This window comes from Acomys minous (genome assembly GCF_964271855.1).
Source record: "Acomys minous genome assembly, chromosome: 7".
NCBI lineage: Eukaryota > Metazoa > Chordata > Mammalia > Rodentia > Muridae > Acomys > Acomys minous.
In genome coordinates this window covers 108686749-108747696 of record NC_140488.1, presented here as the reverse complement: position 1 = coordinate 108747696, position 60948 = coordinate 108686749, and the positions used below count along the sequence as shown (strand labels likewise).

General features: G+C 44.1%; 2 protein-coding genes across 2 annotated transcripts; both read right to left on the bottom strand.

Moving 5' to 3' along the window:
- Window positions 1–1239: 1239 nt before the first annotated feature.
- On the bottom strand, window positions 1240–13861 carry LOC311601809 (ferritin heavy chain-like). The gene is made up of 2 exons (XM_084789538.1): window positions 13738–13861; window positions 1240–2075 (listed from the first exon to the last, which is right to left on the bottom strand). Exon 2 carries the CDS (start codon window positions 2028–2030, stop codon window positions 1380–1382), a length of 651 nt encoding a protein of 216 aa, XP_084645664.1. The 5' UTR covers window positions 2031–2075; window positions 13738–13861; the 3' UTR covers window positions 1240–1379.
- Window positions 13862–33692: 19831 nt separating this feature from the next.
- LOC311601266 (uncharacterized protein) lies at window positions 33693–35350 on the bottom strand (the record flags this gene model as incomplete). The annotated part of the gene is made up of 1 exon (XM_084788644.1): window positions 33693–35350. One exon carries the CDS (start codon window positions 35348–35350, stop codon window positions 34088–34090), a length of 1263 nt encoding a protein of 420 aa, XP_084644770.1. The 3' UTR covers window positions 33693–34087.
- Window positions 35351–60948: the final 25598 nt, after the last annotated feature.

The following is a 60948-nucleotide window of genomic DNA, read 5'->3' as shown; positions in this document are numbered from 1 at the left end:
AGTTCCTGCAGAGTTCTTTTAATGACAGGCCAGACCCTTTCCCCAACTTGCTTGTGGCTGTGGTATTACAAAGTAAATAATCCCCTCTCAAAAAGAGTAGAATCTGTACAACAGATGTGCTCTTTGCCCATTTAATTTTGTTTCATCTCGAGTCCCAGCCTACTTGGTGGCATTGTCTATAATTCCTGGCAGAGAGGCAACTGTACGTACCCACCCAGAAGTGGGCTTCCTCAACCTTTTACACATCTCTTAAGTTCACAATCAAGGTCAATGCTAGAAGCCAGGTGATGGTGTCACATACCTTTAATCCCAGAACTGGGGAAGCAGAGGCAAGTAAGTCTCTGTGAGTTCTAGGCCAGCCTGGTTTATAAGAGTGAGTTTCAGGACAGCCAGTGTTACATAGTAAGACCTTGTCTTGAAAAACTAAAACAAAAATAAATGATTATATCTAGACCAGGTGGGAGAGTAGTGTGTCTCAAATTACAGCCTGGCTGAAGAAATGACACCATGCATATACTTTACTTAGGTTTGGACACATCACTAAGTTTTGTCCGTGGGCAGGTAGTAATGAAAAAAAAATGACAGAGGAATGTTGGTTCTAAGGTTTGGCTTTGAGCACCTGACTTGATTATCACCTCAGGGCCGTGGATGGAAGACTGAGTAAGGGTTGATGTTTTTATTATATACAACGGTAGACACTGATGAGAGAAGGCTGGAGAAAATGAATAAGCCTTCCCCTCCACCAGGAGTCAAGTTAGATGAAGTAGGAGTACGGCATAGTTTTTGGTCATATTCTCTCTCCCTGACTAATAGCTGAAATCTAATATCCCTTTTTTTCCCTTTTTATTCTTCTCGCATACAGAATACCCTGACTGCAGCCCTCCCTCCCTCTGCTCCTCCCAGTTCTCCCATGTACACATCTCTCTTCTCCCCCAGATCCACTACTTTATTTCAATCCCTGTCCCATCTCAGTTCTTCTACATTGAATCCAGATGCAGCGTGTGCTTACACTGTTACTATGCACAGACACCAGGGCTTCCGGCCACACCCCATCACACCCAACCATACCTTACCATCTATACTCTCATGGGACCCTTGGATCACCTTTCCCCTCCACCCTTTAGAGGTTTTGAGCTGTAAGAGGATGAGCCGGGGATGTGTGGAGAAAACCCTCGCTCCGCATTTTAGACCTTTACTCCTTTAAAGTAACACTAAGTAAACATCACCAGTCTGAACACATTTGTTTGACTGAAACCAAAATAACTTTATTGGAAACAATGGTCAAGGGGAAAGGGGGTAAACTTGCTGGAAGGGCAATATGGCTGCCCAGGCTGGTAACCTGGAGAAGATGACTTCAGGGTCATGAAGACGGTTCCAGCTCACTTCTCTTTGCTGGTGTCAGCGAGGCTAAGCTTATCGAACAGATACTCAATTCTGCCGTCTTCTGGAAGCTTCATGCGGCGCATGTTGGTCAGGTGGTTGCTCATCTCCTTCAGGACTTCGACTTGCTTCTGCAGAAAATTTTTCTTCAGGAAGCCACATAGATGGGCATCGCTCTTGTTGGAGGCTAACTGGTGCAGGTCTACAAGACTTTCGTTGAGGGTCTGCTCCAGTTGGAAGGCACTCTCCATGGCTTGAAGGCCGCCAATCCAATCGTCACGGTATGGCTTTCTGATAATGCGGAAAGAGATGCGACCGCCACGCTGGTTTTGCAGGGCCAGGAACATCTCAGCATGCGTAGTACACTTGTGCGACCTGTTCAAGAAGAATCGCGAGAAGTTCTCCAGGGCCACATCTTCACGACCACAGTAGAAAGCCATGGACAGGTAGACGTAGGAGGTCTCCAGCTGCAAATGGATATGGTTGTTGACAGCGACCTCACAGTCGCGGTGGTAGTTCTGTCGCACTTGAGACTGTGGAATGACCACGGGTGGTGGCACAAACAGCAACGGGTAGGCTGTCCTGGGTCTGCCGGTACGGAGTGGGCAGCGGTAGCGTTTGTGATGACGAGATCCTCGCAGAAAACCCATGGTAGGCAATAGCTTGAGCCCCTGGCTGAACAAGCAGCAGACGCACTGGAAGTGTATAATGGAGAGTCAGGGCGGTTAAAAGTCAGGCTTTAGAATGTTGAGTTCTGAGTTCTTCTATAGCAACCCCCCGCCACTCTGCAGTGATAATGTAACAGTATTTTGGAACGCTATTAATAAAGTACAAACATTTTTAGCAAATCACCCAATTTCATTAAGGAAGCTATATGAATGTTACATAAACGGGATTGTTTCCTCAATGTGGTACTTTACATGGTTCCAGCAGTTATATTTAATATTATAGCATTTTATCTTAGTGACAGCTATCCTCAGTGACTTCAATGTGCATACAAATGACATCCCTTCAGTGAGTAGGCACAAGTTGGGTCCAGGGCTCATAGCCTGATATACAGTCACTGAATGCCTTTAACTACCTGGGTGACTTTGCTCTCTCTGGCCTCCTTGGACATTTTAACTTTGCAATAGTATTGACAGAATTCAAGGACCTTTTCTGTTTCTCACATTGCATTTCTGTTCCCCCAGAATGACTTACATTTGAGCATCAAGAGTGCTTCTTTCTACCTTATTAATGTAATTTTTCTGTGTGTCGGGAGTGAGAGTGTCCTTCTCCTCTGAGGACACATGATACGGAGCTTTCATGTGGGATGGGCCTCTCCCCGTTATTAATTTTGGGTTCTAACACTTGTGTCCTTTTGGAGCAATTTTACCATTGCTTAAAAGGATGCTATATGTTGACCTTTTCTTTTGATTCATAGATATTTCATTGTGGTTTCAGGAAAATAAAGGGCCTCATACTACTGTAGATCATTGTCCTCACTATACAGGGACAGGAAACTATTACATAGGGATGGGAAATTACACTGGCATGAGGAACTGCATAGGGATGAGAAAGGGTCAATTTGACAAAGATAAGGAAGACAGAGTCTTTCGTTTGGACAATTAGAGATATTTATTAATCTCATAGCAAATCCAGGAATCTTGATTATTGTTTAATTTCACTGGCACTGGTAGGATGATTTAAGTATATTCAGCTTTTACTAAGCTATTTTCATTCTCTAAATTAATCAGTCTAAAAATATACTCTGTTTCTGTCCTTTAAACATCCCCAGTGTTTTCTGCTTTGCTACCTGTACCTTCTCAAGCTTGTGTAGGTAGTCGGTATGGTTTGGGTGACAACTCTACCGCAATTTCTCAAGTGTCCTTGAAAATTTTTATTTGCAAATACAGATAAATATTTCTTGCAGAGTTTTAATATCCAAGTGTCACATGTCTCCTTTGTGCAAGTGGCCTTTAGACTAGTATGTGTTATAATCAAGAAGAAAAGAATGCAAAAAGGAAAACAATAGAAGTGATCAGCATAAGCAGCAATATAAACAAGGAATGTTTAGAAATATATTATTTTAGTTTTGAGAATTTTATATATGAGTACTGTTTTAGGCCATATTTCCCCTTCCTCTCTTCCTTCCAACTCCTCCCATGAGCCCCTAATTTTCCTTCTCAAATTCATGACCTCTTATTCTTCAATGATTATTGCTTCTCTCTCTCTCTCTCTCTCTCTCTCTCTCTCTCTCTCTCTCTCTCTCTCTCTCTCTCTCTCTCTCCCTCCCTCCCTCCCTCCCTCTTTCTCTTATCTTCTCTGCTTCTCCTCATAAATACAACCTGCAACATACATTTAGTACTGCTTATAGGTGTATGTATTTAAGACTGACCACTTGGGGCTGAATAAACAATTAGGGCTGTACCTAGGAAAAACTGATGTCTGTCTGTCTGTCTCTCTCTCTCTCTCTCTCTCTCTCTCTCTCTCTCTCTCTCTCTGTGTGTGTGTGTGTGTGTCTGTCTGTCTGTCTGTCTGTCTGTCTGTCTGTCTCTGTGTGTGTGTCTGTCTCTGTATCTCTGTGTCTCTGTCTCTGTGCCTCTGTCTCTGTGTCTCTGTCTCTGTGTCTCTGTCTCTCTCTTTCATTAATTATCTGTAATTCTTCATCAAGGTGTGTAGCCTTCAGGTCTTGTTTAGGTAATCATATTGTTGAAAAGTCATGGATGCAGTTTTCCTGTCATATATAGAATACACTATATTGTAGTAGACATTCTGGTATAAGACATGTTTTTAGAATCACACTTTTTTCAAATGTAATAGGATGTGGACAAAGATGAACTGTATTTTCTTAACTGGCCACACAGGATCATGCCTCTATTCTTAGCACTCAGAAGACTAAGACACTTGCATTAGTGTAAGTTTAAGGCCAGCCTTGGCTACTTGGTGAGTTCAGGCCACCATATGCTATAATGTGAGACCTTGTCTCAAAACAAAATAAACCACCAAAAAATATATCTGAAAACCTAAAAGTGTTTGGTGACTAATAATACACATTGGAATAATTCTGGTATCATTAGGGTCTCACAAGTCTAAACTCCTATTACTTCTCTGGCTCTTGAAGTATCCAGTGACAGTATTCAGGTGAGAAACACAGAATTATAGTTAGTATAAAAAAGTTCATACTGACTTCACAGAATGGTACATGTTCAAAAGCCAAGAGTGGGCAATGACCAAAGAGATCACTGTGCTGATCTAAATTTTAGTCATGCATTATAGTGTTTTCTTTTAAAATTAATTTTTAGGATAGAATGCACAGTGTGGTTTTCATTATGCCACTTTAATTACACACTTTGTTCTTACTGACACCCTGTCCCTCCTTCTATACTGCTTACTTCCAACAGCGAACTAATTCTAGAATATACAAGGAACAGCAAGTAAATAAATACCAAAAAAAGTAAGCAAATAAGATAATGAAGTCAGTTTATAGTTCTGAAGACAAGAAATACAAATGGCCAATAAATAATTTTAGAAGTACTCAACCTTTTTAGGCATGGGGGAAATACAAATGAAATTTTTTATACTGTTTTGTAAGATATCTCCAAAACAGATACCTTTTCTGGAGGAATTTTGTCCTTCCCAGATGATTGACCAAGCTATTTAGATTGACTCTCTCTGACGAGGACGATGGCATGCTTTTGTTCTTTATCTTACAGCCTGCTGCTATACATTAACCTTACAAACATTACAACTTCTGGAGTCAGGTTTAGTTACGTACTAACGACCTCTTGAGCAGTTTTTGGGTGTCATACCTTCTCACAGTGCATGAGATTTAACTCAGTACCCATTCTTCTGGTCATTAATTAAAGACTTGCTGGTGTAATAATTGATTTTATGGGATATTTATTATGAAGAAAAGGTCCAGATCCAGTGTTCTCCAAGCCTGTTAGTATGCATCCTGTTTGATTGTTTTTTGTCAAATTAACACAAACTAGAGCCATCTGAGAAGAAAGAGCCTTAATTGAAAAAAGTGCCTCCATGGACACTTCATACTCGTCAAAGGTAAAGTCAACCAAAAAGACATCACGATTTTGAACATCTATGCTCCGAATACAAGAGCTCCTACATTTGTAAAGGAGTTATTAACAAAGCTTGCCCCACTCATCGATACCCACACATTAATAGTGGGCGACTTCAACACCCCACTTTCACTCAAGGATAGGTCTTTGATTCAAAAACTAAGCCGGGAAATAACCTCATTAACCAATGTCATGAATCAAATGGATCTAACAGATATCTATAGAACTTTCCACCCAAACACGAAGGAGTATACCTTTTTCTCAGCACCCCATGGAACGTTCTCTAAAATTGATCACATAGTTGGTCACGAAGCAAACCTCAACAGATACAAGAAGATTGAAATAATACCTTGTATCTTATCAGATCACCATGGTCTAAGGCTGGACTTCAAAAACAACAGAAATAACAAAAAGCATACTAACATGTGGAAACTAAACAACTTTCTACTTAATGACACATGGGTCACGGAAGAAGTAAGGGAAGAAATAAAAGACTTCCTGAAACTCAACGAAAATGAAGGAACAACATACCCAAATTTGTGGGACACATTGAAAGCAGTGCTAAGAGGAAAATTCATAGCACTAAGTGCCTTTAAAAAGAAAATGGAATCATCCCATATAAACAACTTAACAACACATCTGGAAGCTCTAGGAAAAAAAGAAGCAGAAACACCCAAGAGGAGTAGACGCCTGGAAATAATTAACTCAGGGCTGAAATCAATAAATTAGAAACAAAGAGAACAATCCAAAGAATCAACAAAACCAAGAGCTGGTTCTTTGAGAAAATTAACAAGACAGACAAACCATTAACCAATCTAACTAAAAGGCAGAGAAACACTATCCAAATAAACAAAATCAGAAATGAAAAGGGAGACAATAACAACAGACACCGAAGAAATACAAAGAATCATAAGAACCTACTTTAAAGGCATTTATGCCACAAAATTTGAAAATCTAAGGGAAATGGACAATTTTCTTGACCAATTCCATTTGCCAAAATTGAACCAAGACCAGATAAACCAATTAAATAGCCCTATTTCGCCTATAGAAATAGAAGCAACCATTGATAGTCTCCCAACCAAAAAAAGCCCAGGGCCAGATGGTTTTAGCGCAGAATTCTACCAGTCCTTCAAAGAGGAGCTAATACCAATACTATTCAAGCTATTCCGAAAGACAGAAATGGACGGAATATTACCAAATTCATTCTATGAGGCCACAGTCACATTGATACCTAAACCTCACAAAGACCCAACAAAAAAAGAGAATTTCAGACCAATGTTCTCTTATGAACATTGATGCAAAACTACTCAACAAAATACTCGCAAAGCGAATACAACAGCATATCAAAGACATCATTCATCATGACCAGGTAGGCTTCATTCCAGGCATGCAGGGATGGTTTAACATACGGAAATCCATCAATGTAATCCACCATATAAACAAACTAAAAGAGAAAAACCACATGATCATCTCTTTAGATGCAGAAAAAGCATTTGACAAAATCCAACACCAATTTATGTTTAAAGTTCTGGAGAGATCGGGAATACAAGGCACTTTTCTAAACATAATAAAGGCTATATACAGCAAACCAATAGCCAACATTAAATTAAATGGAGAGATACTCAAGGAAATCCCTCTAAAATTGGGGACCAGACAAGGCCGCCCACTTTCCCCATATCTTTTCAATATAGTTCTTGAAGTTCTAGCCAGAGCAATAAGACATCAAAAGGAGATCAAGGGGATCCAAATGGGAAAGGAAGAAGTCAAATTATTCCTATTTGCAGATGATATGATAGTGTATATAAGTGACCCCCAAAATTCCACCAGAGAACTCCTACAGCTGATAAACACCTTCAGCAAATTGGCAGGATACAAAGTAAACTCAAAAAAGTCAGTAGCTTTCCTATATACAAATGACAAACAGGCAGAGGAAGAAATTAGGAAAATTACTCCCTTCATGATAGCCACAAGCAATATAAAATATCTAGGAATAACCCTAACCAAACAAGTAAAGGACTTATTTGAAAAAAACTTTAAATCTCTGAAGAAAGAGATTGGAAATGACATCAGAAGATGGCGGGATCTACCTTGTTCATGGATCGAGAGAATCAACATAGTAAAAATGGCCATCTTACCAAAACCAATTTACAGATTCAATGCAATCCCTATCAGAATACCTACAAAATATTTTGAAGATATTGAAAGAACAATTCTCAACTTCATATGGAGAAACAAAAAGCCCAGAATAGCAAAAACAATCCTATACAATAAAAGATCCTCTGGAGGAATCTCCATACCTGATCTCAAGTTGTACTATAGAGCAACAGTAATTAAAACAGCATGGTACTGGCACAGCAATAGGCTAGTGGATCAATGGAATCGAACTGAAGACCCAGAGATGAATCCACACACATTTGCTCACTTGATTTTTGACAAAGAAGCCAAATCCATTCAATGGAAAAACGACAGCATCTTCAACAAATGGTGCTGGTCTAACTGGATGTCTACATGTAGAAAAATGCAATTAGACCCCTATTTGTCACCATGCACAAAACTCAAGTCTAAGTGGATTAAAGACCTCAACCTAAAACCACAGACATTAACCCAGTTAGAGGAAAAAGTGTGGAAGAGTCTGGAACACATAGGCACAGGAGACAACTTCCTGAACAGAACACCAACAGCCCAGGCCTTAACGTCAACAATTAATAAATGGGACCTCATGAGGCTGAGAAGCTTCTGTAAGGCAGGTGACACTGTCAAGAGAACAAAGCGACAGCCTACAGACTAGGAAAAGATCTTCACCAACCCTTCATCTGACAAAGATCTAATATCTAAAATATATAAAGAACTCAAGAAATTAAACACCACCAAACCAAATAACCCAATAGAGAAATGGGGCTCAGAACTAAACAGAGAATTCTCAACAGAGGAATATCAAATGGCTGAGAAACACTTAAAGAAATGCTCGACCTCCTTAGTCATCAGAGAAATGCAAATCAAAACGACACTGAGATTCCATCTTACACCCATCAGAATGGCTAAGATCAATAACTCAACTGACACCACATGCTGGCGAGGATGTGGAGAGAGAGAGGAACACTCCTTCATTGCTGGTGGGAATGCAAACTAGTACAACCACTTTGGAAATCTATCTGGTGCTTTCATAGAAAACTGGGAATAGGGCTTCCTCAAGACCCAGCTACTCCACTCCTTGGAATATACCCAGAAGATGCACTACCACACAACAGGGACATATGCTCAACCATGTTCATAGCTGCCTTATTCATATTAGCCAGAACATGGAAACAACCTACGTGTCCCTCAGTAGAAGAATGGATAAAGAAACTGTGGTACATCTACACTATGGAATACTACTCAGCTATTAAAAACAAAGAATTTCCGAAATTTGTGGACAAATGGATTGAACTAGAAATTGTCATAATGAGTGAGTTCACACAGAAGCAAAAAGAGCTAAATGGTATATACTCACTTATATCGAGACACTAGTCCAAGGTGTATGTCCCCATGAAAAACTGTACCTACCAGGAAAGTGGGTCAGAGGGGAGGACACCCTATTGAGACTTTAGGTGTGAGAAACCTGGGAGAATGAGGAAATAGAAGGATCCAGTGGGTCCTGGAAAACTACAGGCAGGTCTGGGCCCTAGGATCCTCCGCAAACTATGGCAACAGCCAAGGAAAATATAGGCAGTAAACCTCGAACCCCTACCCAGACTAGCCGATGGACAGGACATTCTCCACCGTTAAGTGGAGAAGGAGATCTGACTTTCACACAAACTCTGGTGCCCCATATTTGACCATGTCCTTTGGATGGAGACGCCTGGTGGCACTCAGAGGAAGGATAATAGGTCACCAAGGAGAGACTTGATACCCTATGAACATATACAGGGGGAGGAGGTCCCCCTCAGTCACAGACATAGGGGAGGGGAGTAGGGGGGGGAGGGAGGAATGGGAGGATACAAGGGATGGGCTACCAACTGAGATGTAATATGAATAAATTAATAAAAAAAACAAAGAGAAAAAAAAGAAAGAGAAAAAAGTGCCTCCCTAAAATTGGCCTCTAGGTGAGCCTGTTGGGGCCATTTTCTTGGTTGGTGCTTGATATGCGAGGGCCCAGTTCACTGTAGGCAGTGCCACCCCTGGGCAGGTGGTTCCAGGTTGTATACGAAAGCAAATTGAGCAAGGTAAAAGAAAAGCAAGCCAGTCAGCATCACTCCTCCATGGTCTCTGCTTCAGTTCCTGCCCCCAGGTTTCTACTTTGAGTTTCTGGCCTCATTTCCCTGGATTATGCACTACAGGCTACAAGTTGCTTTTTTGTGATCACAGCAATAGAAAGCAAACTAAGACAGAAGCTGGTACTTGTTATGGGGTAAAAAACCATGAACCAAAGTTCAAATTGAGAATCTGTATTAAGTCCTCCAGAGAGGAGGCCCAAGTGCATATTACATGTAGTTTTTAAAAGACAAAGAGCACAGTTGCAGTTGAAGAAAAGCAAGCAATTTAACAGAAGCTGAAACCATGCAGTCAGCTCGGGCATTTAGACCCTGAATTTCTAGAACAGGGTTGGGTGCTTTTCTGTGGGATTTTTCACGGCAGAGGGTAGAAACTAAAGATGGCTGCAGCTGAGACAAGATGGAAAAACTTTTACCTTGTTACAGTACTGGAATCATGGGGCATTTCTCTGAGACTGGACCATGTAGATTAGGGGAAGAAGTGTGGTAATGTATACATGTTTAGACTGAAATAAAAACATTGAGTGCTCAGATCTTAATAAGCTTTTGTGGTAACGTGGAAGATAATTCTGAGAGCAGTGTAGATTTGATGACAGATTCTTGGTTTGTGAAATTTCAGAAGTTTGAGAGTCCCTTAAAGATTGTGTCTCTCCAATTTACATGAAAGTGTTCTTTATTAGCATGTTGGTTAATGTTCTAGCATGTATTTTGAATTTAATGCCTTGTATGTTTTATATAAAAATAATCACATGTAAAAAATAAGTGGATATTTACATGTAAAAAAAAATAAAATAAAATAAAACATAAAAAAAAAAAAAAGATTGTGTCTCTCAGTACTATTCATGTACTTTTGAGAGGGGGGTTCGAGACAGGGTTTCTCTGTGTAGCCTTGGCTTCCTGGACTAACTTTGTAGACCAGGCTGGCCTTGAACTCACAGCAATCCACTTGCCTCTGCCTCCCGAGTGCTGAGATTAAAGGCGTACACCACCACTGCCTGGCTTCATGTACTACTTTTAATTAAGAACATATGGATCTTGTCAGTAGGGTCTGAAGAATTGACTGTGTTTAACAAGAGATCAGAACCAACAAAAATGAAATTTTCTTTTTTTTGAAGAAATTGGTACTGGAGATAAGAAATAAAATGTGATTAAAAACAGACCAGCATAATTGACGTAAAAATCTTTTTAAAATACTTCCCCAAGGTCAGCATACAGAAGCTGTGATCCAAAAGGGGCCAAAGCTACAAATCATGCTGCAGCCAAAATTGGTAATGTGTAAGAGTCTCCCACTTGGTATTAGTTTTAAAAGCATGGAAGAGTCATGAGAAAAAGGTAAGGCTTGACACCATGAGAGCCCGGGAGAAGTTAGGAGTGAAAGGTATATAATTAGTTGTGGTTGAAACTCTAGGACTGAAAAGAAGCTGGGGTTGGGGACCATGTAACAGGGTCAGAGTCCCTGAAGACAAGCATTAGTGAAGGTGCTGACTTGGAAGGCACCAGCAAATATTGTACATGCCAGGACCACGGGACAACCATCAAGGATAGCAGTAGCGAGAGAGTGGAGCCCACCTGAGCCTTGGAGATAACTATGTGTGATGTGAACAACATATTCAAAGCAGAGCTGCCCAGACCCTTTGAAGCCCAGAGGATTGTAAATGGGTCTGAGACATCAAGCACTGAACTTTTGATGATTTTACTTTGATTTGAATAGGACTGTGCCCTACTCGTTACCTCATGGAATAAAAAATATGTAGCTTATATTTAACTTTACAGGAGCCCACAAGTGAGAGAATTTAGGTTCTTAGAGAGACTTTGGACATTTTAAGGAGATCAAACTTTTTTTAATAGACTTTGACATTTAAAAAGCAATACTATGTTCTATATTGCAGCATTAATATGAAATCTGGGGGATTAAAATAGACTATGTTTTATTAGTGATGTATTTTTATGTCATGTTCACAAAGTTAAAGTGTGCTGAGTTTTGGGGTTTTTTGTTTGTTTGTTTGTTTCTTTGGTTGGTTTGGGGATTTAGTTGAGGTTTGTTTGGTTGGGTGGGTGGGTGGTCAGTTGGTTGGTTTGTTTTTTGTTTGTTTGTTTTTTGTCAAATCGACACAAGCTAGAGTCATCTGAGAAGTGATAAACTTAACTGAAACCTCTTGCCTACAGTAAAATGGGACATTTTCTTGATTGATGAATGACATGGAAGGGCCCAGCTCACTATGAGCGCTGCCACCCTGGGTCCTGCATTGTAAAAGAAAGCAAACCTAGCAAGCCAGGAGAGCAAGGCAGGAAGCAGGACACCTGCATGGTCTCTGCTTCACTTCTTCCCTCCAGGTTTTTGTCTTGAGTTTCTGTCTCACATCCCTGTATGATTGACTATAAATTGAGGTTGAAATTAGCCCTTTCCCCCCAAAGATGCTTCTGATTATAATGTTTCTCACAGCAATATAAAGCAAAATAAAATAGGATCTAATGGGTTACCTAATTCTTAGGCCAAATAAAAATGATCTTAGGTTTCCTATTACTCTGATGAACAAAATCTACTTGCAGAGGATTTCTTCTCATCATACAGATTTTAGTCCATCATATAGAGATTTCAGGCCAGGAACTCAAGGCAGAAACCTGGAGAGAGGAACTGATGAAGAGGCCATAGAAGGAATACTGCTCAGTAGCTAGCTTGTGCAATTTTTTATATGCCCCAGTACCACTTCCCAGGACTGGCCCAGCCCTCATATCAATCATCAATTACAAAATAGTCCGAAAGCTTGCCAAAAAGCAAACCTGATAGGGACATTTTCTCAATTTAGTCTCTCTCTTCCCAAAAACCTTTAGTTTGTGCCACACTGCTTTCAAAGGACTAGCTAGGACAAGTGACCCAAACTTGATACAAAAACACAACAGTATTAAACTGTACACATTAATTTCTTTTTGTTCCCAGAACTCATTAGTATTAATACCACATTATAAAACACTCGAACTTTTAAAAGCCTTACAGCACATGTTGGCTAGGATGTGGAAAAGGGGGAACACTCCTCCATTGCTGGTGTGAGTGCAAACATGTACAACCACTTTGAAAATCTTTCTGGTGCTATCTGAAAAAACTTGGAATAATGATACCTCAAGACACTGCTATTCCACTCCTGGGCATATACCTGAAAGATGCTCCACCGCACAACAAGTACATTTAATCAACTAGGTCGAGAGCATCCTTATTTGTAATAGTCAGAACCTAAAAACAACCTAGATGTCGCTCAACAGAAGAATGCATAAAGAAACTATGGTATTTTTACATTATAAACTACTATTCAGCTATTACAAACAAGGAAATAAAAAAAGAAAACAAGGAAATCCCGATATTTGTAGGCAAATAGAAACGATCATACTGAGTGAGGTAACCCAGACCTAGGAAGGCACACATGGTATGTACTCACTTACAGTCTTATGTTAAAGTCTAGCACTTTCAAACTTGTCTGGTTAAAACACCCAAAGTCTTGCCAGGCATCTTACCACATGACTTTAATCCTAGCACTCAGGAGGCAGAGGCAGGTGAGTCCTAGGCCAGCCTGGTCTACATAGTGAGTCTAGGACAGCCAAGGCTACCCAGAGAAACTGTGTCTCGAAAAACAAAAAACAAAAACAAAAACAAAAAAAAACCAAACAAACAAAAGCAAAAAAACAAAAACAAAAACAAAAAACCACCCAAAGTCCGTCGTAACATTTAAAATCTCGACATGATATTTCAAGTCTCTCTAAAACATCCAAAGTCTCTCTACAATCTCCAAGACTCTAAGTTTCCAGAATCTACTGAAAAAAAAACTCTATGTTTCCTAGCTGTGAGTAGTCCTCTATTTAAAAAAGGAGAGGAAAAAAGTTAAGAAAGAGGCTAGGGCGGCAGCTCGCTCAAGCCTCTGTCTCTCTTCCTTGCGATGCTGTCCGACAGTGATTCCTGGGACACATCGATTTCTTTTACTTCTTCCAGGGAATGGGGCACTCAGGTAGTGGAAGGGTCCCCCCTCTCAGGCCCTCCGTGTCTGAGGTGCAGAGCTCACCTGTTGACCAGCTGCTGCCTTCACGGATGGAACCGGAAAGACGCGCCGTGTTCCACTGGGCGCAGGTTTGCCACGTGCTGCTGGCGCACAATGTGCACCTCACAGGAAACCTGCTAAGCTCCTCCCCCCGCCCCCAGCGGTGCCCTCCCTTCTCCAGACTCACACACAGTGTCCTTCTCTGAGAACCCTGGCTTGTTGGCATGGAAGGTTCTCTCAAAGGCAGCACATGCAAACTTGGAGTCTGGAATTTCCGTGGGGCTCCTGTTGGACTCCGTCTATACACCACCCGCACTGTGCTGGCTGACTTCAGAGGCCACGTCTGCTTTTCCTGTGACCAAAAACTCGGCTACCTCATAAAACCAAAGGCCATAGTAAATGCATCTAGCTGGACAGTCACCACGCACCTGTACCAGAGAAGAGCGCGGAGCTGCCAAAGAAGACAAGGCAAATAAATGCATGCTAGGCTAACTGCGGCGATGAGGACTCTGAAGGAGGGGGCCCCCATCAGTCTAATGCAGAACCTGAAGGGACAAGGGGTAGAAACACTGACCCCGCCTACATGGAGGACTCATGGAAGTAATACTGGAACAACATTGTCCCCCATGAAAGAAAGAAAGAAAGAAACTGAATGCTGTCCTGTGAAAATCAACACGGGCCTATGTGGTGGTACCTGCCTTTAATTCCAGCACTCAGGAGGCACAGGCAGGCAGCTCGCTGTGACTTCCAGGCCATCACAGCCACGACTACATAAATAAACCCTGTCTCACAGAAAAAGCAAGCAAGCAAACAAACAAACAAACAAACAAAAAAAGGAAATTCAACCAAGAACCCTGAAAAAACCTTCCTTATCTCCCATTAGACAAAATTTTCATAGGATTGGTCCTTTGAAAATGACGGTGCTTTAGAGAATCCCACCACAGAGAAAGGAGTGAAAAGCTGAGACAAAGCACAAAGCATCACACATAAGCAGCAAAGGTCCCCAATACAGCAGCTGTAGATCAACCGCTGGACATCAGGAAATACAATCCAGTGTGCAAGCATTTTAGAGGAGACAGTGGGCTGCGCTCTCCCGCTCAGGGGGAGTCCTTGCACTGCAGGAACACAAAAGCTTCCACACTACAGAAAGCAGTCTGAGTCTTGAGAAGTGTTAACCAACTTCACTACTAACAACCAAAAAATAATAAAAACCAAACTGGTGAAAACTAAAACAAATTATGAAGTAAACAATAAGGAACAATGTCTGTAAACTGCTTGTACAAACAACACCGTGGAACAGCCAGAGGTTGGACTAGCATGGCTTCTGGAAAGTAAAGGCATACCATGGCCAGCTCCGAAGGACCAGCAACTTAGTCCCTAGGCACCCTTTGATAAAGACAATTAGCACATATGCACCAATGTGTGCACAAAGGGAAGCTAGTCACCAAATTCCAAACATGTCGAAGGTTCAGTATTCGGCATCTTGGAATCACTCATGATCTTCTGGGCTCCAAAGAGCTTGGCGCATCCATGTTTGCAGCTGGACAATACACAACACACTCAGTTTGTCTGGGGGGTTCAAGCCAGCTCTCCTCTACAGCTGACGCTAGGCTTGGTGGTCATCTCAAAAATGTCAGGGTCTTCACTGCCACTAGAATCCACCTTCACCCTTGGCCTCTCCTGGACTTCTCCAACTATGACCCTGCCACATGGACCCGAGCCTCAATTCTTCTCCCCCAGTCCCTTCAATCCTGGGGCTTCTGTTTCACCTGAAGGTGAATATTCACCAATGGTGTCTCCTGACCTCTCACAGTGCCAAGGCTCACCTCCTCTCATGGCCCCTTTATGCCCCCCAAACCAATACAGGACAGGAATGTTTCATCCATTCCCAAGTGTGGCTGACAGCACCAGGTACAACCTCAGCCTCCTCTGTGTGCTGACTCTAAGGGAATACTCCCACATGGTTCAACCCCAGTGGTGATGGTCTCTTCTTAGTCACCAGTGTGATGGCCGTTCTTGGGGGTCAACTTGACTACATCTGAAATTAACTAACCTCCAAGCTCCAAGTGGCTAGGTATACACGTAAAGGCTATCTATCTCTTAATTAAATCATTTGAGATGAGAAGTCCCAAACTATATCCAGATCTTTGGAGGAGGGAGGATCCACCTTCAATCTGGGACACACCTGAGGGCATTCTATATAAAGGACACGGAGGAAGCATGCGATTTTCTCTTTGCTTGCCAGCACTCATGCTTGCTGGCAAGCTCATTTCCTTATTGATATTATAGCCTATTTATTTGGGATTCCAGCATGGATTGAAGACCAGCCGAGACATTCAAACTTAGTGATTAAAACTACTGGATGCTTAGTATGCAACTGGACCACAGCCTGTGAGCACTCTAATGAATCCCATATATGTATTTAAAATTGGAATTGTGTGTGTGTGTGTGTGTGTGTGTGTGTGTGTGTGTGTGTGTTCTATCTGTTCTGTTCCTCTAGCGAACATTGATCTAATATGGCCAGTAACTTCTCAGCTCCAGGTAACCATATTAACTTTCCCATCTAAGTAAATGTTTTCATTAGTGGTTCTGATCTCTTGTTAAACAAAGACAACTCTTCAGCCACAGATGACCAGAACCATAGTCTTAATTCAAATTATCACCAAGTGGCCCTGTAGTGTAGGAGAGATAAACATGTTTCTCTGTTGATGCCAAGTGTGGGATGGGGAACAGACTAGTGAGAGAGCAGGATGTTTATCCCCTTAGAAGTTGAACTACTTCCTGGAGGAGCTTGGATTTCGCCAGCTGGAAACATCCTAGTAGAGACTCTGAGAGGATATATATACATATACATATGTACACACACACACACACACACACACACACACACACACACACACACACACAAAATATATATATATATATATATATATATATATATATATATATATATATAGAGAGAGAGAGAGAGAGAGAGAGAGAGAGAGGGGGGGGGGGGGGGCTTGGGGAGAGAGGGATCACTTGGGATATTCTTTTGGCTGTTCATCAGTACTTCAAGAGACTCTCCTAGAGAGAACTGCTCCAGGGAAAGCTTCAAGGCTCTGAACTCCAGCTGAGGCTTCAGGTCCCAGTTGCTCCAGGTTCCAGCAGCAACTTTCATGGGATTGCGGGTTTGCTGAGATCCTGCTGATTATGCCAGGAGAGTCGTTCCTCAGAATTAATATCCTTAAGGTTTCATTATTGTGTTCTTCAATCTCCTTTTCCTATAGTTTGGGTTAGTCAGGTTGTAAGGGAGGTAGGCTCATTTAATGAGTTTGTAATAAAATATCATTGTTAAGAATATTGAGCCTACACTGTAGAACTCTTTATTTTCGTCTGAAACTTCATAAGCCAGGCCTCACTCACCTGTACAGCTCTCAGCATTCCTGTCCTCCAGCTCCAAAAGAACAGCCATCAAGCCCTGAGGACTCATTGGTTTCTCTATACCAGAGTTTTAACCTTCGTTAAAACCTTCTCCAAACACTATCAGTCCTGGCACAGCAATACTGCACCCCTCATACCAATTTCCGTCATAGTTATGGCTTCTAATACTATTATAGAACACTGCTATCAATACAACGTGGGGAGGAAAAGGTTTCTTTCACCTTATAGCTTGTGGTCCATCATCCAGTGAAGTGTTGCCAGGAAATCAGGGCAGAAATTTTGGAGACAGAAACTGATGCAGAATCCATGAAAGAGTGTTTTATCCTGGGATGTTCTCCATGGTTTGTTTCTTTGTTTGTTTTTTATACATCGCAAGTCTGCTTTGTCATATATTGGGTACATTTTCTTATTTGAGGTTTTTCTTTCTTAATAACTCTAATTCATCCTAAATTGGCATAAAACTAGCCTACAGAAGGATAAAATTTTATTAAATATTTTTATGAGGGTGGGCCTTTACCTCACCTTGCATATGAACCAAGCACTACATGTACTGTATGTAACAGTACATGCCTAGTTGCAGCACTTAGGAAATATAGACAAGAGCACACAAAGTTAAGTGTCATGCTCAATTTCACAGTGAGTTTCTGGTCAGAAGCCAGACATGAGATTCTCTCTCATCCATAGGTTATTTGGAAGTGAATGATTACAAAGCATAACATCAATATTTGTGTGATGGGTCTAAATTAGTGCTTAAATGGGATTGAAAATAAACTAAATACTAAGTGCCCATCTGAGAAAAATGCCCTCAAATTAATTATCTAACTCCTCATATTAAGAAACTGTAATAAGCATAAAATAATTTCAGATCATGCAGAGAGAAAAATGTTTGTGATTCTAGAAATGTATGATTAGAAGCAAAGCTAAGACATTAAGGACAGTATAAAACAATGATGTAAGAAATTTACTCTGAAATAAAAAATGAAGAAGAAATTTACTCTAAAAACTAACCACAGTGACTGAAGTTTTAGGGCAATAAGGTCCAACAGCTCCAGCCTGGTAGAGTAAGACAGCTATCCTAATATGCCAATTAAAGAGACACACAAACTAAAAAACAGAGAAAGAGCTAAGCAGTGTGTATTGGGCAGAGAAACAGATTAAAAGGTCCAGTGACCCAAGTTCATCTGTATAGCACTAAAAGAGTTTCATATTTTACTATAGGAAGAAATGTATTAGTTAAGAGGCCCCACTCATCATCATCTCAGCTCTTTCTCAACTCTGTCCTGCAAGGTGGTCCATTACACAGTTGTTTGTATGTTCATACTAATTAGGTGCGTGATGGGATTAATCTGGTTCCTACAAGATGATCTGTTCAAGGTCACTTGCAGCTTCTTATTCACAGGCATTATTATCACTTAGAGGAGTAGTCTATCCTGTTTATGAAAATTTGTTGTTCCTGGAACCTGAAGTGAATGCTGGTTTAGGAAAATGACTGTGTCTTTAGCATTAAAGAAGGATGACAGGTTAGGTGTCACTAAAATTCTAGAAAAATATTCTGTGCCTCAGGAGAGCCACTTGAGCAAGTGTCTGAATGAAGGTAAATGAAAATAGTTGCAAAACAAAGGCAGAGATGCCAGGCTTTCATCTTTTTTTAAGATTTATTTATTGCATATGAGTGCTTTATCTGCAGAAGAGGGCATCAGATAACATTATAAATGATTGTGAGCCAACATGTGGTTGCTGGGAATTGAACTCTGGACCTCTGGAAGAGCAGGCCGTGCCCTTAACCACTGAGCCATTTCTCCAGCCCGCTTTCATCTTTCTTATAGATATATTGTATATGCAAGGGAAGAGTCAATGGGTTTTTAAGTGTCTGTTGCACCTCCTGTAACAGGCCAGTGAATCTATTTTATCTACAGTTTGGCCAATAAGTTTACATGAGGTCTAGGCCAGGACTCCCTTCCCACTGCATCATGCCAAAAGACTTTGGATCAAAGGCACAGGGTAACTTGAAAGTCTCTGATAAGCTATAGGTCAAAGTAAGTTGATATCACCCAATATCATTATATGAGTTGAGTGGATAGAGCTAAGTGGTTGGACAATAAAAAGCAACTTAAAATAAGATGTTCTTGGAGGTTGGAGAGATGACTTAATGGATAAGCTCCCTTGTTGCTTTTGCAGAGGATCAGAATTCAGTTCACAGGACCTGCATCAAGTGGCTTACAACCATTTATAATTCAGTTACAGTAGAGAGGATCAGACCCCTTTTTCCTACTGTCTCAGGCACCTGAACACATGTGGTATATGTATAGCAAGCAGGCATACACACATACATGTAAATAAACATTAAATGTAAAACTCTATCATTTTGTAAATTATTTTTCTTTCTCTATTGTCACTGAACAAGAGATACAAATCCTACATTTATACTAGGAGGATTATGCTTGACTACTAATCTTTTCCTTTATAGGTTCTTGTTTGCAGTTTCTTTTTATCATGATTGCTTCAAAAGTGCTCAAACAACTGCTTTTAGCACAGTTTTATTAGACTCTGTCATCTTTTCTATATGATCAATATTTATATTAAAAAAGGATAAAAATATACATTTGCAACTATTCTCTATAAATGAATTTATTCTTTCTCCTCAGATCAAATTCTGTAAGCAATTTGGTATGGTGTTTTAATCTAGCAATAAGAACATAAATAAATAAAAGAACAAAATTACAGGCTCTGAGAAAAACAGTTAATGAACTGAAAATGTAAGGCAATTTTATTATTCTGATAAAATTTGTGGGGCCGGGGTACTATGGAGCCCATCTGGAACAGGAGTTGAATCATGTCCAACTCGAGAAACATCATCTCGGAAAAAGGTAGGAGTGGGCCCATGTAGCCCTGCATGCGCTGGCACTTGTAGTCCTGAGCCCCCCACCTATGCCTACACCAGAGGAGGCCACATAGTTAAAGCTAGGTTAAACTTCCCCTTTCCTTATAATGTCATGTCCAGCAAACATCTGGAATGAAACCTTGTAGGAACCTTCATGATAATAAGGCATTCCCAGCACCTTGGCCCCAGCCAATGATATACACTTGCCTTGAAAGCCTCTATCCACTTCCCAATGATTTAAACAGCCTTCATTCCTCCCAACTAAATGCCTCACTGAAGCATGCCTCCTCAAAGTCTGTTCTCACTGTGCTCACTTCCCCCTGCTGTTCCTGCCTTGCTTTCCCTCTTAGGCCACTGGTTGCATCAAGGGCAGAGACGAAAATCATAGCTTTCTTCTGAAGATCAGGAAAAAGACAAAGATATTTGCTCTTACCCTGTGGCTTGACATTGTGCTAGAAGTTCTACTCCAGTAAGGTAATCAAGAAAAATAAATGAAAAAAGGCAATGAACATATGCTAAGATGTATTTGAAATGGAAGATAAAAAGATATATATATGAAATACATAAGAATAATATTTATTTGCAAATGACATACTCTTATATGTAGAAGAGCCTAAATATTTGTTCAAGAAAACCAAATAAAATAACAAACAAGATCAGCAAGGCTTCCAAATACAAAATACTAACCCCAGATCCTTGCACTTTGAAGAGTGGTAATGAATAATGTAAAAGTAAAATTAAAACCATAATTACAAATCTCAAGACAGCTCTGTATCAGGAAACCTGCTGCAGTCTCCCTTTCTCCTCTGACTTCATCCCCAACAGATCACAAAGACCTCCACCATCCTTCCTTTCCCCTATTCATCCCAGTAGCCCAGCCTCCCAGACCATCAGGCACTCCATGGGAACACACTAGCTGAGCAGAACAAGGACACAGCTAACAGGAGACCTTCACCACTCCCTCCCCACTACATATCCAATCCCCAGTCTCTTCCCTAGCACAGACACAGAGTTCTAGCTTCAGCCTTCCTTCCCCTCCTGCCCACATTCTCTGTGGATCCTACATATCTTCTCCTTCTAACCTTCCTACCACCTGTTGCTGCTTCCTAACCCCCAACTCCAAAAGGAAACCCTGCCCCACTAACCCAAAGACCAGTCTTCCTAGGGCAATAAATAAGCTGAAGGCAGACCCACATCTCTCTGGCTGCTCCTGAGATCCAGTCCCCTGAGTCTCATCCCCAGATGAGTAGAAGAAACTATGTTGTGGTCTCCCTTTCCTACTTGACCCCCATCCACAGTGGATCACAAAGATTTTCTCCTCCAACCTTCCTTTTTACACCCAACTCATTCTGGTATTGCAGCCTCCAACACCAGCAGGCATTCCCTCTGAACAAACCAGCTGAGCAGGTCAGGAAAACAGGCAACACACAGCCATTACTCTCCAACAATCAGATAGGAAACAGAAACCAAGGAACAAAACACCCATTCAACAAAGACAAATCCAGAAATCCACACCTAGACCTACAATCAGATCTTATGTATCAGACCATAATGGATCAGAGCTAGATATTAACATCAACAGAAACCACAGAAAGCATACAAACTCATGGAAATTGAACAACTCTCTACTGAATAAAAATGGGCCAAGACAGAAATAAAGAAATTACAGACCTTTCAGAAGTCAATGAAAATGAATAAACAATAAAACTTATGGGACACAATGAAAGCAGTGCTAAGTGAGAGTTCATAGCAGTAAGTACCTACATCAAAAAAGGGAGAGGTTCATACTAGCCACTTAATAATACATCTGAAAACTCCAGAACAAAAAGAGGCAATCACACCCAAGAGCAGTAGATGGCAAGAAGTAATCAAACTGAGGGCTGAAATCAATAAAATAGAAACAAAAAGAACAATACAAAGAATCAATGAAGCAAAGAGTTGGTTTTTTTGAGGGAAATTGACAAGATAGACAAACCTTTACCAAACTAATTAAAATGTATAGAAAAAAATCCAAATTAACAAAATCAGAAAGGAAATGGGGGGACTTAAAACAGACACCAAGGCAATCCAGAGAATAATAAGGATATACTTTTAAAATGTATACTCCCCCAAATTAGAAGATCTAAAAGAAAAGGATCATTTTCTCCATAGGTATCACTTACCAAAGTTAAGTCAAGATCAGATAAACAATTTAAAAAGACCTATGACCCCTGGTAAGACAGAAGAAGCCATTAAGTCTCCCAACCAAAGACCTAATGCCAATCCTCCTCACACTATTCCACAAAATAGACACAGATGGAACATTGCCCGATTCATTTTACGAGACCACAGTTGCTCTGATACCTAAACTCATAAAGAGTCAACAAAGAAAGCGAATTAAAGACCAATTTCTTTTATGAACATAGATTCAAAAATACTCGCAAACCAAATCCAAGAACACATAAAAGAAATCATCCACCATTATAAAGTAGACTTTATCCTAGAGATGCAGGGATTGTTCAATATACAAAAATCCATCAATGTAATCCACCATATAAACAAACTAAAGGAAAAACCCCATTGGATCACCTCATTAGATGCTGAAAAAGCTTTTGACAAAATCCAACAGCCCTTTATTATGTATGATCTGGAGAAATTAGAGATACAAAGAGCACACCTCACTCTAATAAAGGCAATTCAGAGCACATCTATAGCCAAAATCAAATTCCATGGAGAGCAAGTCCACTAAAACCAGTAAAAAGTCATGATTGTCCACTCTTTCTATATCTATCAAGATAGTACTTGAAGTTTTAGCTGGAGCAATGCAACAACTGAAGGAGATCAGGGGGATACAAATCAGAAAGTAGTAAGTCAAAGCATCATTATTTGGAGATGATATGATAGTATATATAAGTGACCCTAAAAGTTCCACTAGGGAAACTCCTGTAGCAGAGTAGCTGGATACAAGATTAATTCAAAAGAATCAGTAGTTCCACTTTATACGAGAGATAAATGGGCTGAGAAAGAAATTAAGGAAAAATAGCCTCAAATAATATAAAATATCTTGGGTAACTCTAACCAAGTAAGTGAAAGATTTCTATGATAAAAAACAAGTCTTTGAAGAAAACACTTGAAGATATCAAAGATAGAAAGATGGAGATCCATACTCATGGATCAGTAAGAGTAACATAGTATAAATGGCCATCCTACCAAAAGCAATCTACAGATTCCACACAATCCCCATCAAAATTCTAACACAATTTTTCACTGAACTTGAAAGGACAATTCTCAACTTCATATGGGAAAAAAAACCAGAATGGCTAAAACAATCCTGAGCAATAAAAGCATTCTGGAGGTTTCATCATTCCTAATTTCAAGTTGTACTACAGAGATATGGTAATAAAAGCCACATGATATTGACATTAAGTCAGTCATGCTAATTAATGTAATTTAATTGAAGATCCAAACATAAATTCACACATACACGGACATCTGATTTTTGGTAAAGAAGACAGAAATGCACAATGGAAAAAGAAACCATCTTCAACAAATTGTGCTGGTCAAACTGGATCTGCATATAAAAGAATGCAAATAGATCCATACTTAGCACCCGGCATAACATGCAAGTCTGGATTGATCAAAGACCTCAACATAAAACCAGAGAGATGAGAAACTGGGGAATAGCCTTGAAAGCACTGGTACAGGCGACAGCTTTCTGAACATAAAAACATTATCACAGGCATTAGGATCAGCAAGTATTAAATGGGACCCCATAAAACAAAGAAAGCTTCTGCATGACAAAGAATGCTGTCATTCAAACAAATCATCAGTCTACACAATAGGAAAAGATTTTCACCGACTACACATCCAATAGAGAACTAGTATCTAAAATATATAAAGAATTCAAGAAACTAGATATTTAAAAACAAATAATCCAATTTAAAAATGGGAAACAAATCTAAGTAGAAAATTCTCAACAGAGGAAAATCAAATTGCTGAGAAACAAAGAAATGTTCAACATCCTTAGCCATCAGGGAAATACAAATCAAAACTACTTTGAGATTCTATCTTATACCTGTCAGGATGGCTAAAATTACTAACACAAATGACAGTTAATGCTGGTGAGGATGTGGAATAAAGTGAACATTCCTCCATTGATGGCGGGAGTGCAAACTTGTCCAGCCTCTATGGAAATCAATATGACAGATCCTCAAAAAGTTGGGAATCAATCTATTTCAAAATTCAGCTATATCACTCTTGGGCATATACCCTACACCCTACAACAAGGACACTTGTTCAACTATGTTCATAGCTGCTCTATTCATAGCAGCCAGAAACTGTAAACAACCTAATTGTCCCTCAACTGAAGAATGGATAAAGAAAATGTGGTACATTTATACAACGAAGAATTACTCAGCTGTTAGATAAAATGACATCATAAAATTTGCAGGCAAATGGATGGAAGTAGAAAAAAAAATCCTGAGTGAAGTAACCGAGACCCAGAAGGATAAATATGGTATGCATTTGCTTATACGTGGACACTAGCCATTTAGTAAATGGTAACCATGCTACAATCTGTGAACCCGGAGAGGTTAGGTAAAAATGAGGATTCTATGGGGGAGGCGCATGGATCTTTCTGGGAAGTTAAAATAAAATAGATTTTACCTGAGGGCAGATGGGATGGGAGTGGGAGGATCAGGTGGGGGGTTAGAAGAGGAGAGTACAGGGATAGATGAGGGATTTAGGAGGTGGTGTGGAAACCTAATGCAGTGGGAACTTCCTGGAGTTTATGAAGTTGACTCTGAGGACTCCTAGTAATGGAGGATATGGAGTCTCAATTGGTCATCTTTTGACACCAAGTGGGTCTTCCAGTGGTGGGACTAGTATGCACTCAATCAAGTTGTTGGCCAAGGGGTCCCATGGAAATCCCCCAAACAACCCAGGTTGTTGCTAAGACAATGGGTTGCTCTCCACAAATCAGATTGCATGGTCCCATTGCTGAGAACAACACCTACACAGCTCGTTGAACATGGAGAGGTTGAGTTGGTGCCTACATGGAGACTTCACCCCTACATTCTAGTCACTTTGGTTTGGGAAGGTTCTCTGCAGACTACTGAGAGAGAAATGTGCATAGTAACCCATTCATAAAACCTTTGCTTTTCAGTCTGTCCTGCCTACAAAATATGCTAGGGTAATAGTGGCATAAAACTTGTGGGAATAACCAATCAGTGTCTGATTTTACTTAAGACCCACCCCCCAAGAAGGAACCTATACCTGACACTGCTTGGGTGACCAAGAACCAGAGACTAGATAGCAGAGACCTAGGGTAAACCAAACACTACTGGTCTTAAAAAAAAAAAAGTACCAATGAAATGACTCCTAATGATATTCTGCTATATTCATAGGTCAGTGCCTTACCCAGTCACCATCAGACAGGCCTTCTCCTGCCACAGATGGGAACAGAAACAGAGACCCACAGCCAGAAATGATGTGGAGAAAGAGTCTAAATGGGAGGTCACCATCTAATCCCTCCCCCTCAGAGTTCAGGGAATATCTCAGAAGAAGATACAGAATGATTGTAAGATCCAGAGAGGATGGAGGACACCAGGAGAACAAGGCCCTCTGAATCAACTAAGCAAAGTACATATGAGCTCACAGAGACTAAAGCAGCAAGTACAGGGCCTACATGGGTCTACACCAGGTCCTCTGCATATATGTTATAGCTTAATGCTTTCTATGGGACTCCTGGCTGAGAACAAGTTTAAAGTTCCCTCTGATCTTAACCCTAGCATTCAGTCTTGGTTCTTTTGGTTCCCAAAAGAAGGAATTCAGACAAGAATTAGAATCAAAAGTAGTAGTAGAATCAAAAGTTGATTTTTTAAAAGGTTTGTTTATTTATTATGTATACAGTGCACATCAGATCACATTATAGACGGTTGTGAGCCACCATGTGGTTTCTGGGAATTGAACTAGGGACCTCTGGAAGAGCAGTCAGTGCTCTTAACCTCTGAGCCATCTCTCCTGCCCCAAAAGCTGATTCTTGAAAAACAAAACAGCAGATCAAGCTGAGTGGCAGGGCCCCTAATCCAGGCAAACATGAGACTTAAATTTTGTCTCCCTCTGCTATGATCTCTCTTTTGTCTCCCCTAGGATGAACACTTTCAGAGGTTCTTCTTTTGGAAGGCCAACTGTACCCTGAATCCAGTCTGCTCTAAATATACGAATAAGATGCAAGAATACAGAGGCCAAAGTACCCCTAAGAAGTTAATTAGGTTAATGTGTTACAGCACTCTGTGCAGTTACCAATGAGAAAGCCCTGGAAGCTGGTTTGATCTGATTCAGTAAGAGGCAACCACCAGCATCGCCTCTTGTTCTTTATGTCTTGTTTGGGGAGCTCTTTCATCAGTCCCTCTTGAAGTTATCCTCCTGCTTGGCCCATATAACCTCATGCAAGGCAATGGATTTGAAACCTCTATTTCAAATATTATATACAAAATATTAAGTCATAAGTGGACCATAGGCCCACATAGAAGATATAAAACTAAAACTTCCAGGAAAAAAATGACTATTAGGACTCTTTTGTGCAAATTGCAAGTAACAAAGGAAAAAAATAAAGTTGCCTACATGAAAATTAAACTGTACTTCAAAGCAAAAAAAAAAAGAATGTACAATGTGGGAGAAAATACTTGTAAAGGGTATAACAGATTAAGAACTTGTAAGGCTACATATAAATAACTATCACAACTAAGTGGGGAAAAACAGCCAAATAACCCAACTAAGATATCAGCAAAGGAGTTGGGTATTGTAGTGTGTGCACATAGTTCCATCTACTTGAGTCACTGAGCCTAGTGATTCATCTTTTTCATACACAAAAAAGGTTTTAACAGATTTGTATAGAAATATTTCCAAGGAGAGAAGCAAATGACTAATAAGCATACTCAAAAATGCCAATATCCTTAGCAACCAAAAACACAATGAGAAAACACTGTATGCACACTTGGGTGGTGACGATCAAAATGCAAGTGCTGGGAGTGGAAAGCATTTGCTCTTCCAGAGGCTCAAGTCTCATTCTCAGCACCCATGTCAGGTGGGTCACAATTACCTACCTGTAACTCCAGTTCTGGAGCATCTGACTCCCTCTTCTGGCCTTCACAGTCACCCCTAGACAAGTGGCATACATTGTCACAAAATGTCACACACACGTGCACAGAGAGAGAGAGAGAGAGAGAGAGAGAGAGAGAGAGAGAGAGAGAGAGACAGACAGACAGACAGACAGACAGACAGACAGACAGACAGACAGAGAAAGAGACAGAGACTAAATATAAAGCGTTTTTAAAAGAACCCAAGTGCTTAGATGATGTGAGGACATAGGAAGTCTCATGATGCCTTTCTGGTCGTATTTTAAGTTGATGAAAAACATAAAACAGCTTTGTCTATGGCTAGAGAGAGGTCTCAGCTGTTAAAGGCTTGGATCACAACCACAATAATTTATTTTAGTCAAAATGTTAAATAAACAGCTCCCTTATGACTCAGTTCTTCCTGTTTTGAGTTAACATCCTAGGAATAATGGAGTGTAAATAACTCAAATATCCATCAAATGATAAATATGGACAGAAAATGTGGTGTATTTGTGCAAGGGGTATTTTTGCTAAGTAATAGAGTGGAATAAAATACTGAAACACACTACAAAAAGGATGAAGCTTGAAGAAACCCTTCTAAATAAAAGCAAGCTATAACAGAAGGCTTGGCATGGTTTCAGTTTTGTGAAATTTCTGAAATAGATTCATTTATGAAGAAAGAGAGTAGTGATAGACAGGGGCTGTAGAGAAAGGACTGTGGAGTAACATAAACATGTGTAAGTTCTTGGCTTCTTTGGGGGCTGATGAAGGTGTTTTGAAATGACATAGCACTGATATTTGAACGGTTCTGCACAATAGTAAGAGCAACGAAATTATGCTCATTTATGTACTTTCATGCTACGTGAATTAAATTTTAAGAAAGTATGCATATTTGTGACATATAAGCACACTTAACCCAATTTAAGCATCCTCTAATGCATACATGTATCCAAATGTCACACAAAACTCCATTAACACATGACCTTTCTGTTTTCATATAGTAGTTAAAAGTAAATTTAAAGACAAGAATAGTGTGTGAGCCAGGGTCAGTTATGCAATGTAGATGAAATTAAGCCTAGTGACCATGTGGATTGTAATCAGGAAGATTTCCTGTCTCCTCTACTGAGCAATAATGAGGGGAGATAATTTGCATGTCAATGATGGCTTCTTATCTATCACTCATAGTGTAGTTAAGGAGAAAGAAAACATTCAGGAAAAAAAAACCTTTTAAGTTCCTTAGAGAAAAAGGAACCTGGTTAAGTAAATTCTGTAGTCCCTAGTGTCCTATAAATGTGTTTTATCTACTTATGATTCTTTCTCCTTTGTCCTAACTCCTGATCTTGGGGTGTCTTGCTTCATTCTCTTTGATCAGTGGTGTGTGAGATGAAAAAACGTCAGATTTTATCATAAGGTGCTATTAAGTGTATGATAATGAAAGAAACCTTGACAAATTTCTGGCACATAAAACCCACAAAAACACAGTGCACGTATAGTTTACAATTTTTTCCATTCTCCTCAGCATCCCAGTCTGTCTCTCCTCCTCCCCCTGCCCTACCACTCTGAGCCACAACTGTTCCAGATGTTTATGTTTTGTTGTTGTTGTTGTTTCTGGTTTGTAGTTTGGCCCTTAAATAGGCAATTTTATCCTCCACAATGATTCACAGTGGCCACTAGATGGAAGTCAAACAACACAACTTCATAGGTTTAAAAAAGAAAAAAATCCTGGATTTACTCAAACTACATTTGTGCCACAAACAAAAATTATCTTTAGACTTTAAGGTCTCAGTTGTCATCAGGGTATGCCTTATAATTGCCTACTGTGAGCAATTTGTTGATAGGCTGTCAATCATTGCAGTCATTCTGAAGGAGGGTCTGGGAACCTAGGCTGATTGAAAATATTTGACCTGCCCCTTTAAGAAGGGCTGCTTCTTGCTCCTGGGGTTTCCATCTCTTTGCTACTCTTGACCAACTGCTAATACCGTTGCAACTGATACCAACTGCTAACAACCACTGCAACTGTCACCAGCTGCTAACCACGTGTGGGAGGAAGAGAACCCATGCAAGTCAGGATACCCAAGGTGATGGAACCAATCAGGGACAAAGAGGAGACCTGAAGATGGAGGGCCCCTAGAACCTACAAAAAATCTAACCCAGGGCCCTGGGGCAAATTCTCACCTCTGGGCCTATTTGTCTTAATAAAGTTTATGAAAGTTGTTCTCTTTTTATGTGCCTGGTGCTTTTCCATTTTCTTACATCCCTGACCCTGGGGATCTCCAACTGTCACTTGTGCACTGATGAGGTGACAGCTTTCACATTCTGCACCTGCATCCCCGACCCCCTTGTCACTTTGCCTCTCCCAGCTGTTGCCTCCATCTAGTCTGCTGCTTTTGCTTTTTCTGCACCTGTCTCTGCACCAGGATGTATAATTTTTTCTGTCAGTTCCACAGAACAAACTTGGCCCTAGTTCCTGTACTCCCAAGATATAGCAAGAATGGATTCTTTTAATTTCCCTTTCTCCAGCCACTCCAAGAACTTTGCTGTACTCACTGTTCTTTTGTAATAGAGTGTATTATTTGCTCACATTTTTCTTCTTTTCAGCTCTAGTCATGATATCAGTGGTAAGAGTAAATACTCCCTTTTCCCCTGAGTTTAGATTCCCCAGGGTTTTGGGTTTTTTTGTTTTGTTTTGTTTCGTTTTGGGGGTTTTTTTTGGTCATTGGCGTGTTGAAAGGATTAAAAGTTTTTTACGTTTTAACAGAAACTAAAATGTGTTTTCATGGGTTTGCCCCTCATATTTTTCAGCTATGCTATTTGAAAGACATGTATGTGGTGCGTGTGTCACAAAAACAGAAAGAGAATACCTCTACTCAACCCTAACCCAACTCAACCCATAACCAGGCCTGACAGATAACAGCCTAGTTGTGTAAGTATCACTTTGGAGACCCTTTCATTTGGAAAATGCATGATAATATGGCCAAAGGTAACGTCTCAAAGGCAAGGTTAGTCATAATTATTATTTGACTGAAATAGCAGACAAAGGCAGATTATTACGATGCATACGTTTCAGGCATAGTCTAGCTTTAAGGCCAGTAGAGATAGAAAGTCATTAGGTAGGCTAAAACATTGATTTTATGTCATTAGTGACATATAGGATACTGATAAGATATTGTGTGGAAGCCATATGATGTGTTTCCATATTCAGGGGAAGTAATTAACAATGCATACCTTTTTCAAACATGAAAGGCATTGAGCAGTGAATAGGGGATGAGATAAATTAATGGCTTGTGTGAGTCAGCTAGCAATAGGTTTGAGGACCCACTTCCTGGAGAGGAAGTTTTCTTCATGACATCATGCACCAAACAATTGATGTTAACTGCTTCCATTCTTCAGTCACCACAGCAACTCAAAGTTTGGTCCGGATTTGCACACGAACATACTGCATGCCTGTGTATGTTGGGAGAGAGGAAGGCATCTATAGCAATTTGACTGTTTGGGGCACTGCTGTCTTTGGATAGAAAAGATATATTTTGCATGGGAGAAAACAAAACTCTTTAGTGTTTGAAGCTGCAATCTATATTTTGTCCCTTGAGACCCTTAAATATGTTTACAATTTAGAAGTGAAACTTATTTTCTATACTCTCCCACATTATGAAACTAGATTTAAAGTATATCTCATCATTTCCAAATTTAATGTTAACCCTTGCAGTTATCATTACATAGAATCAAAACTTTGAATAATTTGGAAGTAATTTAAATGACAGTTACCTAAGTATTAGATCACCTGTTTCAGGAAATTATTTTATTTTATTTTATTTTATTTTATTTTATTTTACTTCATGTGTGTGTGTTTCACTCTTTTTGTAAAAATATAATATATGAAGTTCTTTATTAAGCATCACAATTTTTTATTTGTTCCCTTTACATCCAGATTGTATCCCCCCCCCATCGCCTCCCAGTCCTGCCCTCCTTCCCTCATTCCCTTTCCCTCCCTCCCCTAGTCCTCAGAATAGGGAGACCTCCTCCCCTAACATCTGACCCCAGTCTATCAAGTCTCATCTGCACTGCCTGTATCTTCTTCCTCTGTGGACTGGCAAGGCTGCTCTGCCAGGGGGAAGTAATCATCATGTGGGGGACAGAGTCCATGCCAGAAGTAATCCCTACTCCCCATATTATGGGACCCACAAGGAGACTTTTGTGGTATAGCTATTCCTCAAATTGTCCACATTCATGTAGGAAAGCCCTTACCCATCCCTCTGTAAGCAATCCCAGTTAAACTCTGGTTCACCAAGCTAGGCCATGGACAGGTTTATGACAGTAGACAACTTTGATTACTTCTTCTACTTTGAATCCACTCTTTCTCTCTTCCTAGATTAGTGGAATCATCCCAATCTTGCAACATTTCACATGTGCATGATGTAGAACAGTGCTACATGTGCTATATACTTTAGGTCTTGATTCCATCAGTATACACAAGAGTCTACCTAATGAAGCACAGCACTCATAATCAGCCTGTGTAGGCGCCTATTCTTTCTCCTGGGACAGGCCCGTTTTGTGAGTGCTTGCTACTAGCCACCCCACAGCAACTCCTCTTCCTGCTGCCTCTGAAAACACAGGTATTCCAAAGCTTCTTGAGTTTCTCCTAGAATAGGTTCACATTTCATTGTACTGGAACTTTATGACAGAATCGAGACCCTACTGTCATCGCTACTCTGTGGAAAATTAAAGGGTCCTGGTTTACTCCACCATCATGGCAGAGAAGGGGCTCGGGTCAGATGGAACACAGAGGTATCAGGGGGTAAGTGCTGTGTGTGGGAATTCGTCAAGACAAGTCCGTTTCTGGGTTGAAGACTGCTCCCACAAGATGAAGCCGCTAGCACAAGTCATGAAAGCATCACCTCTGACAGGAAAGGCCTTCAAGCATCCTACCTGGCTTCCTTACCACCCTCACAAAAAGACTTCCTTCGTTGTCAGAAGTAGGATCCAGACTTGAACCCTCTGAAGAGGAAAGCACTGAGAAGCACAAACTTTGAAGAGGCACTGTAACTACCAACATTTTTAATGGTGTATTTATTTTTTGTTTTATGTGCATCAGTGTTTTGCCTGTGTGAGGGTGTAAGATCCCCCTGGAGCTGGAGTTACAGATAGTTGTGAGCTGCCATGTGGTTGCTGGGAATTGAACCTGGGTCCTCTGGAAGAGCAACCAGTGCTCTTAACTACTGAACCATCTCTCCAGACCCACAAAAGCTTTTCTTAATTTTCAGCAATAGTTAACATTGAGTATGATAGAATATGAGAATATTAAAATGGATTGTATCATCGAAGCCTTCTTTTTATCCTTTGGATCATTGCAACACCCATCTCCCTTTTATGAACACATGCTTAGTATCAATTGTGTGCTACCTGTGACCATAAGCAATTATAGGAAATAGTTCCATTATGCTCAGCAAAATGTCTTTAGGTTTAGTGGTATGGTTTCCTTTTCATACATGAGGAAACTGACTCCACAAAGTACAAGGTCAAAGCTAAAATGGAAAATCAGCTAATTGCAAAGTTCATTTATGATAAAAAAAAATACGGTGCTTTTGATGATGCATAAATAACACTGAATGAAGTTTTACAGTGAGAGACAAATTGGCATTTTGATTGTGCGTTGGGGAGGCTGGAAATTTAAATCACCTTTACCACCTGCTGGACATCACAACTACTCCAGTGAACCACTGCATGTTGACCTATTTCTATTTACTGCTAGATTTACTAAAATTTTGCTTCCAAGACAAATTTTCTTGTGTTTTCATTCAAATATTTCAGTGGTTATGTTGAAAATGGAGTGTTGTGTATGAAGATACCATGCTATAAAGAGGAAGGTCAGCACACTGGATGACCTACATCACTATAGACTCTCCAAGGCATACGTGGCTATGAAAAATAATGACAAAGGCATGCAATTAAAAAAAACAGTCAACTAGAAGAAGGACTTTGGGGGAAAAAAGGAACCACCAGTAGCAGGGACAACTTTATAATGTTTGTGAGATGTGAAGATGACCATAGAAATGTATGAACTGTTAACCTGTGAGGGGATGTTATACAATAAAAATAAATCTTTATGTTTTAAAATGCTTTCCCTGTTTCTCAATTCATGTACCAACTATTTGAGTGTCCACTTTGTCCTCTGTGTATCCTAGTTACCGAGAACCTAACAGACTTTAGAGATTTGCGTGAGACTTAACTTTTTGAATGTGGCATTAAAAGCATAGACTGAATACAAAAGAAAGACAAGGGAGATCTTTCAACATAACACCTTCTTCAGAGAAAAGAAACAAAATAGTAAAAGATGCCGTGAGATTGCAATATTTGCAAGTGCCATATGTGATAAAGATCTTAATTGTGAAAATACCCACTCTTAACTGTTCTGTCAGAACATAGACAAAGAAAAGAAATGGGAAAAAAAATCCTATTGTTTTGTGAATTTTCTGTATATTCAAATTAAGGGACAAATAAATGGAAATTAATGTTGTAAACACCAAAATGCATTTGAAATTAAAACCACAGATACTTTTGCAGAAGATGAATTCACATTTATTTGGCTATTGATTTCAAATTAATTGCTACAACTATTTCATTGCATTTTAAACCACAAAGAGGTGTAAAAGTTTCCTTTTATTCTGTGCAATTGTGGTGTTTTCACATTCTTCTCACATTGTTGGTGCCATCACTGGATCTTCCTTAGACTAACTGTTCTTATTAATGGTTTAATGTATTCTTATAATTGATTAGTGTAATGACATAATATCTTCAATGTTACAAAAATGTGGGAAAGGTACATGTGAATATTCATCCTGTAGTTGATAAAATGTCTAACATATTTGTAAAAGCAAGGCAAAAATTGAATGAGAATAATTTCATGACGTATACTTTGGTTGATGTGTAAAACGAGAGATGGATATGGCCAAGAGATTCATAACTAGAAAAGCAACTAGGTCTTTTCTTGCTGCTTTTCCTTCATTTTTTCCTCTTCTTCTTCTTCGTCATCATCATCATCATCATCTGTATCCGTGATCCAATAATAATCTCTAAATATTTCTGATGTAGGGGAAGAATATTCACAACCCCATCCCTTCTTCATAAACATCTGCTCAAGGGTGCTTGGTGTAGTGTCATCCTTGCTTACGAAGTACTTCCAGTCCTTTGGTTCACTACCTTCAACGACTTCAGGGTTACCGACGACGTTTTCGCGTTGAAGTTGAGGTTCATCTGAATCAGGTGCAAGGTGTTCGTTTTCTAGCATTTTCAGGTGGCAGCTTTTCGGGTATGATGGTGGCTCATACCTAATGTCCTTGTTGACTTTATGAGTATCTGGTGGGTTTTGAAGTTTTATAACAAAGCTGGATTCCTGTTTGGAGAGTCTGGTGTCCTGGACTCTGCTCATTTTCTTGTCGTACTTCAGATCAGGTTTCTTGACAGGTGACCCTTCATTGCTTGGTTGGTTTTCACATCCCTTGTCAATTGGTTGTACGAAATCTCTACAAGTTTTGGCCCACTTATCATCTCCTCCTTTGTATATATATTTATAATAAATAGAGCTAAGCATATCTTGTCCCCTGTGTTGGCTGTCAGGGAGCCAACTGCCTTCACATGATGAGGAAAGATTGTGAGGGTCCTGATCGAATTTGCCTTGAGACTGCTTGCCGGAGTTGGTGGGCTGCTTGGTTGCTTCCCTGTGATCTTCCCAATAAGGCCATTTGTTCTCTAGAATCCGCTTAGGTCTTGGTGTTTCCAGTATTTTGATTAGTATATCTGCAGAACTATCTTCTCCTCGAGGCCAAGGAGCTAACAGATGGTGATTCCGGCGGGACCCTATCTCATCCCAGAAGGTTCGACGTGTTTGCTGGACTGGTAAAAGTGGCTGATACAGTGCTGAGTAATCACACAGCTTTTTCTGACACTTGTTGGCGATGGGACTTCGCACTCCCTGAGAAATTGTTGGGAGAAAGGTACCCTCCACGCTTTTTGGAGTCAGCCCTTCACTTGGTGTCCCCCCTTTCTTGACGTCATCTGGCCGTTCTTTAATGTAGAGGCGGTGCTGGCCCTCCACAGGGGTGGGCAACCTCAGCTGCTCTTTCTTGTGCTTTAAAGCACATTTGGAAGTGTCCTTCCCCACAGACTTGCTGCTCGTGTCCCGAGATGTAGACTTTATTGTCCTCCGGACCTGTTTCCCTGGCGGCTTGTGGTCTCCCATAGTATTTCTGCCTGTGAGACCACCGGCTCAGCCTAAGGAATTTGGTTTAGTTGGGACCACTCAGTTGCTAGGAGATCTAGACTTAGTGCCTTGGATTCTATTGTGACAAGCAAGGGAGTGCCCCACCAGCAGTCCCCTCCATTCTGTTCTACATAGCGTGGACAAAAACCTATTTTGTTTCTTTTTGTTGAACTTTCAGATTGTTTTTGTCTTGACCTATATTTCAAAGAATGTTTCTATGGAAATGTGTATTCAATATTGTTTTATATTTAATGAGACTCATACACAATACTGTGTGTGTGTGTGTGTGTGTGTGTGTGTGTGTGTATGTGTGTGTGTGTGTGTGTGTGTGTGTGTGTGTGTGTGTTTTAAAGGAAACTAAGACAAATGGGGTGGCAATGCTCCGAACAAGAAAGATAGATTAGGGGCTGGAGAGATGGCTCAGTGGTTAAGAGCACTAGCTGTTCTTCCAAAGGACCCAGGTTCAATTCCCAGCACCCACATGGCAGCTTATAACTGTCTGTAACTCCAGCTAAAATTAAAAAAAAAAAAAAAGAACGATAGATTAGCAGCACCCCCAGGAGCAGGCATTAGAAACCTCCTTTTGAATGATTGTTCATATCGTTCCAAGTGACTCCCCCAAACAATATAGATTTTTGATGTAGTCCTTGTCTCTCAGGGCTTGAGGGTGGGCCTCTATTACTGAAGACACAACACGCACACAGTACACACAATTCAGATGACTTAAGCTGGCTCTAACCAGAAAGCCTCTTTCCTGTGGTCTAGCTTCCACAGTTCCAGCAAGTACAATGCAAGGTGCCAAGGGAGGGAAGCAATCAAACAACCCCACCATGACAGTTACGAGCAAGATAAGGATAAAGGTGCAATGAGGGACAGTCACATGTTGGGGACAACCACCAGCTTCTCTCATTCATTTAAAGCCCTTTCAACAGGATGGCAATCAAGCATGGTCCTGGAAATCTAGCCAGCTTCCCGGATATAGTAAGGCCATGGCCCTTAGAAAAGAATCCAGTGTCACTACTTTGCAAGACCAGTGTAATTCCTTCCAATATTCTGAATCTTATCCTTATATCACAGATCAATGTAGCTACCAGCCTTCATCAAAGAAGGCTCTCTTTATGGCAAATGGAGACTGTCACAGAAAACCACAACTGGCCACAATGTGGACCTCAGCAGATGATCATGAGCCCAGCCTCAGTGCCTATATCTACATTACAGCTCCTGCTGTGAAACAGTCCCCCCCCCCAGAAATGGTTGTGTAAACAAGCCCAGAACAGTGGCAATATCATGGACATGTTCACATGGAAGGGGGAAAAAGTCACAGGGACCCACTCCTAGACAAAGATTTAGCCCTTGTCGTCTCTCAGGAGTTGAGTCCAGTGCAAACTGTTAGGCCTTGAACATCTCCAACGTTCTGGATCTCCATTACAACTTTGTCTTTGTCTTTACAGTTTGATGATGTGAACTTCCAGGTGCCCTTACAGAGAAACACCTTCTAGAAGAAAGTTGTGCTACGAAAGTCTTGGTTGCATGGTCTCCTGTACATAACTGGGCCACAACTTCTACTCCTGTGTAAAAGGGGATCAGTTTCACGGCTTTTCATTGGAACAAGGGATTCCTCCAAAGGCATGAGTGTGCTGTGTGAAGTTTTTTTTATTGTAAAACACTGTGATTTAGGGAGACTTTGGTTGTCAAGCTATATAGTGAGTGTTTTGGCCATTGGGAGTATAGATTCTGTTGAGAAAGACTGAAAAGTAAGATATTTTCAGAAGTATTGCAAGGACCGTTCTAATCCATATTTTCTCTGAGCCTTGCCAGAGGGCTCAACTATTCCTCACAATGACTCTGTGACACTAAAATTCTAATTTAGCTTTTTTAAAAAATCCATTGCATGCGACTGCCCATGGATTTTGTAGCCCTTCCCTGGCTTCAGCCGAGCAGATGCACTACAGTTTCTGCCTGAGGCCTTCCTCTAGCACTGAGAGTGAAAAAGTCTGTCTCTGGCATGTCAGGGATGGTGGAGATTTGTTGCTCACTGCATCAACTCTGTAACCATGAGGACCCTGCCACCTAGGGTGGCAGGATTTTTTTTGCAGACAATTTTGCAGGACTTGCAAAGATTGAGGTTGGGTGCTTCATTTGCTCCCTAGCACTGCCTGGCAACTCTGAGTGCCAGCTGCCTCCTACAGCCACATAGGCACCAGCCCATACCTTGGTGGATTGGATTTATTCTTTGCTTTACTTACATGCTATCTTATTTCTTAGGATCACTTCCTTTAGTGTATGCTATCCAGTCCTGCTTCTGGGCACTCGAAGACATGTAGTATGTGTTTCTTTTCCTTACTGTGAATATTCTCAATTTTATATTGGAAATATCACTCGCTATTATGCTGTATGTGTGTATGTTGTGTGTTGAGGTGGGAGATAGAAATCTTGAATGCTTTTATAAAAGTTGTGCTTAAGGGCTGGAGAGATGGTTCAGTGGTTAAGAGCACCACCTGTTCTTCCAGAGGTCCTGAGTTCAATTCCCAGCAACCACATGGTGGTTCACAACCATCTATAATGTGATCTGGTGCCCTCTTCTGGTATACAGGTGAACATGCAGACAGAACACTGTATACATAATAATAAAGAAATAAATCTTTTTTTTAAAAAAAGGTGTACTTAAACACTGTGATGTTTGCAACATGAAAACTGACTCCAGGAACTCAGACCATTAACATACAGTACTGACATGAATTACAAAACCTCTAACATATGATTTATTTGCGGCCATTAACCGCAAAACTTCAACTTTCTGATGAAATGGAAATTTAAGGACACAGATCTAGGTCTTCCTAAGTTTTGTGGCATCATCTCGACGTTCCTTAAACATGCAACATCAGACATTATGATGTGGAGATGAAAAGTCTATATGTAAAGAGAGTTCCCTGAGGTGTACCCAGCACTGCAGTGGAAAAGGGTGGCAAAGATAGTGATGTTGGAGGCAAAGATAACGATGACAGTTTAACATAAGGGATTCACTTTGAAAAGCTGTGCAACTTTTCATATTTTACCTGAAGAAATGTGGCATCAACAAAGAGAAAAGTATTTTTGTGAGTGATACAGTCAATGTTGGAATGGCTACCACCTGTCCTCTGTCTATGACATTATAGGAAGCCCAGAAATAATGTGATGTCCTTGGCTACCGGAGCTCCATAGGCAGTTCAGACACTGAAGGAACAGAATCAACTGTCAAGGTCAAAAGGTGGGTGTCTCACTTGGCAGGGTAAAGAACAACATGTAAAGGTTACATCAATACCCTCTTTTGATGTAATGAATTTATTATAAAATTCAGGAAATATTTTCTTTATAAAATACTTCTGTACTGTGTGCAGCACTTGGAAATATTCTAAGCCCTTCTCGTGTTTCTGATGAGATGATTTTGCTAATTTAAACTTGAACTATAAGCTACTGCACTGGTTAGTTTTTGTCTACTTAACACAAGTTACAGTCCGCTGGGAAAACGGAAGCTCAGTTGAGGAACTGCCTACATCAGAGTGGCCTGTAGGCAACTCTGCAATGCATTTTATTAAAATCATGGTTGCTATGGGAGGGGCCTAGTTTCCTGTGGGTGGTGCCAGCCCTGGCCAGGTGGTAGTGGGAAGCATAAGACAATAGGCTGGGCAGGCCACGAAGAGCAAACCAGCAGGCAATGATTATCCAGGACCTCTGCTTCAGTTTCAGCCTCCAGGTTTCTGCCTTGAGTTCCTGCCCTGACTTCCCTCAGTGGTGGGCTGGGACAGTTTTAAGCTGAAATAAATCCTTTCCTCCCCAAGTTGCTTCTGGTCATGGTGTTTATCACAGAAAAAGCAAGTAAGCTAAGATGGGACCCTTGGAGGGGACTTTTTCTCTTCTTCCTATTTTGCAACAAAGAAGCGGAAGTGGAACAGCAGTCAAACTCTAAAGTTGAAAAGCACTGAAATTTCTAAAAAATCAACTGCACCCACCGTTTTTTGCCTTTGTAAGACAGATAAACCAAAATTAGATGACTTGAAGTAGTCCATAAAAAATATATTTGATTCCATCTGTTGTTTCTAAAAATATAGTAGATTTTTTGACAAATAAACTATATATCTGTTCAAAGGTAAATAGAAAACAAAAATCATGTTGATATAAAGATGCTTAATGAATTAAGAGAGATAGAGAATTATGGAATTAGAGGAGACATTAGTTCAGTATCCATAATGTATAATAATAAAATAAACCAATTAGCTAGCTGACAAAGGGTGAATTTCAGTCTGTATCTCTACACCTTCCTCCAGTGTGTGAACAAGAAATAGTGATGATCAGTGTCCACAAGGCCCACAATGACTATCACGCCCTGTTGAGGGTTTTTTTTTTCTCTTGTGTTGTTACATCCCATGTTGACTAGGAGTTGACTGTGTGACCAATAGGATGTGGTGGAAGTGGTACTCTGGATCCGAAGGCCTGGGACTATATCTTAAGAATTGAAGCTTCTGCTTGGGCCTTCGAAATACTCACCTTTAGGAGATGTTTAGACGCCATTTGCTGAGCTGTGAGAACAAGCAACATGAGTTGTGGTTTAGCTGTTGTAGTCATCAAACCCAGTTACAGGCTCTGTCAACAACCAAATACTGTCAGCTTTGGGAGTGTACTCTCTGTGAGCGCAGGGCTCTTTGAAATCTGCAGCCAGAGGGCAGCTTCTGACCCTGACTACATAAGGCTTTCCACGTGAAACCATAACTTGCTACGGTGGCTCAATCCACAAAACAGAAGAAGATAATAATAAAGCACTGTTTTGAGCCACTACATTTAAAGATGCTTTGTTGTGCAGAAACTATAACTGAAACAGAACTGAGGAAACGCTCAGAATTCCATTCCTGTACTCACAAACAGGACGCGTATTTTCTTATACGAACTATTTATTCAAAGAAGTATTTTCGGTAAAGCCAACCGAACTTATGTATCCAACTGCATTTCTTGGCTATTTTGTTCCCTGCTTCTAATTTCTCTAATCCCACAATCCTTTTGAAATTAGAATTTCAATACCCGTGTGTCAGTTGCTGATAATGTGCCTTCATTCATGTAAGCTTAGAAAACTGTCATGAGATCTTTTCTGTAGCTAGCTCCATTTATGGATGAAGAAGCTGAGGGAAAGGGCTCTTCACAAACTGATGACAAGGCCCAATTACTGAAGACAACAGCTACAGGACATCTACAGGACTGATTGGACACAGACGTTGAGCTGGTGCCTACCTAGAGCTTTCACCCTTACTGATTAATTAGTATTTGTGATACTGAAAGGTACTCTGAATGCTCCCAAAACAGAAATTCAAAACCAACTCAGCTACAAACCCTTCCATTTACAATGGAGTCTGTCCTGCCTGGTGATATGCTAGTACAATGACGGCATACAGTTTGTAGGAATAACCACCCAATATCTGACCTGACTAAAGGCCCGCTGCCATACCTGATGCAAGTTGAGTAACCAAGTACCTAAAAATAAATAGCTCAGAGACCTAGAAGATAAACCTAATACTACTGCTCTACTAAAGAAATACAGCATTAAAGTGACTCCTAATGACATGTGGCTAAACTCAGAGCAGAGCCTTGCTCAGCCACCATCAGAGAAGTGTTCTTCTGTGGCAGATGGGAACAGATACAGAGACCCACAGACAGGCAATACGCAAAGAGTGAGAGTCGGCAGCACACTCAACCCTAAACATGATGTCCCCATCAAATCTCTCCCCTCATGGCTCAGAGAACCCTGCAAAAGAGGAGATGGAAAGAATCTAAGAGGGAGAGAGGGGATGGAGGGTACCAAGGAAACAAGGCCCCTCTAAAACCAACAGGACCAATGCACATATGAACTCATGGGGACTGAGGCAGCATGCACAGAGTCTACGTCATATGGGGCAGTGTATCTGAAAAAAAAATAGACACATGACCCTATCCTTATCCCAGAAGCTATCTCCAATTGATAATCACTTGTGAATGAGCATTTAGTTTTCACCGAGAGCATCTCACTGGGGAAACAGACTACTCTTAAAGGTAAGCCACATGCCCAGCAGTGCATGGCCAACAGGAAACTAACTCAATGGCATCGTTAGCGATTCCTTGTCTCATAATGTTATGTTGAGGCCTTTTCTTTTCAATGTCTCACTTTCATATTTATTTTCCCTATAAGCCCTTTGCACATATATTATGACTTCCAGTTTTGTCTTTTTATGGAATTCCTCAGTGTATGTAAGACTGGGTCTCTTTCTCCGTATCTGTTTCTTCCTCCTTTATTTCTGTTTGTCCTTTTGCGATTTTGTTGCTTTTGTTTTCTCTTTTATTTTATTTTATTATCATCCCCCAGATACCTGTGTGTTTTCTAATGAGAGACAGAAAGGAAGTGGATCTGCATGGAAGGGGAGGGGTAGTAGAGAAAGGGGAAACTGTAGTCAGGATATATTATTATGTGAGAAAAAAATCTATTTCCAATAAAAGACACTAAGGCAGAAAGTAGGTTAACATTTCCTTGCACCATTAAATTATTAAATATTCAAAACTAAAACAGAATCCAGCCCTTGAGTCATACCTTTTATCTAACAATTTATCTAACAATAAAAGACTATTATACAAGACTTCAGACCTGGAAGTTTTAACTTGCCTAATTCTTTACCGAACAGTTAATAAGCCCTCAGACTGGAGTAGCTGTCATACTCCATGGAGTCCTCACAATTGCTTTACTGCTAGCAAATTATAGTCTTCCCCTAAATATGTTATGTATTAGATTAATTACCTGTAGAGCTGAAGACCATTTTGACTGGGGAAACTGTGGGACTGGGGGTGTCTCTGACTCTTTTGCCTGCTCTTAGGACCCTTTTCCTACTACTGGGCTGCCTCCTCCAGCTCTGATATGAGGGTTTGTACCCAGTCTTATTGCATCTTGTTATACTATTTTTAGTTGATAATCCGTGGGAAGCCTGCTCTTTCCCGGAGGGAAATGGAGGAGAAGTAGATCTGGGTGAGAGGGAATGTGGGGGGGGGCAGGGAGCAGGCAGGAGTGGAGGGAAGGGAAACTGCATCAGGATGTATTGTATGAGAGAAGAATAAGCAAACAAGCAAACTAGAAATGCAGAATATTTTAAAAATAAGTATATATTGACTTTCTTCACCTTTGCCACAGGTCTTACTTTAGCTGTTCCTTTGTAGACTATTTTGTGCCCTCTTCTTTCCTCGTTTATGGCTTTTATACTTCTAGATGTATTATACAGACACAGAAACAAAATTCAATTTAATTTAAGGCCATGAAATTATAGCTTTGATTACTTCAAGACAGTAGCACCTTGATTGCTTTATTCACTCACAGTAGTAGGGTCTGTCAAGTGTGTGATACAGAGAACTGGCATATGAGGGCTGCTTCCTGGGAGATGCTGGCTTCTTATTTTACCCTTGCACAGAAGGAAGTGGTGAGATGTGTCTCTCTCCACTCTGGTAGGCTAGGCTTTCATGATCCAATCACCACCCACAGATTCTGCTCTCTATGCCACCAATTTAAATTGGGAATCTAACACATATGTTTTTGGGGCTACAAGAATATTCCTACCAGAATAGAAACTAAACAAGATCATGGCTTGAGATTCCCCCAAATCGTACTCTGAATCTCACTCTGCATAGATAATCAAACAGACTACAGTTACCTTTTGGGTGTGGTGTGGTCACAGAAGCCTTCTATGTCTCTCTTCATCAAGGTCTTGTCCCAGTCAGTTCTCTGTATAGTATTCTGCCTGCATGTACACCTGCAAGCCAGAAGAGGGCGCCAGATCTCATTGCAGATGGCTGTGAGCCTCCATGTGGTTGCTGGGAATTGAACTCAGGACCTCTGGAAGAGCAGCCAGTGCTCTTAACCTCTGAGCCATCTCTCCAGCACAGTTCTCTGTTTTTAAACACCCTTTGAAGTATCTCCAGCAACTGGGACCTGTATATACCTTTAAATATTTTTAACTTTTATAACACTTTTAAAAATCTGAGGCCAACTGGGTGGTGAAGGAAATCTTTTTAGCAAGTGTCTTTAATCTTTCTAAAAAGTTCCTAATGAAAATTACTTAAAATTTCCTTGGTCATGATAGGCTGTGGTCATATGGTGGGGGAGGAGATCCCCTTCAGTCAGAGGTCTAATGGAGGGGAAGAAGGAGGAAGAGGGTGAGAGGGTGGAAACCAAAGATATAAGAGAGGGAATAACAATTGGGTTGTAATCTGAATAAATTATAGTAATTTTTAAAAAGTCTTCTTGGTCAGTGTTAGACAGAAGGGAAAATCTGTTCTAAAACACTAAGCTCTGATGATTTACCACAGCCTCTCTTTAGTTTGCTTGGATCTATCCCAGGTAGGAAATGAGCATCCGTATATTTATAGATATATTGAAATTATTATATTTCCTTCCCAAACTTTGGAGAAAAATCTTAAATTTTTGTCTCAGAGTAATTTCCTACTCCATGACTTACAATGATAATAAATGGAAATTACTCAGTATATGCAAGCAGGTGTTGTAGGTCAGGTACACATATGTGTACTAGAAACATTGATATTTTATTTCTTTGGTAATCCTAGCCATGTACCACCATGGAAACTGAAACAACAAAAATATTCCTCTGAAATAGCTATCTGCATTTTTGTGGACACCATTTCTTTTGGTCTATATTCTTACATGTTTATAATTTCCCAACTGTTTTTCACAGAAATTTCACTTTCCTGGCAACATTCTGGAGAGAATACCCAGAATATACCATTCTGGATAGAATACTCATGAGTTCTGTCAATGAGTTCCGGGATGACAAATTGAGAAAAAAAATCAGCATCAGGAATGAGAAGACAGGTCAAATCCATCACTAGCCTGAACTGCCTCACATAATTCAGTAATGTAAAGCTGGAGTAGCAAGAGTCACAGAACTATTCGAAGAGATAACGATTTATGCAGAATTTGAAGCCCTGGTGTCCTGGTCATCCTGAACAAGCCAGGAGCTACCAGCTCAGCAAACATTCATTCTATTTGTACTTGATGAGGAAGCACTCACTGTCTGTTATGTTATGTTGGAGGACCCGGCTGTTTGCGGTTGCGGCCCTCCCTGTCTGGACAGCCTTTCTGAGCTCAGCACTAGATGGAGGCCTCCCTCTCCCCAGCAGGGCCTCCTGCCCTCTGCCTGGCCTCATCTGGAGAGTGTCTTCGGGCATACACGCCTCTAACCATATCTGGTCTATGACCTTTGGCACAGTTCCCTCCTAGCTCTCCCCTCCCTGCACCTATAGGATAGTTAGGTACTGTGCTCCCTTTCATGTGGTAGGACTGTGCTCCCAGAGGCAAATAAAGCATGCCTGGACTCTCTAGCCTTAATCAGCTATGTATACCTATCCTGGGAGCCCCCCACCCACTCCCCAAGGACTACATAGCCTTTGTTCACCCCAAATAAAGTTGAGCTATCTCTCTGTAGTGGCTCCCCGGAGGTCATTCCGCCATATTTGTGGGCCATGTGAATCCCCAGCTAGTCACTTCTGCTCCCTTGTTCCTGAAGACCAGTGGCCAACAACTCCAGGAATGAAGGAGTCACACCAATTCTGCAGTTTGTTAGCTTTAGGCATAACTCTGAGGACTTTTTCTCTCATAATCTCTGCATTTATAAGAGTTTCTCTATATTACTCCGTACCCTAACATGACTTCACTTAATTGAGACACATTCACTTTACAGCCAATATTATCCCATTTACTGAGAAAGAAAATTCCTTTGTTCTCTTCCCTCTAGTCACCCATCTCACTTTCCCTTGCCTGGGCATCCCAATGATATGATTAAGTGACCTATGAACATGCCACCAACTAGAAAGCCTCCAAACAGTCCTGGAATATGAGCTGGTGAATATACTAACCACACAGGCAGCTAATTGCTAGTAGATAATTTACTTAATTTAACTGCCCAGAAGTGCTTCCCCGCCCCATGCTGAAGGCAATTTGCCCCTATGTAAATAAAACTGAAAAGAAGGCACAATCATAAGTGTGCTCAGGTAGCGAATAGCTCAAAGACTGGACATTGTTACAGGGAGCCACCCAGAGACAACTCAGTTTATAGCCAATTGAAGGCCTTTATTCCATCGGGCTGGGACTGCACCCAGGTATTCATTTAGAGGACCTAGGTGTGGTCCCTATGGCTCCAAGTGTTTAGAACATGGGGATTTTAAAGGCAGAAACAACATCCTGGCATCTTGTAAGGCAGTTGTAGTTGGGGGGGGTGTGGAATGTCACATAAGTAAGCAGTTTGAAGCAAGCAGTTTAACAGAAGCTGAGATAAGCAGTTAGCTGGAGGGGGGGTCCATACAAACAGTCAATTTAACAGAAGCTAGGTTACCTAGGATATCCTGACCTTGGCTCCTAGAATAGAGTTGGGCAATTTTCCTTGAGATTCTCCTCAAGGAGGTGGTATTCTAGTTAAACCTGAAACAGCCTCAGCAAGAATATAAGATAGAAAAACTCTTGCTCTGTCTTGCCCTGTCAGACAATAGAGGAAAACATGCCTAGGCTGACTTTTTAACATTTTTTATTTAATTAATTTATTCAGATTACAACTCATTTCTTACCCCCTCACTTGTATCTTCCCGTTCCCCCTCCCTCCCTCTTTCATCCTATTCCCCTCTCCTGGGTCTGTGACTGAAGGGGACCTCATCCCCCACTATAAGATCACAGCCTATCAGGTCTCTTCCTGGTAGCCTGCTTACTCTTCCTCTGAGTGTCACCAGGTCTTCTCACCAAGGGGAAGTGGTCAAATAGGGGGCATCAGAGTTCATGTGCCAGTCAGTCCCTGCTCTCCACTGACTCTAACATGAACTCTAGGCTGACTTTTACAGAGTGATAACAATTATGAATGACCTGCATTGTGTGGGTTCCCATTCAGGGTACTGAAGAGAAAGCAGGAACTGGGCAAAAGGGGGTCCAAAGTGCACAAAACAGAAGAGTTAAAGCAAAATCACACATTTAGATGATTGTTATTGGAACTAGGCCAAGAGTTTCTGCTGCTGTGAAATATCAGGAAATGTATAATGTTCAGCCCTCATCAGTAATGACACACACTGGTGATAGTACTTTAGACTGGATAAAATGTATTAAAATAAATTTCCCTCTTTCTATTTATTATATTTCTTATTGGGACATTTAGAAGTGCCCATTGTGGCTTTCACTTTCATCTCTATCAAAGTAGACAGGGCTGCTCCAAACCTTTGACACACTGGACAACCTCAATACCTATTTTCCTGTGAAGTCGATAAACCCAATACTGTTCCGGTTGATCTTCATCTCCTAGTCCCCTTACCAATTACATTTTATTCCTGTTGACCTCTTCCACCACCCAATTGACAAATAGGATTACATGAAATTAAAATTTTCAGAAGAAATAAATTATCAGCAGCATGAAGATACAGGCTATAGAGTGCAAATAAAAATATTTACCAGGTATTAGGGGATGAAGGATTCCCTTTCTGAAGATTAGGGAATGGAGAGAGATGGGATGAGGGAGAAGGGGGGGGGGATGGAGGGGGGATGAAGGAGGAGGCTACAATTGGGATGTGAAAAATTCAAATTGCAGAACAAGCAGGTAACTTATATTGCTAATCCCACTACATGGGAATAGCTCTGAGACTGGCTGAGACATGAATATCTATGCATAGACAATGCTCATTGTTGGCTACAGAATCCCTGTGGATTTTTCTTAGATGCCATTCTTCATATGGTTCTATAGATAGATAAGGTCTTCAAAAACCTCAGAGACATACAGAATATGGCATTTAAGGTTGGTTTTTATTATTTTAAAGATTCACTGACAATGAGACAGGTTAACTCCTGACAACACCCAGCCTACCTCAAAGAAGATGAAGAGCATCAAAGAACCTCCTTATGGAGATGGCTTAGAATGTGGCAAACAAGCCACTGGGCAAAATATGATCATTTCAGCCACTGACAACATTCTCCCTAAAAATGAGCAAGCTTGGATGTAGGCAGAGTCGGTGCCCAAACTCTGCCAAGACAGGGTAAGCAAGTCTTCAGTAGTTCCTGCCTCACAAATATGTATGTCAGATATTATAATTGTCACATATATCGATTAGAAGGCTGAAGATAATGCTCCAATGTTGTAAGTTTGGGTTACTGTTCATTCAGGCAGCAAACTGTCTCTGTCTTTTTATTTTTCACTTTGTTTTTTTAAAGATTTATTTATTATTATGTACACAGTGTTCTGCCTGCATATCTACCTGAAGGCCAGAAGAGGGCGATAGATCACATTATAGATGGCTGTGAGCTACCATGTGGCTGCTGGGAATTGAATTCAGGACTTCTGGAATAGCAGTCAGTGTTCTTAACCTCTGAGCCATCTCTTCCAGGCCCTCCCCACCCCCCACCCCCGTTTTTTTTTCTTTTTCTTTTTTCACTTTGGAGGCTGCTAACCTGCACTTCCTATTTACTTGGGTAATTAATTTTATTCCTTCTGAAATCTCTAATGGAGTTGAAGACCAAATAGTTTAGTTTTATAATTAAGCTTAGTTGTTTAGGGGTTAAGATGCATTCAGGTCTAGATAGATGTTTTAAGTTGATAGAGATGAGATATGATAGATATTGATTTACATTCAGAATTTTAGACTCAACAAGACAGGCAAGATGTTTTCTTCAAGGTTGTCAAATACAAATACTCAAAGCATTGTGAATATAGCATTTATATAATTCCTGACTGTTTCATGATTCTTCTTGCTGTGTGTAGTTTAATATATATATTAATAAAAATAAAGAAAAAAGAAAAACCAAAATAAATAAATAAATAAAATGAATAAATTAAGCAAATATACCGGGAACACATGTAATTTTTCCTGCATAGGATGGAAACTTTCCATGTTACTTAAACATATATTCCCACCCATACCACTCCATTGCTTTCTCCTAGGCAAATGATCACAGAGTACCTCTGTGGGTAGGTTCAGACAATTCATAAAGTAAAAGTTTTCTCGTACGGAATACCAGGTCAGTATTTTTATCTTTACCTATGGAATAGTATTTCACTAATAGCCACACTGTGCTCTGTGGGCATTCCAGGGGCTAAGCGAACAGGCTTAGGGAGGAAACAGGCAACGGAAAGATGGTAAGTTGTCTGAAGACGTGCAGCTGATAACTGCCAAAGAGAAATGGATGCTGGGTGGCTCTTCCCTCCTGGGTACAGGCACCACTTCTCTGGATTTACAAAATGACGAAGAGCTGCAAGTACACAATGTGTTGACATGGGAGAAACTTGTGGGAGGTATCCCTGAATATTCTTTTGAAAGCATTGGAGTACAATATGCATAAAGTATGCAAAAAAGTATGCAAAAGTGCATATTAAATACTTGACTGTGTTTATTACTCATCACTGCAGCTCTCCCTTCCCCCCAGACAATATTTTATGTGTCAAGTCTTTGGTCTTTTTTAAAGTCTCTTTGAACTCTCAACCTCTTCTGTTCATCTAGTGGTGCTAGTGCTCCCTGGGCCAAAGCTTCACTCCTTGGTATCTCCTGATTTCCTCTGTTCTTCACCCACACTGGCCCGCACAGCAAGGCATGGCTCTGTGTGCTTCCTCCACATGGAATTGACTCCCCTAACTTAACGCTGACCTCCTTGAGTGTGGGGACAATATTCTGTACCAGATTTGAAGTCCCAGTGCCTAGCACAGTAGGCAGCACATACTTGGTGCTCAATAACTACTTGTGGGTCGGGTCACATGGTAAACCTTATAGGCTGAATACAATGGAATTATTAAACTCTGGTTGGATGCTGAGAGTTCTTAACTAAGTGATTGTCCCTGGATGGATTTATAATAGGATGACATGATTGGGAAGGGTGAATAGTAGCAGGTGAAGTCTAATTGGATCTAGCAGGTCACTGGTGGTTTGCTTTTGTTGGCTGGGTGTTTTGTTTTTTCTGTTTCTTGGTTGGTTGGTTGGTTGGTTGGTTGGTTTTTCGAGGCAGGGTTTCTCTGTGTAGCCTTGGCTGTCCTGGACTCACTCTGTAGACCAGGCTGGCCTCAAACTCACAATGATCCACCTGCCTCTGCCTCCTGAGTGCTGGGATTAAACTTGCACCACCACACCTAGAGGCTGGGGTATATTTTTCCCTGATTCTTTATAAAAAAAATTTTTTTCACATTTTGTCTGCCATCCAAGAAGTAGCTCTCCTGCATCATGTAATCTCCCTGCTGTGATGTTCTCTTTATGTACCAGGGACCAAGTGACCACGGATTATACGTTCTCAAAGTACAAGTCAAAGTAAATAATTCCTATTTTTAAGTTGCCCATTTTACATATTTTCACACGGTAGTGAAAATACAGGAAATATCAATGAACTCCACTGATTCCTAGTTCTTAATTCAGATGATTCTCTACTTTCTTACTCTTTGTGATTACTGATTTTTCTATTCAGTTTCTTGTGCCTGTTATATTTCATAGATGCACACTAGGCTAAGAGCTAACATGTTCGGTTCCCGGCTGAGTTACTTAGACTGCTTTCCAATATTGCCCATAAAAGTAAAAAGTACTGTTTGGAAAGTTGATGTGAGAAGTCAATGAGAGAAAATACAAGCTACAGTTAAGCATCACTGTGAGTTCAAGGACAGCCTGGTCTACAAAGCGAGTCCAGGACAGCCAAGGCTAACACAGAGGGACTCTGTCTCAAAAACAACAACAACAATAACAACAACAAAATAAGCTTAGACCGAGTGAGATAACCCAGACCCAGAAAGACATGTGTAGTATATGCTCACTTATAAGCAGATATTAGCCATATGATACAGGATAGCCACACTACAATAAACAGACCTTTACATCTGCTTCAGCCCTTAGGCCTCAAGCCTCTGCTCTCAGGCCTCTGCCCTCTGCCCTCAGGCCTCTCCCCACAGGCCTCAGGCCTCTGCCTCTGCCTCTGCCTCTTTCCTCTGCTTATGCCCTCTCTCTCTGGTCTATGCCCTCTGCCCTCTGACCTATGACTCTGCTTCTACCCTCTGCCAGCTACCTTCTGACCTAGGCCTCTGCTTTTACCTTCTGCCCTCTGCCCTCTGCTCTCTGTCATCTTCTGCCCTCTGCTTCTACAATTTGCCTTTTGCCCTCTGCCTCTGCACTCTGCCTCTGCCCTCTGCCCTCTGCCCCCTGCACTCTGCCCTCTGCCCTCTGCCCTCAGGATTCTGCCCTCTGTTGCCTTTGATACTGACCTCAGCTCTGACGTCTGCCTCTACCTCTGGCCTCTGCCCTCTGCCTATGAACTTCTTTGCCTCTGCCTCTTCTTTGTCCACTCTCTTCGACTCTGTCCTCTGACCACTGCCACCTGCCTCTGCATTCTGTCCTCTGCCCTCTGGCCTCAGGCTACTGCCCTCTGTCTCTGCCTTTAGGCCTCAGGCCTCTCCTCTCAAGCCTCCCCCCTCAGGTCTCTGCCTCAGGCCTCTGCCCTCTGCCCTCTGGTCTCTATATTTCCTCTGCCCATTGCTGACTACCTCTGCCCTCTAACATCTTCCTCTGAACCTGTTCTCTCCCTCTGCCATCTCTCTGTGCCCTCTTCCTCTACCCTCTGCTTGGGCATCTGCCTCATCCCCCTTTGATTCTGCCTTCTACACTCTGCCATTGCAATCTGCATCGGCCTCTCCCTCAACCCTCTGTCTCTGCCTCTACAGAAGCCGAGGGCACAGGCAGAGGCAGAGCCTGAGGCAGAGGCAGAGGCAGAAGGCAGAGGGCAGAAGCAGAGGGAAGATGAAGAGGATGAGGCAGAGGCAGAGGGCATATGCAGAGGCAGAGACAGAGGGCAGAGGCAGAGGAAAGAGGGCAAAGGACAGAGTGTAGAGGTCACATGTAGAAGGCAGAGGCCGAAGGAGAGGCAGAGGGCAGAGGACAGAGTACAGAGGGCAGAGGGAAGAGGCAGAGGGCAGAAGCAGAGACAGTGGGAGAGGCATAGGGAGGGAACAGAAAGCAGAGGCAGAGGGCAAAGATGCTGAGTCAGAGGGCAGAGCACAGAGGCAGGGACAGAGGGAGAGGCATAGAGAGGGAACAGACAGCAAGGGCAGAGGCAGAAGGCAGAAGGCAGAGGCAGAGGGCAGAGATGCTGAGGGCAGAGATGCTGAGGCAGAGACAGAGGGAGAGGCATAGAGAGGGAACAGAAGGCAGAGGCAGAGGCAGAGGGCAGAGGGCTGATGCAGAGGCAGAGAGAGCAGACAGTGGTCAAAGGGCAGAGCACAAAGGCAGAGTATAGAAGGCAGAAGCAAAGGGTACAGGGCAGATGCCCAGGCAGAAGGAAGAAGAAGAGGGCAGAGAGAGATGGCAGAGGGAGAGAGCAGGGTCAGAGGTAGAGGTTAGAGGGCAGAGGCAGAGGCAAAATGCTGATGGTAGGAGCAGAGGGCAGAAGAAAATGGAGAGATCACAGGGCAAAGGGGGTGAGGCCTGAAGGCAGAGACCTGAGGCCTGAGGGAAGAGGTCTGAGAAGAGAGGCCTGTGGCCTGATGGCAGAGGCCTGAAACCTAGGAGCAGAGGACTGAGGGCAGAGGCCTGATGCCTAAGGGCAGAGGCCTGAGGCCTGATGCTTGAGGCTTGGGGCCAGAGGGCAGCGACCTGAACCCAAGACTTGAAGGAATTTGCATGGGGGCAGAGGCCTGATCTCTGACAACAGAGGCCTGGAGGCAGAGGGGAGAGACAGAGGCCTGAAGGAAAGAGACCTGAGTCCTGAGGTCACAAGCCTGAGGGCAGAGGCTGAGGCCTAGGGAAAGAGGGCAGAGGTCTGAGCTCTGAGAGCAGAAACAGATTTAGAGGCAGAGGCTATAGGCAGAGGCAGAGGGCACAGGGCAGAAGCTGAGACAGAGGGCAGAGGCAGGGGCAGAGGGCAGAGGGCAGAGGGAACAAGGCATAAGCAGAGGCAGAGAGAGGGCAGAAAGCAGAGACAGAGGCAGAATCAGGGGGAGAGGGCAGGGGCAGAGGGCAGAGGTCTGAGCTCTGAGAGCACAGACAGATTTAGAGGCAGAGGCAGAGGCTATAGGCAGAGGCAGAGGACAGAGGGCAGAAGCTGAGACAGAGGGCAGAGGCAGGGGCAGAGGGCAGAGGCAGCAGCAGAGGGCAGAGGGCAGAGGGCACAAGGCATAAGCAGGGGCAGAGAGAGGGCAGAAAGCAGAGGCAGAATAAGGGGCAGAGGGCAGGGGCAGAGGCAGAGGGGAGAGGCAGAGGGAGGGCAGTAGGCACAGGAAGAGGCAAAGGCAGAAGGCAGAGAACAGAGGGCAGAAGCAGAGGCAGAGACAGAGGGTAGAAGCAGAGGCAAAGAGATGGCAGAAGGCAGAGTAGAGGAAGTGGCAGGGGCAGAGGCAGAGGCACAGGCTGGGGAAGAGGGCAGAAGCAGAGACAGAGGGAGAGGCATAGGGAGGGACAGAAGGCAGAGGTAGAGGGCAGAGGGCAGCAGGCAGAGGCAGAAAGAAAGCAGAAGGCAGAAGGAGAGGGCAGAGGACAGATGCAGAGGCAGAGGGCAGAGGGCAGAGGGCAAAGGGCAGATGCAGAGGCAGAGGGCAAAGGGCAGAGGGCAGAGGTTGAAGACAGAGGCAGAGACAGAGGGCAGAGGCAGAGGTAGAGGGCAGAGGCAGAGAGAGTAGAAGGCAGAGACAGAGGCAAAGGCAGAGGCAGAGGACAGAGACAGAAAGAAAGCAGACAGCAGAGAGAGAGGACAGAGGGCAAAGGGCAGAGTGTAGAGGCAGAGGCAGAAGGCAGAGGCAAGGGAGAAGGCAGAAGGCAGAGACAGATTGCAGTGGTCAAAAGGCAGAGTGTATGGGGCAGAAACAAAGGGTATGGGGCAGATGCCAAGACAGAGGGCAGATGAAGAGGGCAGAAAGAGATGGCAGAGGGAGACAGCAGGGTCAGAGACAGATATGAGAGGGCAGAGGCAGAAGGCAAAGGGCCGATGGTAGGAGCAGAGGGCAGAAACAAATGGAAAGATCAGAGGGCAAAGAGGGTGAGGCCTGAGGGCAGAGGCCTGAGAAGAGAAGCCTGAGGCCTGAGAAGAGAGGCCTGATACAGAGGCCTGAGGTCAGAAGACATAGGCCTAAGGGAAAAGGCCTGAGGGCAGAGTCTTGAGACTGCCTGAGGTCAGAGGTCTGAGAAGAGAGGCCTGAACTTGATGGCAGAGGCCTGAGGCCTGAGGCCAGTGGCCAGAGGGCTTCGGCCTGAGGGCATTGCTGAGGGCAGAGGCCCATGGGCAGAGGCCTGACTCCAGAGGGAAGAAGCCTGAGGCTTGAGGGCATTGGCCTGAGGGCAGAGGCCTGAGGACAGAGGTTATAGGCCTAAGGGAAAAGGCCTGAGGTCAGAGGCCTGAAAAGAGAGACTTGTAGCCTGCCTGATAGCAGAGGCCTAAGGTAAGAGGCCCAGGCCTAAGTGCAGAGGCCAGAGGGTAGTGACCTAAGGCCTGAGAGTAGAGTCAGAGTCCAGAGGCCCAAGGGCTGAGGCCAGAGAGCTGAAGAAATTTGCTTAGGGGCAGAGGCCTGATCCCTGAGAGCAGAGGCCAGTAGGAAGAGGCAGAGGGCAGAGGGAGAGGCCTGAGGCCGGAGGCCTGAGCACTGAGGGCAGAGGTAGATATAGAGGCAGAGGCAGAGGCTATACGCATAAGCAGAGGCCAGAGGCAGAGGCCAAAACAGAAGCAGAGGGCAGAGGCAGAGAGCAGTGTTAGAGGCAGAGGAGGAACAGGCAGAGGGAAGACGTAGAGGGCAGAGGCAGAAGGAAGAGGCTGAGGCAGAGGGCAGGGGGAGAGGACAGAAGCAGAGACACAGGGCAGAGGCAGAGAGAGAGAGGCAGGAGTAGAGGAAGAGGCAGAGGGCAGCAGCATATGGCAGAGGCAGAGACAGAGGGCAGATTGAGAGGCAGAGGCAGAGGCAGAGGGCAGAGGCAGAGGCAGAAAGCAGAGGCAGAGGGTAGAGGCAGAGGGCAGAGGCAGAGGACAGAGGCTAAGGGCAGAGCGTGAAGCAGAGGCAGAGGGCAGAAGGCAGAAGGCAGAAGGTAGAGGCAGAGGCAGAGGCAGAAGGCAGAGGCAGAGGCAGAAGGCAGAGGCAGAGGCAGAAGGCAGAGGCAGAGGGCAGAGGCAGAGGGGAGAGGCAGAGGGCAGAGCATGAGGCAGAGACAGAGGGCAAAAGGAGGAGGCAGAGGGCAAAAGGCAGAGGTAGAGGGCAGAGGACAGAAGGAGAGGCAGAGGCAGAGAGCAAAGAGCAGAGGGGATAAGCAGAGGGGAGAGGCAGAGGCAGAGGCGGAAGGCAGAGGCAGAGAGCAGAGGCAGAGACAGAGGCAGAGGGCAGAGGCAGAGGGCAGAGGCAGAGGGCAGAGGCAGAGGGCAGAGGCAGAGGACAAAGTGAGAGGCAGAGGTCAAAAGGCAGAGGTAGAGGCAGAATCAGAGGCAAAAGCAGTGGGCAGAGGCAGAAGCAGAGAGCAGAGGGCAGAGGAAGAGGCAGAGACAGAGGCAGAGAGCAGAGGCAGAGGCAGAAGGTAGAGGCAGAGGGCAGGGGGAGAGGACAGAAGCAGAGACACAGAGCAGAGGCAGAGAGAGAGCCAGGAGGAGAAGCAGAGGCAGAGGGCAGAAGCAGAGGGGAGAGGCAGAGAGCAGAGGCAGAAGGCAGAGGCAGAGGCAGAGGGAAGACTCAGAGGCAGAAGGCAGAGGCAGAGGACAGAGGAAGAGACAGAGGACAGAGGCAGAGGCTAAGTGTAAAGGCAGAGGGCAGAGGCAGAGGCAGAGGGCAAAGGCAGAGAAAGAAGGCAGAGGCAGAGGGCAGAGGCAGAGGTTGAAGCCATAGGCAGAGGGCAGAGGTTGAGGGCAGAAGGCAGAGGCAGAGATCGAGGGCAGAGGGCAGAGGCACAGGGAAGAGGGCACAGGGCAAAGGGCAGAAACAGAGGCAGAGAGAGGGCAGAAAGCAGAGGCAGGGGCAGAGGACAGAGGGCAGAGGCAGAGGGCAGAGACAGAGGCAGAGGCCAGAGGCAGAGACAGACAGAAAGCAGAGGGCAGAGGCATGGTGTAGAGGCAGAGGGCAGAAGCAGAGGGAGAAGCCGAGCAGAGGCAGGAGCAGAGGGCTGAGGGTAGAGGCAGAGGGCAGAGACAGAGGGCAAAAGTCAGAGGAAGATGCAGAGGCAGAGGTTCAGGGCAGAGGGCAGAAGCAGAGGCAGAAGCCAAGTAGAGAGGCAGAGGCAGAAACAGAAAGCGGAGGCAGAGAGCAATGAGCAGAGGGCATAGGCAGAGGATGGCAGGAAGGGGCTGAGGGAGAGCGCAGAGGCAGAGGGCAGCATCACAGGGCAAAAGGCAGAGGCAGAGGCAGAATCAGAGACAGAGGCAGAGGCAGGAGCAGAGGACAGTGGGCAGAGGCAGAGGGCAGAGGGCAGAGGCAGAGGCAGAGGCAGAGGGCAGCGCCACAGGGCAAAAGGCAGAGGCAGAGACAGAGGCAGAGGCAGAATTGGAGGCAGAGGCAGGAGCAGAGGGCAGTGGACAGAGGCAGAGGGAAATGGGCAGAGGCAGAGGGCAGAAGCAGAGGGCAGAGGCAGAGGGCAGAGGCAGAAGGTAGAGGCAGAGGGTAGAGGCAGAAGCAGAGGGCATAGGCAGAGGACGGCAAGCAGAGGCTGAGGAAGAGGGCAGAGGCAGAGGGCAGAGCGAGAGACAGAGGCAGAAGGCAGAGGCAGGGGTAGAGGGCAGAGGCAGAAGGCAGAGGCACAGGCCAGAGGCAGAGGGTAGAGGCAGAGGGCAGAGGTAAAGGCAGGGGCAGAGGGCAGAGGCAGAGGCAAAGGGCAGAGGCAGAGGGCAGAGGCAAAGGGCAGAGGGCAGAGGCAGAGGGCAGAGGCAGAGGTCAAAAGGCAGAGGTACAGGCAGAATGAGAGGCAAAATCAGTGGGCAGAGGCAGAAGCAGAGGGCAGAGGGCAGAGGCAGAGGGAAAAGGGCAGAGGCAGAGACAGGGGCAGAGAGCAGAAGGCAGAGGGCAGAGGCAGAGGGCAGAGACCAAGACAGACACAGAGACAGAGGGCAGAAGTAGAGGCGGAGGCAGAGAGCAAAGAGCAGAGGGTATAGGCAGAAGGCAGAGGGCAGAGGGCAGAGGCAGAGACAGAGGCAGAAGCAGAGGCAGAGGGCAGAGGCAGAGTGCAGAGCAAGAGACAGAGGCAGAAGGCAGAGGCAGGGGTAGAGGGCAGAGGCACAGGCCGGAGGCAGAGGGCAGAGGTAGAGGCAGGGGCAGAGGGCAGAGGCAGAAGCAAAGGGCAGAGGCAGAGGGCAGAGGACTGAGGCAGAGGACAGAGGCAAAGGGCAGAGGGCAGAGGCAGAGGTCAAAAGGCAGGGGTGGGCAGAATGAGAGGCAGAGGCAGAAGCAGAGGCAGAGACAGGGGCAGAGGGCAGAGGGCAGAGCCAGAGGCAGAGGGCAGTGGCGGAAGGCAGAGACCGAAACAGAGACAGAGACAGAGAGCAGAAGTAGAGGCAGAAGCAGAGGCAGAGGCAGAGAGCAAAGAGCAGAGGGTATAGGCAGAGGGCAGAGGCAGAGGGAAAAGGCAGAGACAGAGGCAGAGTGCAGAGCGAGAGGCAGAGGCAGAAGCAGAGGCAAGGGTAGAGGCAGAGGGCAGAGACAGAAGGCAGAGGCACAGGCCAGAGGCAGAGGGTGGAGGCAGACGGCAGAGGCAGAGGTAGAGGCAGAGACAGAATCAGAGGCAGAGACAGGAGCAGAGGGCAGTGGGCAGAGTCAGAGGGCAGAGGGCAGAGGGTAGAGGCAGAGGGCAGAGGCAGAAGGCAGAGAGCAGAGGCAGAGGGCTGAGGCAGAGGGCAGAGGCAGAAGTCAGAAGGCAGTGGCAGAGGGCAGAGGCAGAGGGTAGAAGCAGAGGGTAGAGGCGGAAGAAGGGGGTATAGGCAGAGGACGGCAAGCAGAGGCTGAGCCAGAGGGCAGAGGCAGAGGGCTGAGCGAGAGGCAGAGGGCAGAGGCAGAGGGCAGCCTCACAGGGCAAAAGGCAGAGGCAGAGAAAGAGGCAGAGGCAGAATCAGAGGCAGAGACAGGAGCAGAGGGCAGTGGGCAGAGTCAGAGGGCAGAGGGCAGAGGGCAGAGGCAGAGGGCAGAGCGAGGGGCAGAGGCAGAGGGCAGAGACAGAGGGCAGCCTCACAGGGCAAAAGGCGGAGGCAGAGAAAGAGGCAGAGGCAGAATCGGTGGCAGAGACAGGAGTAGAGGGCGGTGGGCAGAGTCAGAGGGCAGAGGGCAGAGGGCAGAGGGCAGAGCGAGGGGCAGAGGCAGAGGGCAGAGACAGAGGGCAGCGTCACAGAGCAAAAAGCAGAGGCCGAGACAGAGGCAGAGGCAGAATCGGAGGCAGAGACAGGAGCAGAGGGCAGAGGGCAGAGGGCAGTGGGCAGAGTCAGAGGGCAGAGGGCAGAGGGCAGAAGGAGAGGCAGAGGCAGAGGCAGAAGCTAAAGGCAGAGGCAGAGACAGAGGCAGAGGCAGAATAGGAGGCAGAGACAGGAACAGAGGGCAGTGGGCAGAGGCAGAGGGCAGAGGCAGAGTGCAGAGCGAGAGACAGAGGCAGAAGGCTGAGGCAGGGGTAGAGGGAAGAGCAACAGGCCAGAGGCAGAGGGTAGAGGCAGAGGGCAGAGGTAGAGGCAGGGGCAGAGGTCAGAGGCAGAGGCAAAGGGCAGAGGCAGAGGGCAGAGGGCTGAGGCAGAGGACAGAGGCAAAAGGCAGAGGCAGAGGTCAGAGGCAGAAGCCAAGGGCAGAGGCAGAGGGCAGAGCATGAGGCAGGGGCAGAGGGCAAAAGGCAGAGGCACAGACAGAGACAGAGGCAGGAGCAGAGGGCAGAGGCAGAGGGCAGAGGCAAAGGCAGGGTCAGAGGAAGTGGGCAGAGTGAGAGGCAGAGACAGAGGGCAAAAAGCAGAGGGCAGAAGGAGAGGCAGAGGCCAAGTAGACAGGCAGAGGCAGAGACAGAAAGCAGAGGCAGAGAGCAATGAGCAGAGGGCAGAGGCAGAGGATGGCAGGCAGAAGCTGAGACAGAGGACAGAGGCAGAGGGCAGAGGCATAGAGGCAGAGAGCAGAGGCATAGGAGCAGAGAGCAGAGAGCAGAGCAGAGGGGTAGAGGGCAGACTGCAGAGGTGGAGGGAAGAGGCAGAGGGATAAGGCAGAAGGCAGAGGCAGAAGTCAGAGGACAGAAGGAGAGGCAGAGGCAGAGAGCAAAAAGCAGAGAGGATAGGCAGAGGGCAGAGGCAGAAGGCGGAGGCAGAGAGAAGAGGGCAGAGGCAGACACAGCAGAGCCAGAGGGCAGACTCAGAGGCAGAGGGCAGAGGGCAGAGACAGAGGCAGAGGGAAGAGGCAGGGGACAGAGTGAGAGGCAGAGGTCAAAAGGCAGAGGGAGAGGCAGAATCAGAGGCAAAAGCAGTGGGCAGAGGCAGAAGCAGAGGGCAGAGGTAGAGGGCAGAGGCAGAGACAGAAGCAGAGGGAGGAGGGCAAAGGGCAAAGGGCAGAGGCAGAGACAGGGGCAGAGGACAGAAGGCAGAGACAGGGGCAGAGATGTTGAGGCACAGGGCAGAGGGCAGAGGCAGAGGCAGAGTAGAGGCAGACAGCAGGGGGAGAGGACAGAAGCAGAGACACAGGGCAGAGGCAGAGAGAGAGGCAGGAATAGAGGCAGAGACAGAGGCAGATGGCAGAGGGCAGAGGCAGAGGGCAGAGACAGAGGCAGAGGGCAGAGGCAGAAGCCAGAGGCAGAGGGCAGGGGCCTGACTCCAGAGGGAAGAAGCCTGAGGCTTGAGGGCATTGGCCTGAGGGCAGAGGGGAGGAGGACTGAGGTCAGAGGCCTGAGGACAGAGGTTATAGGCCTAAGGGAAAAGGCCTGAGGTCAGAGGCCTGAAAAGAGAGGCCTGAAGCCTGCCTGATGGCAGAGGCCTAAGGTAAGAGGCCCAGGCCTGAGTGCAGAGGCCAGAGGGTAGTGACCTAAGGCTTGAGAGTAGAGTCAGAGTCCAGAGGCCCAAGGGCTGAGGCCAGAGACCTGAAGAAATTTGCCTGGGGGCAGAGGCCTGATGGCAGAGGCCTGATCCCTGAGAGCAGAGGCCAGTAGGAAGAGGCAGAGGGCAGAGGGAGAGTACTGAGGCCGGAGGCCTGAGGAAAGAGGCCATAGGGCAGAGAGTGGAGGCCAGAGGGCAGAGACCTGAGCACTGAGGGCAGAGGTAGATTTTGAGGCAGAGGCAGAGGCTATACGCATAAGCAGAGGCCAGAGGCAGAAGGCCGAAACAGAAGCAGAGGGCAGAGGCAGAGAGCAGTGTTAGAGGCAGAGGAGGGACAGGCAGAGGGTAGACGTAGAGGGCAGAGGCAGAAGGTAGAGGCAGAGGCAGAGGGCAGGGGGAGAGAACAGAAGCAGAGACACAGGGCAGAGGCAGAGAGAGAGGCAGGAGTAGAGGAAGAGGCAGAGGGCAGAAGCATATGGCAGAGGCAGAGGGCAGAAGCAGAGGGCAGAGGCAGAGGCAGAAATCAGAGGCAGAGGGTAGAGGCAGAGGGCAGAGGCAGAGGCCAAAGGCAGCGGCTGAGGGCAGAGGGTGAGGCAGAGGCAGAGGCAGAAGGCAGAGGCAGAGTCAGAAGGGAGATGCAGAGGACAGAGCGTGAGGCAGAGGCAGAGGGCAGAAGGAGAGGCGGAGTCCGAGTAGACAGACAGAGGCAGAGACAGAAATCAGAGGCAGAGAGCAATGAGCAGAGGGCATAGGCAGAGGACGGCAGGCAGAAGTTGAGGCAGAGGGCAGAGCGAGAGGCAGAGGCAGAGGGTAGAGGGCAGGGGCATAGGGGCAGAGAGCAGAGGCATAGGAGCAGAGGGCATAGAGCAGAGCATAGGGGTAGAGGGCAGACAGCAGAGGTGCAGGGAAGAGGCAGAGGGATAAGGCTGAAGGCAGAGGCAAAGGACAAAAGGAGAGGCAGAGGGCAGAGGCATAGGAGCAGAGGGCAGAGAGCAGAGCAGAGGGGTAGAGGGCAGACAGCAGAGGTGGAGGGAAGAGGTAGAGGGATAAGGCAGAAGGCAGAGGCAGAGGACAGAAGGAGAGGCAGGGGCAGAGAGCAAAGAGCAGAGGGGATAGGCAGAGGCAGAGGCAGAGAGAAGAGGCACAGGCAGAGGGCAGAAGCAGAGGCAGAGAGCAAAGAACAGAGGACAGAGGCAGAAACAGAGTCAGAGGCAGAGGGCAGACACAGAGGCAGAGGGCAGAGAAAAGAGGCAGAAGGCAGAGGGAAGAGGAAGAAGCAGAGGGCAGAGGGCCAAGGGCAGAGGCAGAGACAGGGGCAGAGGGCATAGTCCAGAGGCACAGGGCAAAGGGCAGAGGCAGAGACAGAGGCAGAGGTAGGAGCGGAGGCAGTGACAGGGGCAGAGGGCAGAGGCAGAAGCAGAGGCAGAGACAGGGGCAGAGGGCAGAGGCAGAGGCAGAGGGCAGAGGCAGAGAGCAGAGGTGGAGGCAGAGGCAGAGACAGAAGAAGAGGACAGAGGCAGAGATGCAGGGCAGAGGGCACAGGGCAGAGAGCAGAGGGCAGAAGTAGAGGCAGAGAGATTGCAGAAAGCAGAGGCAGAGG

Coding starts and splice junctions, on each gene's coding strand:
- LOC311601809 (XM_084789538.1), bottom strand. CDS start 2,030: ATGGGTTTTCTGCGAGGATCTCGTCATCACAAACGCTACCGCTGCCCA.